The following is a 72,089-nucleotide window of genomic DNA, read 5'->3' as shown; positions in this document are numbered from 1 at the left end:
GGACATATCCGGAAATGCGAATGCGCCAAATTTAAATTTTCCGACACTTATTAACAGTAGCTATAAAATAGTTTTCAGAATGTGTCTTAGACGAGAAAATTTTAATTAAATATTAACGATAACAATCTAAAATGTGAAACAATTGTTAAAAAACTTCAATATAAATAAGATTTCATGTGACAGTTGGGACAAATAATAACATAACCCAACTAAATTTGATTTCTTAAACAAGGAAAGACTCTCTTTCCTTGTTTAATTTGGCCTCTCAAGATGGCACTTCCTGTCTAACAATATTTTTGCCCCCACTACCTTTACATTCCCTCTTTTGTCTTTTTGCTCGATGGTTCTGGCTAAAACAGAACCTCACTTTTAAACTTTCTAACAATCAAAAATTTAGATATTGCCGACAATTCAAAGAATTACCTCCTTTTAAATGTAGTTACATTGGGTTTTTCAATTAACCTTGGGTAAACCTTTCGTTTTAAGTTCAAAGCTACCATTTATATATATATATATATATATATATATATATATATATATATACATATACATTTACATATGTATATATATACATATACATTTACATATACATACTCGTCAAGAATTGCAATGTCTCTGAGTTTTGATAAGAATATAAATTTGGAGGTGAGCATCCGTCACTAGCCCGAATATACTCAGTTCAATTTTGTTAGCAGAAGCAAACAGATCAGACGCATATCAATTACACTGGTGTAGGACTTATTAATCTGGTTCCGTTACAATGGAATTTAAATCAAAAGTTCATCGTAAAGTTTTGAGTGGTCAATCTCGTGAAATTATAGAAATGTGATATATTTTCTGAGACGACAAGCGGAGGCTAAACATCCGATAATAGAACTAACGAAAATTCAAGAACGTGTTTCGCGCGCAACTGGTGTTGGTGTTGGTTCTGTAAAGCAAATTTCAAATGAAATGAGATCAGTTAAAGATGGTGAAAGTGATTCGTTCCATACACCTTATATTAAAAGACAAAAAAGTGCGACCAAAACTAAGTTGAATAATATGGGTAAGGAAATTCTTCGGAGATTTGTAATAAATTTTCACGTCCACGAAAAAAAAGTTCCTACGTTGAGAGGCATACACAGGAAATTTGTAAATAAAATTAATTACACAGGATCGTATGGAAGTTTACGAAAAGTATTACATAAAATTGGTTTCTGTTGACAAAGAAAAAATTGCTTATGGAAAAACCTGACATCGAATAAAAAAGGATAGCTTTTTTGCGAAGTATTAAGAAACGAAAATCGTCCTATAGTATACATGGACGAAACATACATCCACTCTTATCACACATTCAATAAAAGTTGGAATGATGATTCTCACGATGGTTGGCGTAAGCCTATTTCTAAGGGACAGAGGTTAATAATAGTTCATGCAGGGGGAGAAATGGGGTTCATAAAAAATTCCTACTTAAAATTTAAATCAAATTTAAAAACTGGTGATTACCATAGTCAGATCAACTTTCAAAATTATAAAAAGTAACTAGTGGAAATGTTGATACCGAACTTACCAGCACAAAGTGTATTAGTGATTGATAATGCCCCATACCACAATGTTCAAAGTGAAAAAAATATAACGACTGCATCAAAAAAAGATGAAATAAAAGAGTGGCTAAGAAAGAGAAATATACCATTTACAGATGATACGTTAAGAGCCTAGCTATACACTTTAGCAAAATTTTATCAACGTCATCATAAATCATATGAAATAGATAAACTTCTAGAGGAAAATGGACATTCGGTATTAAGACTACCACCTTACCATCCTGAGTTAAACCCCATTGAGTTAGTTTGGGCATCCATAAAAAACTATGTTGCACAACGGAATGTAAGTTTTAACTTTAAAGATGTGGAGATTTTATGTAATCAATTTTTTGAGACATTTTCAGAGGATGAATGGAAATCACGGTGTGAAAATGTCAAACAGGCAGAACAGTTTTTTATAAAAAGCGCACCAGCAGTGGACTTAGTTACGGAGAAAGTGATAATTAACTTGGATGATGATGATGATGACAACGATGACGCTGATAGTGATAGATGATCTAGAAGATACAGATTCGAGTTCCGGGCCAGATATTTAAGGCATTGAACTATTGTAATGTTATTTTGTAAGTATACTGTTAGAATACGGACGTTTTAAAGGAAAAAAGAACCATTAAACAATTTATTTTATGTTTATATTTCAATATGATGTATACAATGCTAAAATGAACATATAAAAAAAGATGATGGTCGACGGAGATGGATTTTTAATTTAAAAATGAACTAGTTATATTATTAATAAAATTATGGTTTTGGAAGATTAACTTGATTATAAAATTAAATGACCATTTATATATTATAAATTTTCTAACAGTCAGCTTACTTTCTCTTGTTTTGTTAAGGACATACCTAGAATTACTTAGGTATGTATTTCTTTGCAATTTTGTGCAATATCTGTATGTGAACTTTTTTATTGCTTTTAGTTTTCAAACATGTTAAATTATGTTGAAATGATTTTATTAATAATTTGATATCTAAATATCAATTTTTTACAATATATTTCATCTATAAAAACAATAAAAATCGATAATTTTCATCACATAATATTACGTGGAATAATTACTCCTATTTATTTAAATTTCAATACCTATTGAGTTCAATTGACCCTCCCCCAGTCGTAGTTCCATAATAAAATAATTTTAAAATCCGAACGCATTTGCTATCTTCTTTACTCCGAATGCGTTCTCTGTTTATTTTTCGCATCGCTAGAGTTTAAACTGAAAGACAGAGCTAACTTTGACGAACTGTATATACATATACATATATACATATACATATATACATATACATTTCAAACCTTATAAAAAAAACTTTTTTTGCACATAGTAACAAAAAACACCACTATGTTACTAGCAAAGTTTTTTAATATTCTAACTCTACAATTCTAAGTTACGGTAAGATCATAATATTTTTAATAGATAATATATGGTAGCTAATTATAATTTATTCTCTTTCAGCCCTGAAGAAGCCAAATTAATTCTCTTTGGCGAAAACGTTCGGCGAAACAATTGATACTCATTAGAGTCTTTCTTGCAGATTTCCCCAATATTTAAGAGTTTACTATTTATATATATATATATATATATATATATATATATATATATATATATTATATATATATATATATATATATATATATATATATATATATATATATATATATATATATATATATATATATATATATATATATATATATAACCCTTGAGATATGGGATTATTTTTTAAAGTAAAAAAAAATACGAAACAACTGCGTTAAAATTACAAAATCTAAACAGCGCATATATCTCAACCAAACCATTTCCTCTGAATTTGACCTGCTCGATCCGTTCAAAATTAATTCGAATCGAATTCCTTTTTTTCCAACCTTCGTCATTAGACACCTGAAAAAATAAATCAGTCGGCTCGGTTTTACTCAAAAAAGGTTAAAAAAGAAGGAAAAGGGACAGCTTTGATTGGAAATACAAACGTGTAAAATAAAGTGGACTTTTATATTTCCAGGAAAGACGAATTTAAACTGAGATATCTTCCAAAATCTGTGTTTTTTTTTAATATTTAAAATAATATGTTTATGTATATTTCACTTACACTTCAGAAGGTAGATATTGCACACACTTCTGGTCCACCTTGACAAATAAGTTATTAAATTGTTATTTGGTTATTCGATAATTTTAACCGGGTGATGGTTCAATTGCACTCATTAAGAATTGAAATTACTACTTGATAACAGATTTTGTGCACATTACCGAAATTTTTTTTTTAATATGCTACTTAAATATTGTGTAAGTCTTAAGTTTACATCCAAACCGAAAATCTTGTGCTGCACATAGTCTTGTATAACATTTTGGTCAAATGGGTGAGTAATGTCAAGATTTTAGGGAAATCTTGTGCTGTGGGAGATTTTGAATTAAAAATTTTTTAATAAATCAATTTGGAAGCAACATATAGCAAATTTGTTTTTATTTATAACACTAGAATAAGCAGGACATTTAATTACTTTTTTATTCTTTTTTAAAAAATATATTTAAGCTAGCCATTTGTGGTTCACAATTTGTTGATAGCTCACTACAAGTTTAACCCTAATTAGAAAACTGAAATACAGAGAGGATAGGTAATACGATATAATAGTAAAAACCTGAACTTAGATTTGTGTTGGCGGGCAATTTTTGAAAGTTCTGCTTTTACCATTCCATCTTCGTAAGGCAGATACTTATTTCGCAGCCAGTCAAGAATATCTTGTTTCTTCCACGCATTCGTTAGAAGTCTTTCTACTAGTCGTGAATGATAAGGTGCATTATCTAATACTATAATTAAATTTGGTGGTATGTGTTCAATCATTTGCTCAAAATACTCTTCGAAAACATCAGCTGTCATCTCCTCGTGATAGTCTTTTGTGCTTTTGGAATAAAATTCCAACAAACCATGCTTAACAAATCCTTTTTCACTGCCAATGTGAGAAATTATTAATCTACTGCCTTTACCAGAAGGTGGGGAGATACCAGTAGACCAATCTTCCATAAAGGCTTGCCTGGAGCTTAATATATTTTTATCTGACCAATTTTTTTTTAGAGTGTGACCTGAGTTTAACCACGTTTCATCCTGGTAGAAGATGGGCCTTTCTTCAGCCCGGAATTTTCGTATGAATCTTAGATAATTTCTTCTCCAACATCATCTTCTCCTTCCGGTCAATCAAAAGTGATTTTCAGTCTGATTTCTCCCACCGGAAATTTAATTCTTTTAAAACTTGCCACAATTTAGTTTGTCCGATATGAGGCAAATCCGGGTCGTCTCTAACTGCTTGTAAAATTTTGTTTAGGTTTGGTATTTTTTTTTTGAAAAAAAATCCATGAATTTTCCTTCGAATACCATTTTTGGCAAATTCATCAATTTCAATAGGCTTTTTCCCTCTTTAAGTTTTCGTTTGTGTTTGGGTTAGCTATACCGTGTTTTTTTCTTTCTGATAGGAACCTATATAATGTTGATTCTCCTACGCCAGTCATGTTGGCACAACTTTCGAATATGTTGCGAAGAGTGTTTGTGGGATTCTGAGAAACCAGAGCATCGTGAACATTCGGGACAATAGTCTTCTCTCTTGGTGAATAGACAGACTTACTGACTGTACGCAACAATACCGGTGTAAAACTTGATGATGAAGCCATCACAAACAATCCAACAAAACGAGCACGAGCGAAAGGTACGTATATGTTCGTAGGTATATGGAATAAAAAATCACTCACGCACTGCATATAATTCGCAAAAGAAATATTCGAGACGCTAATTACTGCCGTAGACGCGGAAACACCGACGAGCCGTAAATTACATGCGATCAAAAACGTACTAAACAAAAAAATTGTTTTCGTTCGTAATAACTTCACCCTTTTAAGTTAAGTTTCGAATATAATTATATTATTAAAAATCTGGGGAATTCCATCTTAATTATCTTGCAACGAATAGTACCTTCGGATATGAATTCCAGGTTTTCTAGTAAAGTGATTAAACGCGAAGATTAGTATTGAAATATCCAAAGAGATAAGGTATTCTTATTTACAAAATTGTTAAAGGTTAAATTCTTATTTTTATTAATATAATATAATAACCAACATTAGTCGTGAAAGTTTTAATTGTTTTTTTGCTAAATATATTAGTATTAAAATATTATCAATATTATATATAACAGTATTAAAACATTATATTATTATTTAATGAATAAACACCTTAGAAATGCCTATGATTTACGACCGTTTTATAAGTTTGAGGCATATTTCGTGCTCTCAACAATTTGTGAACAGAGAATCATAATAATTTCTTATAATAAAAATATTCAAATTCATTTTTTTTTCAACACTCAGATTTATTTTCCATTATTTTTTTAATTAGTTTTCATAGCTGTTTGGTGAGATCTGATCCTCGGTACTTTATAAGTTTGTTCGGAATTATGTTCTCTTCTGGTTATTTTACATTTTTAATTTCCGTAATGCTTCCTTTGGAGTTAGTGGTTCATTCATCGTCACCTTTAGCAAATAGGTATCGAAAGTAGTCTACAGTGTTTCTTTCTGAATGTATTCCATTTTTATTAGTTCGTTCATCTCTTTTCGTTGTCCTCTGATCATTATCCATATTTCTTTTTGTGTTCCTTGGAAGTCGAGTTTCATCTGTTTTGGGAAGCTCTGCCATTGTTTCTTTTTTATTTGTCAAACTAAAGTAATGTTGTTCCTCCCCTTTCATACGTCCTGTAAGTCCCCCGTTTATTAAAATAGGAAATCAATCTTTTTCTTTCATATTCTGTAATTTTATCAAAACATTTGAATCAAGTACACTTACAGTCTGAACCTGTTTCTTGTGTTGACAGCCTTAATTTCTTCTTTACATGAATAATTCTTCGCGTTTTTTTCCTTTTTTTGTAGATGATGTTGATATCTTCCTCACTTCATCACTACTTTTACGCAAATCTGAGTCCATACTTCTAACAAAACAAAGATTACCCAAAAAAACTAACGTATACAACAAAGCTCTGGAGCTTGAACAAAAGACAGAACAACAAACAGAATGGTAGTGACTGCCACGATCTAAACAGTCTATGAAATACTAGAGTTTTGTGTGATTCACGAACTTTAAAAGGAACTCTTATGGTTCTTTGCCCTTCGCTCGTGACCTTAATCGTTTTTATCCCTTAAGTCCAATCTTCTAACGTATTTTTAAGGGGATTCTCATCGTTATTTTCTATTAGCGGTTTACAGGCTGATAGTGCTTTTTCTATATCAACAGATGACGTAAAAATCACAAAATGACCAAAAAATTGACATTTGTGGTTTGTCCCCCTAACCCTTAATATGTATTCTCGTACAGCGTTTTTCGTTCTCCCAACAATATTGATATCGTTAACATAGGTCAGGATTTGCACTGATTCATTATATATTGAACCAGTGGTTGTGATTTGTGACATATACATTACTTTTTCCAGAGCCAGATTGCACAGTATACAGTAGAGAGGGCTACCCTGGTGCAGCCTATTATTTGTTTTAAAGGTTTTAGACAGTTCCCCTCGAATTCGTACTCTACATTAAACTTTTTCAGTTAGTTTTGTTAAATTTACCGACTGATTTGGTATTCCTAGCTCTTTCGTTGCTTTGGACATTTCTCTTCTATTCACAGAGTCGTAGGCTGCTTTGTCGTTTATAAAAATCTGATGAGTATCAATGCCATATTTTAGTGTTTTTTCTAAAATTTGTTTCAGAGTTGCAGTCTGATGAATTGTAGATTTACCACATCTGAAACCAGCCTAGTATTTTCCTACTTTCCGCTCTGCATATGGTGCTATATGGTGACGTAGTACTGTGGAAAATATTTTATACGCTGCATTTAGAAGCGTAATTCCTCTGTAGTTAGAGTATTTAAAGATATCTCCTTTTTTGTGTATGGTGCAAAGTATTCCAATATTTCTATCATTGGGGAGGGATTTCTGTTTCTATATTTTTTTTTATAAGCTGCTTTAATGCCATTATGGTATAATGGCCACCTTCTTTATATAGTTCAGTTGGGCGATTATCTATTCCGGGTGATTTATTTCTGGCTAGTTTTTTAACTGCATCTTTAATTTCAAGAATCGTTGGTGGTTCCTCTTCCCTCTCGTCTGCTCCCCTTACCCTATATCTTTCGTCTTCCAGGTTTTTCTTCTTCCTCTATATTCAGTGCCTGGTTAAAGTATTCCATTCGTCTAGTCAATAAATCTTTCCTTGTTGTTAATAGGTCGCCATTCTGATTTCTGCATTGTCTTGTGGCTACCTTGAATTCTTTTCTGTTGATGGTTTCTCTCTGTTGAGGTTTTCTATATATTTAACTTCCTTTATTAGGTGATTTTGTTTTCTTTTGTGTATCCTCTTTTCTTCTCTTCTGTTTGTCTGGTAATTCTCTACAGTTGTACTAATTCGTCGGGTAAGTATCTTTCTGTAGGCTTCATTTTTTTCTTTTGTTGCATTCTTGAATTCATCGTCATCTAATTATATAGTTTTAGATTTAATTTATATAAGTGTCTTATAGTTTATTTTTATGAACGAGAGAGTAATTAGCATAATTTTAACTGGTACCTCCGACCACTCCATGGGCGTGCTCAAGATTAATTGAAAAATTACTTTGAATAATTGTAAAAAATAAATGAATTATTTCAGTGTTATAAAGTGTTATGTGTATGTAAACAAAAGTGACCTCTTTTATCACACACTATATTAGAACTGACTGGCCTACAATAAAAAGGGTTTTAAAAAATTCACATTTTTTTTAATTTTTAAAAATTACAAAAGAGAAAAAGAGTTTTTAAAACCGTCTAAGGTATGTTAAATAGATGAATAAAAATATTAATATAAAACTTACAGCTACTTGTTACAAATCCAAATCAGATTCAGAAGATGAACTTTCAGAACCAAGATTTATAATAACTGGCTCGATCATTTTATTAGTAATATTGTCCAGCTTCCACATTTTTTCCTCTTCTTTAATAGTGTGATTTACTGCCTTTTCCCAGTTTTCAGGTTTTACATTATTTACGGCCTCCTAAAATAACTGTTTAACATCATGAATTTTAAAAGTGGTATTTTTTCTTGAAACTTCACTCTTTATCTGTGCCCATACCAGTTCAATCGGGTTTAATTCACAATGATATGGTGGGGATCTAAGTACTGTCATTCCACGATTTTTGGCAATTTCATCAATTTCGTATTTTTTAAATTTTTCTTTATGAAGGGCACACAACGAATAAAGTTCCTTTCTTATCCGGGATGGTATGTAATATTTTTTGAACTCAGCCAATTCTGCAAGTCTTTTTTTAACCACTTGGTTGTGGGCAGTCCTTCTATAAGTCTGGAGTGATAACTTGCATTATCCATTACTATTACACAGTTCTTAGGAAGAAGATCTATCATTTGTTCGAACCATTCTTGAAAGACATCAGCGTTCATGTCTTCATGGTAGTCACCGGTACGAGTTGATTCAAAAGTTAATAAACCATCTTCAACAAAACCGTCTGAACTGCCAATGTGTACTATTATCAGCCTGCGTCCCTTTCCTGATGGTGGGTTTAAACCAGTAGATAAGTTATTTACAAAAGCGTGCCTTTGACTTGTAACAGTTTCATCTTGCCAAAATTTATTTGGTGTATGACCCTCGTTGATCCATGTTTCATCAAGATAAAATATTTTTCTTTTTTGGTTTCTCATTTCCTTTATGGTTCTTAGAAAATGTCTTCTCCATATGACAATATCGCTTCTTTCTAATAAAATAGACTTTCTGGGATTCTTTTTCCAGCGGAAGCCTATTTCATTTAAAAGTTTCCATAACGTACTTCGACTCATTTCTGGGTAATCCTTATCATCTCGAACTGAGACAAGAACTTTATCCAATGTTGGAAATTCTTGTCTAAAGAAGAATTCATGCACTTTCCGTCGAAGTCCTTCTTTAAAATGATATTCTTTTTGAAATTTTGGTTTCCCTGGAGCATTACGTGGCATTTGAAAACTACCACATTTCTTTTCTTTAATAACTCTGTAAATCGTAGATTTCCCAACACCAAGTGTACTGCTAACTAACTCAACGGTCTCATCAACACTTTCACATAAACGTTTGTCTGTAAATGATTTAAAACAATTAAATATTAATGTTTTTCATTAACTGTGAAAGGACCAATTTTTCGGCGTTTACACGGCACTTCCAAATTTTCCATAACACTAGTATACACAATAAACTGCACCTTGCAACTGAAGGACCTACTTTTAGTGAACTGTTAAGAATTTTGAATACGCCACTTGGACCTTCCTACAAAATGGAAAAACCCACTATCACAATTTCTGTGGAATAAGTTTAGAAGGTAATTATCTAGTCAATTACTGTCGTAGATTCCTGGAATTAAAGAATTAAATGTTTGATTGTTGAAACCCTTACTTCGTGGAATGCACTCATTTCAGATAAAATAAAACGTTTTATTTTATCTAAAGAATTAAACTTTATTTTGCAAATAGGTAGGTACTTATTAAACTTTTATTGGTTATATATAACCAATAAAATAAACATCTTACATTTCTTGCAAATTCATTAGTACCTGTTAACCTCCATCACTCCGACACTGGCAACCTTATTTAGGGATTAGTAACCCTCACAACTATTGTATTCTATTCTGCTCCAACTTTTATACCTGGTGGTCATAGTCAATTTAAAATTGTTTTCCTATATACTTCTGTAAACTTGTTGACAAATATCTGTTTTTCATTGAGTCACCCGTATCAACAGTTTAGGGATTTGCATACATAATTTATTGTTTTATTACTCTCTCATACATAAAAATACACTATAGATTAATAAATAATCAGAAATTACAAAATATAAAAGTTTTTAAAATTAAAAAAAGTTGGATACTAATATTTATTTAAAATATGTAATTAGGTACATTTTAACTTATTTCTTGAAATATTAAGAAAAAAAAAGGAACAGATAATTTTTTTTTAATATTATTTACTACGTTGATGTTCTAATACCCAAAAAAATAACCAACATTCTTTATTAAAGTACTTTAAACATTTAGTGAAAGCTCTTCGGGTTAAGCGTGAGAAAGGTGAGAAGCGAGAGAGCCGGCACACTGCAAATTTCTTCTAGTCGCAAATAAATTAAACAACTCTTTTCAGTAACTTAGTGTACGGACGAAATTACAAAATGGTTATTAAAACTTCAAAACTCTAGAAGTTATGAGAGTCTTTGTCTTAATTACATCAGCGTAAGGGTTTTAAGGGGAAAATAAGTTTTTCGGTATATATCTTTATTAAAAACTAATTTTTGCAGCTTTTTGCCCTAACTTGATGACATCATTTAAAAAATAATTTTGTTGTTTAATTTAAATATTTGTTATTATTTGAAATAAAATATATATATATATATATATATATATATATATATATATATATCTTTTTTCTTATTCTTATATATATATATATATATATATATATATATATATATATATATATATATATATATATATATATATATATATATATATATATATACAGGGTGGTCCTTAAGTAATTGTACAAAAAGAAACAGTAGATTCTACACTTTAAAATATTACGATTTAAGCTAAATTGCTTTAATAAAATGTTGATATTAAGAAAGATACAGGGTGTTAAAGTGCAAATTAAAAATTTTATTTTTGGCTATAACTTTCATGTTTGTAAACATTTATGCATAAAAATTTACAACTGGGTACTTTTAAATATGAGAAATTATAATTTGATGCACACTTTGATGTAGCGGATAGAGGGCGCCACATATGTGGCATAAATTTGCACTTAACTTTTTTGCTCTTTGAGTGAACTGTATTTGTGATACAAAATATTAAAGATACATTATTTCAACAAAAAAAAGTATACCTGTTAATAACTTTTAAACTCAATAGTTTTCGAGATAATCGCATTTTACAAATCAGCTGCATATTTCTGAGTTAAGGCAATTACCCCAGGCAACGAAGGAAAAATAGACAAAAACATTAATAAATCTAAATTTTGGTATAAAATACCAATAACTAAAGTTAATAGTTAACGAAATATTAAATAAAATAAATATATCAGCAGGATAATTAATAATAGGATATGACAAAAAACAGAATAATAGGATTTTACATCAAACATTTTATATTTTATGTTAAATTAAAGTCGTAATCAAAACATTTTGTTTACAAACCAAATTAAGAAATAGTTAAACTAAATTACTAAACTTTTTGTTAAAGTAAGTGTTCGATATGTCTACCATTTTCATTAATTCATTTGTCAATATATTCCATAAAAATCATCTCATATTAAATAGCATCATTGGTTCTAAAGAAACTGTTGCAGTATTTATTTCTTCCTATATTTGGTTGCAAATGTTTATGGCATTCTTATAGACACGTTGTTTTAATACGCCCCATACACCAAAATCAAGCGGATTAAATTCTGGGCTACGTGGTGGCTATAATGTATAATGGACGAATCTATATCCAAATCTTATAGTATATTATGTCGCAAAGGTTAAATAATGTATTAAACTGTGATGTATCTCATTCATTGGTTACTTATATACACTCATATAAGCTTACGAGTAACTATAATTACATATCGAACAAATGGACTATTATGATAATGATGATAATATTATGAACTAACGAACTAATATTATGCTGAACTAAATTGCCTGTTTGTTTACTATATTCATAACAATATCGGTTATTAGGCCAACGATGATGTTTTTGTAAAAATGCTGAGTCTTTAAGGTAAGATTTGTAGCAAAAGTATTATGAAACAAGACACGTGTGTTATTTCATACCTGTGCTTTAGTTTCCATTTGTCATAATAAAAATGGGTAAACAACAATTTACGTAATGAATAATAAGTATTATTTTGGGTTTTTTTATAAATTAAATAATTATATTAATATCTCACCACATTGCCAAGGAATATGACTGCCACGTCCAATCCAACGTTCAGAAAAGGTATATTTAACTATGTTCTCAACGCCTTCTGTCTAGAATGTGGTGGTGTAACATCTTACATAAACCATATATTTTGGTTTTTCAGCATTTTACAATAGGGAAAAAGTAATACAACGCCAGTAGGTATAGAAATTTAAGAAGCGATAGAAAAGGGGAATTGTATACATGATGACGGCCAGCGTCTGAATACGGACACGGCACCTAAAGAAGAAGATGAAGAATATTTTCTCCAATAAGACATTTAGCAGCCATAACAAAAATTTTGTAATGTTACATTATCATCTTTGAGTTGTTTTAATAAGAATAAACTATAAATTATGCTTATCTACAGGTATTGAGTGCTTTACCGCACAAATATCACAACTAAGAATTATGAGGCAGCTGACTTATAAAATGCGATTATCTCGAAAACGGTTAAAATTTGAGGTTACTAACAGGTATACCTTTTCTTTGTAAAAATAATGTATGTTTAATATTTTTTAACACAAGGAGAGGTAACTTTAAGAGCAAAAAAGTTAAGCGCAAGTCTATGCCACACCTGTGGCATATGTGGCGCCATCTATTAGTAACATTAATTTATGTATAAAATTATAATTTATCCTACTTAAAAGCGTCCAATTATAAATTTTCGTCCAAAAATATTTACAAACGTAAAAGTTATAGCGAACAATAGAATTTTAAATTTCCACTTTAACACCCTGTATCTTTCTTAATATCAACATTTTATTAAAGCAAGTTGGCTTAAATCGTAATATTTTAAAGAGCAGAATCTATGGTTTCTGTTTGTACAATTACTTTAGGACCACCCTGTATATATATATATATATATATATATATATATATATATATATATATATATATATATATATATATATATATATATATATATATATATATATATATATATATATATATATATATATATATATATATATATATATATATATATATATATATATATATATATATATATATATATATATATATATATTATATAAAGTAAACGTTAAAGAAGTAAACGTTAAAAAGTAAACGTTAAATAGTGGGTTTGCAGCAATAAAAAATGAAACGTGTACTCTTTTAAATTTTTATTCATATAAATACATATATATACATATATATGCTCGAAAAGATTTCCGCGGTTAGTACAATTAAACCTAGAGCTAAGATTAATACTATTTTAAAAATTAATATTAAACTGACCAGTTTTCCGGGTTGAACCGCGTCCATATCCATTGGGCCGAGTTTTCGACATTCTCTTTGATGTCTTCTTCAGGGCTTCCGAGGTCTCAGTCTCCCTAGCCTCCAGACACTTCTACACTCAAAGTCTTGTCCAAAGTTGTGACCAATCAACCAGTACATATGTTTAAATTTAATGCCCAGTTGTTTTCTTTTGGTAAAGATGTGCTTCTGCCAGGTTAGTCATTTGTTAAGATGGATACCTAAGTATTTTGTCCTTTGCTTTACTTAATTGATTACAATCGAGTGTAACTGTAGAGCATTCACCTTGTATCATTGTAAAGTTTATATGTGTTGACTTGGTCTCATTTACTCTAATTCGCCATCTTTTATTCAAGTTTCTGTTTTATTTAGGATTTTTTGTAAATATTCTGATACTTTCTGTGTGCCTAGAGTCTATGGCCATAATGCGATGTCGTCTGCAAAAGTTGTAAAAAATACTTCTGTATTACTGCCGGATAAGAGGTCAGAAGTGAATATTAGGAATACAATAGATCAAATTTAATACAATGGACAGCAAACTTAAAAGTCTATAGAATTTTAGATGTTTTGTTTTTTTTTTTTAGATTTTGGTGTCAGAATAATTAGAGAAATTTTCGCTTGACTCGGAAAGTAGCTTATTTTGATGATGTAGTTGAAAATGCGCTGCACATATTTGTACCCTTTTATTGTAAATTCTTACAATAACTTGCCTTCATTAGATCAAACTCTGGGGCTTTTCTTTCATATTTTTCATTATTGTATTTCTCATTGTGGTAAGCGTGAAGTCTGTAATCGATAAATCTAGTTGAAGCAAGGCTTCTATAAAGATATAAATCTATTCATAATTGTGGTTGGGATCAGGTTTGTTGTAGTAGTCTGTATCTTCAGAGGCTACAAGATAAGTTGGGTAATTCTCGATATCTTTGTTTTGATATTATTTTTTAACTTTGTTAGAGCTGTGGTAGGCATGTTTAGTTTTTTTTATTGCTTGCGAATCTCAATATCTAGTATTTTTTCATAGCTGCCTTTTCTCCAGGGTTTAGTGTAGTTAATAGTCAAGGTTGCTGCAAACGCTGTTTTTGTATAGCTATTTTGAATTCTTTTGTTGCATTTTCCAATTTATGTGGCGTTATTAATAGAATTTGCAGATTGATTTGTGCATCTAAGTGTTTCCTAAATTCTACCCAATTTGTTTTATGGTTATATAAAGTTCGTTGCCTTGGTTTTTTAAAAATTTTATTGGACGATGAGTTTATAATTGGCGAGTGATCCGAGGATACATCTAGAGAAGACTCAATCTGAAAATAATTGTTAGTGATATTTTGTATGATTTGAAAGTCTAGTAGATTGGGCAGTTTTCTTGGATCGCTGGGCCAATAGATTGGTTGGCCAGTACTAAGATATGTTAAATTGTTATCTATGTATGGCTACAAGTCATTCCTTGCCCTTAGTTTTGTAACCCTAGAATTTAATTATTATGTATTTTTGTGTTAAACGCACGGATTTATTGCGCGTGCTTGCATAGGGTGTTGGCGTTCCATTCAGCAATTTTAATTAGGTGAATCATTTGCATATTTTATTGACGAGAGTAGAAATCAGATTTATTATTTTACCCATTTAATTAATAAGTTCTTTCATCATGTATTTTAATTCTGTCATATTACTAGTTTGTTATACCGGTAGATTAGATGTGGTTTAATAATTTATTTGGGGTGTACTCTCTGGGCATATGTGATTCATTGCTGAATGTTGAATGTTTTATTGTTATTTGGATGGTCATTTTTTGGTCTTCGTTTTAGGTATATTTTTCTCGCAGTTGTTTGTGGACTATGCAACTTTTGTAATTCACTGGATGATTTTCGTGACAGTTGATACATCTAAAATTGGTATTTTAAGTGTTCTTGGAGCAATATTTCGTAAAATGACTCTGTGAATTTTACATAGCAAACCTTTTTGAGACAAAAATTGTTTGTGTGCCCATATCCTTAACATCACAAGCACTGTAATATCTCTTTGTTATCTTTGTATATGTCTTTGTTATTTTCATTTTGTTTTAGATCTATAAAGAACATAGGTAGTGGTTTTTTAGTTGTTCTTTGTTTTATACTCCAGATGTTTGTGGGCTCGTGTCCTAGGTGTTATTAGCTTGTTTCTATGTCTTTATTATTGTTTGTTGGTAAGTGGATATTGTTTAGTACTACTCTAAATGTTTTCATTTCTTTAGTTTTATATGTATGATATTTCGTATTTTTCTCATTTAGGGCTTTTATTAACTTGCAATTTCTTCTTCATCTAACAGTGCCATAAAAGGATTTATATTTTCTACTCCTACACTCCCACTTCTACAGTGACAATCGTTAACTTCACAAAAAAAAGCACTACAAGGCCTAAAACCGTCGGTGCTGGGAAGAACAGAGATTTCATTTGCGAAAGAAACAAAATACCTTGGGGTATATTTTGATCATAGGCTTACATGGAATACTCAAATTCTGAAAACCACACACAAAAGTCACTATGTCCCTGGGCAGATGTAGAAGAATGTACGGTAAGAATTGGGGACTTAACCCCAAAATGACTCTATGGTTATACACAAGGGTTATTAGACCCATGATAACCTATGGATCGGTGACGTGGTGGATAAAGATGCAGCAAATGGAAGCAATAAGGCTGCTATGTAATACACAAAGGCTAGCATGCCTGTGTATTACCGAGGTCATAAAAACAACTCATACTGCATCGTTAAAAGTCTTGCTGAATCTACAGTCACTTCATATCTTTATATAGGGCGAAGCCAGGTCAGTGATGCACAGATTAACTCATGGTCAGCGACATAAGCCCGCTGCATAGTTCTGACAACAGAAAGCTAATCGAGGAGCTAAAAGCCGATATTGTGATGGGGCAACCTTTCGATGTAACAGATACGAGATATAGCTTTAACAATAAGTTCACAATTCAGATGCCAGACAGGGAAGACTGGAGTAAAGGTGCACATACAAGCTGCTGCTACCTGGTACACGGATGGCTTAAGAACCTCGGAAGGTGTGGGAGTCGGCATAGTAGGGACAAATCAAAGGATATATTTCCAGGTAAGTCAGTTTTCCAGGCGAAAGTAACTGCAATCCATTACTACGTGGAAGAAATAGAAAGGCAGGAAAGAACGTTCTGTTCAGTTGCCATCTTCACAGATAGTAAGGCAGCGCTTAAGGCACTTAATTCTGTAGAGGTCAATTTTAAGCTAGTATAGGATTAAGTGCGTGCCCTAAATAAACGAGGAGACCGCAGCAAAGTTACGGCAGCCTGGGTACCGGGGCACGAGGGTCATAAGGGCAATGAAAAAGCAGATAAAATGGCCAAACAAGGCTCATCAATGCCATTCATTGGACCGGAACCCTTCTGCGGCGTTTTAAAGTCAGTAACAAGAACGGCTACAAAGAAGTGGGTATCTCACAAATCTCTGGAATAGTGGAGGAATTCACCAGGACAAAGACAGGCGAAACAGTTCATAACAGAGCATTTGTTTAAATTTACGGCAGACCTAATAAGCAAAGACAGCAAAACAGTCAAAGCCATAGTAGGTCATCTAACAGGGCACTGTAAGCTGAGTAGGTCCTTGAAGCTGATGGGATTATCAAATGATGACCTTTGCAGATTCTGTAACCTCAAAGAAGAAACAGCAGAGCACATTTTATGTTAGTGTGACAGTCTGGCAAATGTGCGGTTCTTTGCATTAGGAGAAGAAAATCCACCGGCAAATAGCTACATAAAAGATACAGTCTCGAAGCTACTAGACTTTATAAAAAGGGTCAGGCTAGATAATGTTATCTAGGACTAGAGGATCACAATAGATCTGAAAAGGTCGCAGTGGAATAGGCCGAAAGGCCACTTCTCTTAAATTAATCGAAGCAATGACAATCTACAGTGACAAAATATTGGTGGTGGTTGGGCTCTTGATGCCTTCATCTGGTATTTCCATAGATTATTTTTCTGACTCTTCACTGAGGCTACTAAATTGATTTTCTATTTTCTTTCTATTAACTTCTGGGTTGTTTACTACTGGGAACTACATGCCATTCGCTATTAGGGTTAGATGAAGGTAGTGACGGAGATAAGGTACAATATGGAATTTGATTTGGTATTTGTGGATTAGACGATTGATTAACAAAAGGGGGTAAAGCATTAGATGTGATTATTTGACATTGTTGTGAATATTTATTGTACATCAAAATTTAAAAGGGCAACGACACCGAATGGTTTCCAAGAAACCCAGACTACATCATAGGTGTAGATGGTATCTGATTTGGATACATATGAATTATAGAAAATATAGAAAATATATATACATTGAATCAATACAGATATTAATATTAACTATTTTTGCAGTTTAAAATCAGATTTTATTCATTACGTACAAAATAAATATGTTGTTTATTTGCCTTTCTGATTTCCGATGTATAACAGCATACAAACATATCATTTACTAATTTACTTAATTACCGTTTAACACGTTAACAGGGAAATGAAAAATAAAATGTACATAATATGTCGAATTTTCTATTTAAATGAGTCAGATAAAATTAAATTATTAGAAAAATGTTTCACCAAATATTTCAGTATCTAGCAAAAAACAAAATTTGTTTATGGAAATTTGGAGTTGAAATTGAAACATCAAAAATAAACTTATTTAAACTTAAATTGTTGCTTATTTCCAATAAAAATAGTAACTGCATTAAGATATTACAAGAAAATACCTTAAGAACAATATTTAATTATAATTTGTCAAAATTTTTTACAATTTCTCAATACTTTATTGATAGGATGTATTTGAATTAAACCTTTGTCGAAATCGATAACTATTCATATAAAATTTTAAAATATTAATACACTCCCTGCATATACGACTATGTTTAAATTTGTGCTTATTGTATCCACCAGGGAAAATCACAAATGTGTCCCTTTGACCCTCTGAACCTGAATCCCTATACTCGTACAATACTAGGTCAATGTGACAAAAGTGTCCGAATCTGTGGCCTCCCTTAATGCCATTACTCACTTCGGCTCGATAAGCTCATCTGCGTACTGGAAAAACCTACATTTTAAATCTTTTTCTTAATATCAACCTCCATTCTTAAAGCTTATTCAAAAATAAATAAACGTGGGTGGAAGATGTAGGTATATTAAAGAAATTTTTCTACACAGAAAGTAGTCAGCAAAATATAAAAAAACTATATAAAATTGAAATAAAATGTTGGACAATTAAAACGCATAAAGCATCTTTGTCAAATAGTCTTAAATAATTCATCCTTTCAGTGTGGCAATTAAAGATCCTTTTTTGCCGAAAAAATTCTTTCATTATACCACTCGTATGTCTAGTATTTTCTTTTTATTTCATATTTAATTAAAACAAAATGATTTAATTTCAAAAGAAGTTTATTTAGGAACGATACAAATAAAAAAACATTAAAATATTAATATTCCAAACATAAACAACATAAAATAGATACGTAGATAATTAGATAGATAGACACACAACAGAATCTTATAATAATATGTACACGATAAACCTGTGCATATAATAAACATTACAAATATAGAAACAATAACCTTCTATTGATGTACACATTCCATACACATTTTTATTTGATGCTCTCCACATAAGGCACTCCCACACTTGTAACATTTGATAGTTGTCATTCGTTTCTAACCTTGTGTGGTACGGATGTACATCAAATGAACTTTTCAGAGCAGCCGTCTCAAAAGTCCGAATAGCTATGATGATTGCCGACCTCCGCCGCGGAGATGGCACTTGAAGAAGAAGATTCGTTTCCTTGCTGTAGAGCATAAACTACAGTAAGTCCGTTTTTCCTTTCCCTTGGAGACCTCGGCGGTCTTCAGCAACATGCGTTAAATTCAAAAGCTTGGAAAGACTCTCTTTAAGACTTATTAATAAAGTTGGTACTGTTTGGAGTCTTATTTGTTGCCAGGGCTTCGTTAATTGTTCAAGAAGTTTCAGCATAAAATGTAATCTTGATAATGGCTCCTGTTTGTTTTTAGTTGCATTGTGATGGTAGATTACAAAAGCGGTAACTCCTGCAATATCCATCATATTGTAAGATATGCATAGCGGCTACCTTCTAGTCTTCCTATTACAGCAAATATTCTGAGACATTTGGTCAGATGTATCTACAGCCCCTTTAGTTGAATTACATGTATGGATTATTTCGAGTTTTGTTGTTTCATGATTAATGTTGCCAGAAAAATGCATAGTTAAAACTAGAAGAACTGTCTTATTTTGCTTAGGTTTATAAGATAATAAAGTCATGTTTTCATCGTACACAAACATACTTGAACTGCACTTCCCAGTTTTGTTATAAAGCAATTTAGGAAGTATTTCTCCGGAGTGTTCCGACCATTGTCAAATTGTAAGAGGAAGAAAGATAATAATTTATTCGCAAGAGGGATGCTGGAAAACCAATTGTCCATTGTCACATTACGTCTGCTTCCATGTAAAGGTCTCGTCAGGCTTGTCACAAAATATTCTGTTAAAGAATGCCGTTAGTTACAGTACATTTACCCAGATACGGTGTTGCATTTATTACATATTTCGTAACCACATCGCAAACCATAAGTATTTTTATTGCGTATTTACTAGGTTTGTTTGGCATATACATGCGAAATGGACACCTGCCACGAAATCCTAGGAGTTGTTCGTCGATTGTCACATATGAACTGGCTTTATAATTTTTGACACAGTTTTCAATAAACACGTTCCAAATTTTAGATATTGGAGTAAAACTACTTTCTTTTTTACGTTCTTCTCTTGTCGAGAAGTTATTAAATCGTAAAGAATTGAACAAAAAGTTAAACTTTTCTTTACTCATCGTTGCTTTATATCTATGGTCACAATAAGTGCTATCAAACAAAACGTTAGCTGAGACCAGCTGGAACCTGTTAAGAATTTCGGACGCTGGAATCAAAGAGAAGATAGCTATCTTTATTAAAATCTATGGAAATTGACAAATTAAAAATACAGACATAATTCTGAATGACCAACTTGAGATAAACAGTTTTTCCCTTCTCAATCTATTTGAGAAAGGCACTCTGCCGAAACAGCTGTAGTGGTAAGATATTTTAATAAATTTTGTGTAAGTTTAAAAAAAGAGTTTTTAGTGTTTAATTACATGTTATACTAGGAAATAAATTATTGCTCCATACGTAATTATACAAATTTAGCAGATAGTCTTACTAATAATGTGTTCTGGGAAAGGCCAGAGGGAAGAAGGTCTGTAGGGCGGCCTAGAAAAAGGTGGAAAGATGCAGTCAAAGAAGATCTAGAGAAAATTGGAGTGCGACAATGGGAATTACTGGCACAGGACGGACAAACATGGAAGGCAATAGTAAACGCAGCAAAGACTCACGAAGAGTTGTAGCGCCATTAATGATGATGATGATGTCTTTGCTCTTCGAAATTTTTTGTAAAATGATAGTCGGTATATTATCAGGCCCTGGAGATGTATTTTTTGTTCAAGCTAGGGCACCATTTAATTCAACTATGGTAAATTTTTAGTTAAGAGGATGGATTTCTCATTATTTAAATTCTAAAGGTACTGTTTCACTGATAAGTTTTGTTTTTAAGAATTTTTTTGTATAATTATGATAATTGGAATTTCTTTCGAACTGTGTTGCTAATATTTCAGCTATTTCTTTTCTATAAAAAATGGAATGGTGTGTGTGTATGTGTGTGTATGTGTGTATGTGTGTATGGAGTACGTTTTTTACCTGAAATGTTCGTGATGTTTTTACAGAAAAGAGAAGGCGAAGTTGAACTGTTTATACTTGATACAAATTCGTTCCAAGAGTGTCTTCTGCTGTTTTTTATAATATATCTTGCTTGTGTTCTTAGTTTTTTATATTCAATTAAATTTCGTTTTGTTCTGTTTCGTTTAAATATGTTAAAAGAATTTTTATGGGGAAAAGTAGCCGAAATTGTACCGGCGCGAATATTGTACCACTGCTGTTTTCCAGTTCCATACGTAAGGTTAAAGCATCTGTAAAGGTATGTGCAAACCATTTTGATTTATAAATACAAGAAAAACATGTATTTAGGTGTATAAAACTAAGTCGTTTCCCTTTGCCGGAACGTTTTTAGGTAAGAAATAGTAGTTTATTTAGATACAATGCAAATTTTCCATATTGTATCACGCCAATTTGCTTATATTGAACCGGTACAATTTTAGATACTATTGGGTATTTTAAATCTACTTATTTTTAAACATAAATAAATAACTAACACCGTTCCTGTGTGTTTTAGATGCCCAAAGGAAATATTGGACTTGGAATTTAGACGATATAAACCTGGCTCTTCAAACATTTCGTAATTGAGACATGGGATTAAATGAATGCTGCAGGCAATATGGAGTCCCTAAGCCCAGAATTGCTCCGTTACCGGGGACCAGTGTCAAGGCAAATAAAAAACGAATGCTTTTGGCCGAGACAGTGTGGCTTGCATTTTAAATTGTTGTCGAGAGAAATCACATACCACATAGTTTTAATAAAGAATTTCAAATGCTAGGAAAGAAGTGGTTTTATGCTTTCAAGGACCTTATCTCACTGATTAATTCTGTAAACCCAACACTAGAAAAAAAGTTCTTTTAGTACTGGATACTATACAACGCACTCCAGGAATCTTGAAGCAATTTTTACGTGCTATAGAGCACGGTCTAATAATATTACAATTGCCTGAGCATTCGACCAACCGCGTACAGCCTTTGGATATATTATTCTTTAAGTCTTTTAAAGGCTACTCCACCCAATCAGTTAAAAGTGGCTTCGTTCTAACCCTGGATTATGTGTTATACATATTTATGTAGCTGGCTTGATTTATAAAGTTTATGAGAGAGCAAGCAGTAAGCATTGAAATATATACATATATTTAAGTAAGTCAATTGTGTCCGAACTAGTGATTAGGACTTTTGTGTGGCTGAAATTTTAAATGACCATGAAGGCAGTGAAACTCGAGAAAATGGTAAAAATGAAGAGTCTTATGAGGCAGACAAGGAACCACTTAGGTCTACAACAGAAGATAATGTAGATCAGTGGCGCACCCAGAATTTGTCTGAGGGGGGGGGGGTTTGAAATTTTTTTATGCGATCTCCATTTTGAGTCCCTAAAATTTAGGTTTTAGTTTAATTTAAAGTACTAAAGATAGCAGTGCCAAAGATTCAGGTAACTAGAGTGCAACAAATTTAAGTTTGGGATTGTGACGTAGGGTTTAGCGCCGGTGGGCGGACTGTTTCTACCAGTGGCAGGCAGAAACAGGTAGATTTAAAATAATTTTTCATAAGTATATTCAATTAAAGTAAAAAATGAATTTGATAATTTTTATTTTCATAGTTTTTAATCAATATGAAGTTTATAGTCAGTTGCACTCGATAAAATAATGAGTAAAATATAAGAAGTACTTCAATAAATAACAAATTCCCCAATACTTACAATTTATTAAATTATCACGAAGGAGACGTTTCTACATTACAAAAAAAATTATTAAGTAGTTTGTTTTAACTAATTAAATAATATATGTATTTTTTTAAACAAGAATGCCTTATTTATGATTCCTCGCATGATTCTAAGATCTCCATTTCTGAATTTGAATCACTATCTTTATCCTCAGCGCTTTCTTCGGATGAATCAGTTGTCACTCTACCTTTTACCAAAGCCCATATTTTTTCTATAGGGTTTAACTCCGGATAATAGGAAGGCCAGCGAAGTACTTTATGTCCATGTTGATCAAGTTCATAATATAATACATAAACAGGTAGAAAACGTGGTTTATGGGCTTGTATAATTTTATATAACTCCGGTTTGGTTAGTATTTGTTGAAAAGGAATACTATTTTCCTGTAACCACTTTACCATAATATCCCTTCGCCTAGCAGACGTCACATTTTTTTCTATTAGCACATTAGGATAGAATGCATTATTAACTACCAGAGCCGAATTAAAATAATCATTGTATATTATTATTTTTACTAAATGTTTATCAAAAACTTTTTTCCGAACGACTTTTGCGTCTTTTTTAGTTCCATAGACAGTCGTTAATAAGCTTTTTACGAATTTTTTCTCAACAATAGAATTTGATTTATTATGAAACTTTAAAAGTAATTATGGCTTATATTACTGTTATTATTATTAAAATTTACTTTTTAATTATAAACACGCACCTGATTTAAAAATTAACACAGCGTTAGGTACAAATCCAGTCTCTCCTCCAGTATGAACAATAATCTGTCTTTTGCCCTTAGAAATCAGTTTCTTTAAAGTTTTTCCACTTTGATCTGCCCATTGGTGTGGTGGAGTATGCCTGCTATGTATATATGTTTCGTCGGTATAAATTATGGATGTACCATGAGATTGAAATTGAATTAGCTCTTTTAAATATTCTATTCGTTTTAAACGAATATCATAACTTTCCATTAGGACACACCTATTGTCTCCGGTTATTCGCCACCTACAATTTGTTCCAGATGATTTGAAGAGTATCTTTTCAAAAGTATGATAGTTTAGTTTTGTTCTTATCTTTTTAGGAACCACATTGTTAAATAATTATTATTATTTATTGATCTAAACACACTAAATTACTTTATAATACACTAATTACTACTATCAAGCACTACTACTATACTAAGCACTAATCTAGAAAAAAATAATAAAATATCTAACACAATCAAATTAACAAGACAAGTCAAAAAAGACTCTCTGCGATTCGTACTGAATGAGTGATACGTCCGTACTTCTCAGACTACGACACTGCCAAGCAGCACACTGGTCGTTTCCATGGTAACACTAGTAAACACGATTCATTGCGCATCGTCGAGGTATGAGTCATATTCCCAAACTTAAGTTTGTTGCAGTTTATTATCCTGCCTACGAACTAAAACCACCCTCTCTTACTTGTGCGCAGTTGACTGTTGCACGTACCCTACTCCGAAAGTGGGGTTGGTCATTGTTAGAATGACGACATTTTTGGAACACTCCCTTCTTTTATCTAGATCTTATCTATTGTTCTGAAGCTATTTTCTTGTTGCACTTTTAAAGTTTTTACCATTTTAATGGGAATAAGCCACAATTGAAGATTACAATAAGTTTATTGACGTTTGACATTAATACAACTTGTAAATACAATACATTCTGGAGACGGCTATCGCCGTATTCCCGTTCTCCTCCGCCAATCCTCCCGGTCCAAGGCATGCTCCTCCTTTAAAACTCTCGATTCCATCGCTCTTCTAATTCCTTTATTCCATGAGCGTCGAGGTCTACCTCTTTTTCTTCTTCCAGGGGGCTTCCATTCTTGAAGTTTTTGGGCCAACGTTCGTCAGGCATTTCTATTCTGTCAATGACCGCTTCTGTAGCATTCATGTTATTTCTTATAGATTCGTTAGTCTTCTTTTCGTGCCTTGATGTTCTGTAACACTTCTTCTTAAATAATCTATTTCAGCTGCCAACAATCTTCTCTTTAGGTGTGCATTAATTGTTCGTACTTCAGAGCCATAACAAAGACCTGATTTAACCATGGTTTGCCCTATTTTTTTTTGTTCCTTTTGGAAATGTTGCGATCCCACCATAAGGAGTTCAGACATCCTACAATTTTACGTCCCTGATTAATTCGGTGTTAAATTTCGGTTTCTTAGCTGTTCCAAGCCGTTCTTAGCAATGAGTGCACCTAAATATTTAAATTTTTCCACTTGTTTGATTTCCGCGTCCTCGTCTATCAACACTTCAAACCTCGCATCTGAATTGATAACTAAATATTCTGTTTTCTTCATGCTGACTTGTAACCCTCATATTACATATTCTCTATATAGACGCTTTATTATAAATTCTAGATCATAAGAATCTTGAGCTAGGACGACTTGGTCATCCGCAAAGTTCAGGGAGAACAGTACGTCATTTCCTATGGGGATTCCCACAGTGGTTTTTCCAATTTTGGAGGGCTGTCTCAATATATAAATAAAACAGCAAGTTTGACGTACTGCATCCTTGTTTTATTCCTTTTGTTACTTTTATTGGCTTTGATAGTCTATTTTCGATTTTTAGTTAAGTAGTGTTAGAATACCCCTGTATACTTCTGTGATTATTCCTAAAAGGTATGGACTAATGTCGAGTTGTTGTAAAGCTTGCCACAATTTAAGCCTTAGAACTATATCATACGACTTTCCTAGGTTGCTGAAGGCTAGATGTACTTCGGTACCAACCGCTATTCTTTTTTCTATTAATTGTTGGAGTATAAACAAGTTATCAGTGAAAGATCAAAGATCAAAGATTCAAACGTCAATAAACTTATTTTAACCTTAAATTGCGGCTTAGTCCCATTAAAATAGTAATTAGATCTTATCTTTGTCATTGGCCCGGTTGGTGTTTCTCTTCTTCTTCTTTCTTTTTATTGACTGCTTGGATGTAATTGTCAACACTATTTGATCCCTTTGTACTTCTCGTCATCTTCACGATCATCTCTCTTACAGTCATACCTATTTCTTTATACATTCTGTTTCTCTCCACTGTACATCTATTACACTCCAGCATTGTGTGAGTAACAATGTTTGAATATTCGCAGTATAGGCATTTATCTATATCTGTCTTTCTGAACCTATGAACAACGCCCTAAAACAGACAATCTACCTAGTACCTTAGGCTCGGGATCAGCATCTTGGTCCAATGGGCAACATCTTCCTTGTCGTTTGACTCTTCTTGTCATCTTTCCATTGATCTTTCTCTTTCTTCTTTTTTTTTTGCTGTTGTCAAATGCTCTCTTCTCTCATAGAGATATCTCTTTTCTACTGCTAACACATGCAGAAAAACACAACCCGTGATAGTCCACAAGGTCGCTGTAGATACAGTCCTGTAGGCGCATGCTACTCGCAACAAACTTGTTTTTTCTACTTTTGTCATAAGCCTAATATTAGGGGAAATTGGGGAAGGTTAAACCGAAATCGTCCAAGAAACTTGTAAGCGCTCCAAAAATAAAACAAAAAGGTAAAACTAGTCTAAAGAAAAACAAAGAAACTGTAAAGAAAAAGTAAGCAAAAATAAAATGCAAAAATCCTACAGAGTCTGTATACTTATTTTATACCGTTTATAATTGAACACTCGATTTTGAATACACTTTTTAAATTTTTAAATTATACCCCGCTGCATGTTAAAGTAATTTTATATAAAATTGAAATTCTTTACTAACATTTTTGGAGACTCCAATTTTTGGGAATTGCATCTGAAAAGAGAAGCGATATGCACTAAATAACGATAGTATCAAAAAGACCAAGTCTCGTAATGGAATTTTTTAGTAACAGAGGGCCAGTTTTTTGAGCTTTTTATTTGACACACTACGAAGTCAAATCACAAAACGTTTTACGTAGAAAAATACGTCCCAGTTGTTAGATAGCAAAGTGGAATTAACAGCCAGGAAAAGAAGGAAAGTGAATTCCTGAAAAGTCCTCTGGCTAAGTACAGCATTTCCTGTTTCTATTTTATTCTTCTTGTTTTCCTAAGTAAGGTTTTTTGGTGTTTTAGCTCTTTTATCAAGGGATTACATAAATCTGTCGAAAAAAGGTAATTTAGGTTGTGGAGGTTTCGGTTCTAACGGATGCTTTATACAAATGCAAACGAAAGATACTCGTATTTACTTTCGCCGCTGCGTTGGGAAAATAAAAACGAAATAAGCACATTCGCTTTCATATCGCTTATATTATTTATTATAAGCTTTACATGATTTAAATGTTTTTTAAATATTTTTAAAATCTAACAAATGTTTCTTAAGAAAACTGTTTTATAATTAATATAAGACTGGGGAAAACTGGGATTCTTTTTAACATAAAATAAATTAGTCTCTATAATATTTAATTAATAAACTAAAAAATAAGAATATTGCTTAATAGTAAACAATAAGACCACAACTAATAATCGTATTTAAATGGAACAGCCAAATATAATAAATTCGGTAATAAATAAATGGAGGCGTGTTCAAAAAATGCTCTGACACTTTAATTGTTATTTTTAATTGGGCATTTTTTGCAATAAAACAAAATAACAGTAGATGATACCCCCATTGAATGATCAAACGAGGCAAAAATCTTGGAATAATACTTGACAAAAGACTAACATTTACCGAACATTTCAAGCAAACGGTATACAAAACCAAAACATTAAAACTACAGCTCTCTACACTAATAGGCAGAAGAAGCAAATTACGTTTCAAGACAAAAATAAGAATAGTAAACAGCGTAATAATACCAACGCTAAAATATGCCTCCGCTGCTTGGGGACACACCTGCAAAAACAACAGGAAAAGAATCCAAACCACACAAAACCAAATGATTAGGGAAGCAATAGACCTACCAAGGTATGGGCCCCTAAGAAATCCATACAGTGATTCCGGGCAGGAAAGAATATTAAGGAAAATGAATGAAAGAGCCTACGAAATATTTACCGGGCTAAGAAACCACCCAAGCAGACTGCTAAGACAGGTAATAGACTACGACAAAATTGTTAGAACGGTACACAGACGACCCAAACAACAAATAACCGGATTTAAAGCAAACCAAGAATAGTAATATAGCGAGAAAACACACAAACGAAGATAAGTAGAAAGCCCCCCAAAAAAAAAACCCTGGCGAGAAGGTAAGCGTAGTTTATAACAGCTCTTTCGAGAGGGTACGCATATATTAAGTAAAGAAATCACATAAAACCTCACTACTCTTTATTATTATAAATGTAGTGAGAAAAAAATAGGCTTTCTAATCTAAATTACATAGTCTTAGCAGGCAACACCGAAATTAATCCAGTCACTTAAACAGATATACTACAGATAAAAGGCGCACCAGACCTTTTAACTGCCGCACTGGCGGCCTAAGCCCTTCAGGCAGATTAAGTCAGATTCCGCGGAAACTGAGCATCGAGGCCGTGTGCGGCATACATGGGCTCGATGGCCAGTACGTCTCGACAGAACAAAATTGATTTTGCCAATTCGGCGGCTGATTGACCAAGTTTCACACACTTACCGGGTATAGTGTCGCCAACCTAGGTTGGCGGCACTCTGCTCGGAACACACTTTTTTCTTTAAGTGACTCAAGTTCCGAAATGTTATAGTAAAATCTATAGAGTCAGTAAAGTAAACAAGGAGGAAAGCCGACATTTTGTACTACCCCTACAGTAAGGTGAAGTAACCACAATCAATAAAAACAGAGGGTGTCCTCATTACCCAGGGAACCCTAAGTAACTTTTAGATCATAAGCCTCCTCACGTAAGTCAGACGATGAGGAGGGTAGGAGGAGAAGCCTGAGGGTCAGATAGGTACCACTTCTTTGGCAAAGTACGACCGGACATTGGTATTGATCTTCGGACATGTAGATCCAACTCCTACAATGGTATTCACATGTTCAATAAAACTTTTCATACAGGGTGTATCATGTAACAGTCTCCAATAACACCTTTGTTATTTTAAATACAATACACTATATATTATTTCATTTTAGGATTTCTCAAAACATTCTAGACCTATTTCATGTACAACGTCTTATAACTGTATTTAACTTCTCCGGAACTATTATAGATTTATTGTGAAATTTACTACAAAACTATCAATGTTTATTTTCCATATAGGCAAGGAAACGAACCACTAAACCTACCAATTTGCCGTAGTAAGATGAATCGCTGTAAAACTTCTTGCATTCGATTCGGGAAAGTGTCAGGTGAACAAAATTCATGATGGTAAAATGAAAATTGCATTTTGTGCATAAGAAAAATGCATTTTTAAAGGATATAGAAAATAAAAAATTTACAACTAAGAAAATACCGACAGGGATGAGTAAGACAGGTTTGGAAATAGATAACTTCTCATTAACAACAATATAAGGTCCATTGTCAATTCAACAAGGACCAGTTTGAGAATATTTTTCTTCATTTCGCCATCTCATCGATAGTGTGTCAAGCAATTTAAGATTCCGTTAATCACAGGGAAAGCCTAATGGGTATATCGTATAATGATGCGCATACCCTGGACAGCACATCGCACAAATGTCTCAATATTGACAGAACTCGACATCAATACTAGGATTACCACAATCATCAACCAAAATATATTGAGGCACTTTGGACACATTACCAGACGAATGGAAGACATGGAGAGGTTGGTGGTTGATGGTAAGGTAGATGGTAAAAGAACCCGAGAAAGATCGCCACTCCGATGGTCAGACCAAATAAAGTGCGCTACCAGTTGCTCTCTGTCTGAGGCAGCACACCGCGCCCAGGAGAGAGAAGAATGGATAGCAACCATTCGTCAAATACTATAACGTCACCACATCCTTTCAAAGGATAAAGGAGAGAGGAGGAGGAATTCATAGCATTACCTTCGAAGACAAATAATATACAGCCTATCAAACCATTGTCTATCAAACATTAATTTGAAATTTTTATCTGATACAAAACCATGTATAATTATTTGATTTTAAACAATATTTAATACTTTCTAAATAACCCCGAAATGTTTTTCCTATACAAATTATTCTTAGAAACTATTCACTATTGAAGTCCACTGTTCTCCGAAATTATAAATCATTATATTTACAAATTCTTAACCTATACAAGAGGTCAGAGGTCAGTGGATGGAGTCAGTTTGGTTTCAAAAATGGACTTGGCACGAGAGAAGCGATCTTTAGTATGCAAACATTGATACAGAATTGTTTAGATCAAAGAAAGGATGTTTTTATCTGTTTCATCGATTACGAGAAAGCATTCGATAATGTAAAACATGAATTGATGATAAAATACCTACAAGAGTTGGGATTAGATGCAAAGGATACAAGAATCATTGCCAATCTGTATTGGAATCAGACAGCAACAGTACGTCTTCAAAATTCCAACGGAACAGAAGATTTCTCCATTAAAAAAGGAGTAAGGCAAGGTTGTATACTGTCTCCAATGCTGTTCAATTTATACGTAGAAAAAGCCTTCGCAGAAGCAGTGGAAGACTCTAATAAGGGTATTAAAGTTAACGGCATATTTATTAATAACATCAGGTATGCCGATGATACAGCCATAGTGGCAGATAACATCGAAGATCTTCAATGCCTTTTGAATGATCTAACTCTTGCAAGTGAAGCTCGGGATTTGAAAATAAATATCAAGAAGACAAAATCAATGATTATAAGTAGAAATGATTACCCCAACGCAAAGATATATGTCTCTGGAGAAGAAATCGAACAAGTTAGGCAATTCAAATACTTGGGATGTTTGCTGAATGAGGGTTGGGACCCCGAGAATGAAATAAAGAGCAGAGTTGAACAAGCCAGAAATGCTTTTTTGAGGCTTCGTAAGTTTCTGACTGATCGCAAATTGGACTTCAACCTCCGATACAAGATGCTTAAGTGTTACGTGTGGCCTGTTCTCCTGTACGGAATGGAAGCATGGACGTTAAAGGCCAGTTCCATTAACAAACTTGAAGTGTTCGAAATGTGGTGCCTGCGTCGAATGCTCAGAATATCATGGACGGACAGGGTCAGAAATGAGGAAGTACTCAGAAGAGCGGGCTTACAGGATAGGGAACTTTTTAATTATGTAAAAAGTAAGAAGACTGCATACTTGGGGCACATTATACGAGGAGAACGATACACTTTTCAGCAACTGATACTCGAAGGGAAAATAGAGGGTAGGAGAGGTCTCGGACGTAAAAAAAATGTCATGGCTGCGCAATATTCGACAATGGACAGGAATCCACAGCTATGAAATGCTTCGCAATGCTGCTAAAAACAGAATTATTTAATCCAGAATATTTAACATCTCACCTGACAAGACGATGTACGGTGGACGCCTACGCAGAAATGCATGGCACCTTAAGAAGAAGAAGAACCTATACAAGGTCTTGAATATTTATTATTATTGTATATATATATATATATATATATATATATATTATATATATACATATATATATATATATATATATATATATATATATATATATATATATATATATATATATATATATATATATATACATTGTTATGGTTTAAATTTATTAAAATCTCAAAAAAATTCAATCCACCGACACCGTCGTTTCACCCTATAAATAGAAATATTATATTTGTAAGATTTAAATATTTGAATGAGCAATGGTTTTTCTAATTAAGTAGAAAGTAGACAGATAGTTGAATAGATATTTGTACGTTAATATATGATAACAATAGAGGAATTCTCAAAAACGATTAATGTTAATATCCCAAAGATAGCAATTTTAGAGAAGAAGAAGGTTCAAGGCTTTTGTTTACAAAGAAATTTGACAAATAATTAAAAAGTTTTGTGGTCAGTGATAAGTATACAATGACCAAAGTGGTATAAGCTGTATTGTCTGTAGAAACTTGGAAACAAAGAAAAGTTCTCATGTATGTAAAATTTGGAAATATCAAGGTTATGTGATATCATAATAGCATTGAGCTTGTGTTTGACAAGTCACAGAATTTGTTTGGTCGAAAGGGATGACGTGTATGTACGATGTGTGTGTCTGATTGGTGAAAAGCATGAGGAGGGATTGAAGTGAAGGAAGTCAGGTTTTGTCCGGGAAAAGAAAGATTACTATGATTTGAATGTAATAAACAAACAGGTGTATAGTATATTTTTGGTACTGGTTGACTAAGTCAAAATTCTTTTGACGCGAAAGAAATTGGATTTCTGTGAAATAAGATTTTGGTCCAGGAGCACTAAGAGAGACTGTTGAGGCAATAGTGTGTGCGGGAGACGTTGATAAGCAGAGGATATAGCAGGCGTATATAGAGCAACTGAGAGTACAAGCAAATGAGGGACAGATCACAGTCGTAAGAAGAAAAGGAGCCAGTAGAGAATTCTTGGAAATGAAAGGTTAGTTTGCCATGTTATCAACAAGGACTTTAACCAAGATCACAACTAGACCATAATTAATTTGTTTTTTTTTTAATATTTTATTTAGTAATTTCATTTTACAATAAACATAATCTTTTAATTCAGATATAAAAAAAGAGAAGTAATATTTATCGAAAGAAAATTTTTTACCTTGATTTAATTTAAAAAAGAAAGCACAGAGAAAAGATCGTTTATTTGAGTATAAGTCCAAACAATTATTGATAATTTGTATATTAATTTTAATAAATTTGTAATTTTAATGATGCGGATTAACGCATATATTATATAATTTTGATTAATTGTAAAATTGATTTTAATATTTTTTTTTTATTCTGTTTTTATAAATTATTTAATAGTTTAGTATCACAAAATTAATTGGTTTAATTTATTTTCCCATTATCCATCCTTTCCTCAAAGGCAACTACTGAAAGAATATTTTGAAGCCACTTATTATAATTTACGATAAAAGGAGCCCTGACATTAAATTTTAAATAAAATAAATTTATTTATTTTTGCCAAAATTAAGCCTAAGACATATTAAATCAACTAAACATAAAAGGTCCAAATTTGCAAATTATAATAATATATAAGTAGATATGTTTTAATATATTATTAGGTGAAACAACGCTCTAGTTGCAGAACGTATTGCCTGTGTGAGTCAATTTCAAATAGGTAAAAAGAAATAAAATAAGAATTACCCACAATTAATTCAATTATACCACCAACGACCGGTTTCAAATACTATTTGCTATGCATCTTTAGGTCTAACGGTACCTGGTAAATTAAATGTTGAAATTACAAAAACCTAAATTAGGGTATTGTCTTATAAAGAAAACAATTACAGCAATTATGCTAATATTATATGTCTGTTATTGATAATATGAATCAAAATTGAAAATTGATTAAAGCAGACAAAGAAAGTCTTATTTTATTTCTTTTTACCTATTAGTAATTATATAATTTGAATTTACCACTTTGTCAGCAAAATTCTCATCAAACTTCTCGCAAACTTTTCATCTATATTTTTTTATAATATCGTGTTAAAATGCTGATTCGGCATTCGTACCTTCACTAGAACTCTAAAATAAGTGTGTTTGTAGGCGAGAACCATAGTATTACAGGCAGAAATTATTAATTTATTTATAATTAATATTTGATATTTAGTGATTTTTTTGTAGTTATGTGAGATTAATAAAATTAGCTATACTACTATTTAAATGGGAATAAGCCACAATTAAAGGTTACAGTACGTTTATTGACGTTTCAATTTCCACTTCGGAAATCGTTCTCAAAATACAAACATTAGTATATTACTCACTATAATATAGTATAGAATAAAACTCACTAATAATTTATTTTTATCTGACTCGTTTATATTGACAATTCAGACATACAATATACATTTTAATTTAGACGACTTTAAAAATGATATTGCCAATATTGTTGAATTGCGCTCCTGGGACGACTTTACTTATAAGATAGTTCATTCGATTACATGAAATCAACTTTAACTTGAGAATATCCATCAGAAAAAACTCATAGCATGTAATTCGTATTTAAAAAGACAAACACATGTTTGTATTTTGCGAACGATTTCCGAAGTGGAAATTGAAACATCAATAAACGTACTTTAACCTTTAATTGTGGCTTATTGCCATTTAAATATTAGTTACTTTAAAATATTACAACAAAACAGCTTCAGAACATTAGTTATAGTACGCCTATCTATCTATCTATCTAATAAGCCTTCTTCGGTCCATCTTTGGACATAGGTCTCCCCGATCCTTTTCCATTCTTCTCTGTCTGTCGTTACAGTCATCCACCTAGAGCCCACGTGCTTCTTGATATCATCTGCCCATCTCATTTGGGGCCTGCTCCTGCTTCGTTTATATTCCCACGGTCTCCAAATTATAAGAATTTTGTTCCATCGGTCTTCTTTTTGTCTTATATTATATCCGGAAAATCTCCATTTCAATGTTGCAACTTACATACCAGTCTAACATACCTCACTTTTGTTTTCTCTCCTATCCACTTGTTTCTCTTTTTATCCATTAGTCTTATGTGCAACATTTGTCTTTTCATTGCTCTTTGGCTTTTTATGATTTTGTCCATGTTTGTTTTTGTAAACGTCCACGTTTGGAAACCATAAGTGAGAACAGGGACTACTCCTACTTCACTTAATCCCTTAAGCCACAGAAAAACGTAACAATATTTTTATAATAAAAATTTCAAATTTTATTTACATAAAAATCTAAGAGACAATACAAAACTTAGAAATTCTACGTAAAATAGTGATTCTTGTAATTTTGTCAAATTAATTCGTTGCTTTGAAATACTATTAGGTTACGAGTCTAATTTCATTGAGTGACATTCAAAGCATTTCACATGATATTGTTAATTAATCAAAATTCTCCAATTCCCCTTAGTAAAATATCTCTTTATCATATGGAACGACATCCTCTAACACGTATAAAATTCTAAACGGTCACGAAATTCCCTTTGGAACATTTCAGATACCTCCATTCCAAATCCCGACATGTTTGATGAATTCTTAAGGCTCTCCGAAACGTTTGAAAATCCAATACGTAAAGAAAAATCAATATCAATTTTATCCGTGTCACTCAGAATGCTAAGATAAAACAACATTAGAAGAATTCCGCTTGGCGGTAATCAGAAAATATAAAATAACTAAACTGATTTTAATGTATATTTGATATAAAAAAAATGGATAACGTTGGTAAATGTTAATACGTCGCTGTAGGACCAGAATTAACAAAAATATAAAGAAAGATAAATAAGTAAAAAATACTTAATCACTAAAAATTAAAATCTTAACTCTTAGAACTCATAAAAAATGAGTTACAATAGGCGGTACGATAGACTTTTCATATTTAAATAATATTTTTAAATTATAGAAATGAATTTTGTTATTTATTTATTATTTTTATTTTAAACAAATTAAATTATGTTAAAATAATTTTATATAATATTATTAATAATATTATTAAAATAAGCCACAATAGTGGCTTCCGTTGCTGATAGTACCCCAATAAGCGACACCAGAATTTGTTATTTATGTACTATAATTTGTTTTTTAACCAGGAGGAGTAATTCAAATTTACCGCACTGTAATGCTTGTTTGTAATTGGTCCAACTGCAGGCAAGTTTACTCCACTAAATTATGACATTTTGATACTAATAACATTTATGAAATTTTAAAATTCAAAATTCATATCGGCGATTTTTTGTATTTTCTGCGTTATTCCTTTAATTTTTAGATTTTAAATTTGCATTTATATAAAAAACAGTTCTTTTCAGCTAGTATTTAGTGACGTATTAGTGTTATTAAGATAACAATATGGATTCAATGTCAAGTACTAGTGGTAATTATCCTTCTCCACCTAAAAAACGCCGAGTAGATGTGGGTCATTTATCATTAAATGAAAAACAATATATTATAAATATGTAAAAAAAATAAAAACTGATAATCCTGGAATGAAAATAACAGCCATGGCAGCCAAAAAAAAAGCAGGCAACAGGTTAGTTTTACAGAATAGTTATTGTTAAAATCAAGACTTACTAAAATAATGTGTTAATTTTAGGTGTTGCGAATTTAACTATTTACAGAACAATAAAGGAATATAAGCAGACTGGAACAGTAAGATGTCCTAAAAATATTGGCGGTAGACCTTCTATCCTTGCAACATAGAAAGGATTAAAACATCTGTACTTCAGTTTAAGTAAAATTAACAACTGCCTAGATTTTTCAAAATATGTATCGTTCATTATTATATAAATTCTTAAATCAAATCAAGTTTAAGTAAGTAAATATAGGTTAACCACAATTATATAGTAAAATTATCTAAAACATTTTAGAGGTTTCATTTTTATAATCGGGTATATTATTGTTACTACTAAATAGTTTTTGTAATTATGAGCTACATAAGAAATAATTGTAATTGCACCTTTCTTGTTTAATTAAAATATTTTTCCTATTTGTACACATAAGTACAACAGTCTCTGTGTGGCATATTTTTGTAAATATAAGTACCAGTATACAAATATTTTCATTTTATGTATCATGTAGGGATGGGAAAAACCTACCGGTTTTAACCGAAAACCGTTTTTTTTATAAGATCAATACAAAAAAGATGGGATATACTATCAACTCACTGCAAAATAGACCTAGAGACCTTCTTGGAATTGGTAACCTTTTTGTGTGTGTGTGTGTGTGTGTGTGTGTGTGTGTGTGTGTGTGTGTGTGTGTGTGTGTGTGTGTGTGTGTGTGTGTGTGTGTGTGTGTGTGTGTGTGTGTGTGTGTGTGTGTGTGTGTGTGTGTGTGTGTGTGTGTGTGTGTGTGTGTGTGTGTGTGTGTGTGTGTGTGTGTGTGTGTGTGTGTGTGTGTGTGTGTGTGTGTGTGTGTGTGTGTGTGTGTGTGTGTGTGTGTGTGTGTGTGTGTGTGTGTGTGTGTGTGTGTGTGTGTGTGTGTGTGTGTGTGTGTGTGTGTGTGTGTGTGTGTGTGTGTGTGTGTGTGTGTGTGTGTGTGTGTGTGTGTGTGTGTGTGTGTGTGTGTGTGTGTGTGTGTGTGTGTGTGTGTGTGTGTGTGTGTGTGTGTGTGTGTGTGTGTGTGTGTGTGTGTGTGTGTGTGTGTGTGTGTGTGTGTGTGTGTGTGTGTGTGTGTGTGTGTGTGTGTGTGTGTGTGTGTGTGTGTGTGTGTGTGTGTGTGTGTGTGTGTGTGTGTGTGTGTGTGTGTGTGTGTGTGTGTGTGTGTGTGTGTGTGTGTGTGTGTGTGTGTGTGTGTGTGTGTGTGTGTGTGTGTGTGTGTGTGTGTGTGTGTGTGTGTGTGTGTGTGTGTGTGTGTGTGTGTGTGTGTGTGTGTGTGTGTGTGTGTGTGTGTGTGTGTGTGTGTGTGTGTGTGTGTGTGTGTGTGTGTGTGTGTGTGTGTGTGTGTGTGTGTGTGTGTGTGTGTGTGTGTGTGTGTGTGTGTGTGTGTGTGTGTGTGTGTGTGTGTGTGTGTGTGTGTGTGTGTGTGTGTGTGTGTGTGTGTGTGCACCGATATTTGTGGTAACGTGTGTGAACATATTCCTGTATTATGGTAACTTCGTAAATTGTGGTAACTTACACACGTTACCACAATTTCATTCCCCAACATTTTCTTTGTTTTAGTAGTATTTACTGTCTAAATAACTTTAAATACTCTTTTTTCTCATGTGCTTTTAATAGATATTGTTTTTAATACATAGGATCGAATAGAGCTTAAATAAAAATTGTATTACGCCGATTCTGCGTATGTTGCCAGAAATCAGGTTGAGGCAGATTGAATTTACACACGTAATTGTGGCATCGTGGGCGTGGTCGTAAAGTGGCGCCCTCTGAGATGGCCTTGCGGTGTTGCCCATTTCAGTTGAAATAAAATTATTTTTATTTCGATTTTGGGAATAAAACGTGTAAGTGTGTGAAAGGTGCCACAAAAGTGCAACAATTTTCTTATACGCGATGGCGATGTTGACCAGAAATTATAGAATAATAATTTATGGAAAGATTAAAGGAATACTAACTTTAAAAAAAAGCGTATTATTTCTCCAAACATTATAGTTAGATTGGGTATCAGATACTAATTAAAATAAAGTTTTCTATATTCAGTGATGTGATGTGGCCATTCGTATAACTTTTCACACCTACTTTTCATGCAAATTATGTAAGTTTGACTTATGAAAATTACACTTTAAGAGTTCTGTAGACCCGTATAAAAAAAATATAAAATTGGTCGTCTATTCATCCGTCCGTCTGACTCTGTTACACAAAATGTATTTCGAATCTACGAAACCGATTAAATTGAAATTTGGTGCACATGACCCAGTTGCGAATAGTTATGTAAAAAATAAACTTTTAAGTATAAAGAAAACTGAAATACTATGCCTTAAATTTTAGATCAAATTAAAGGGCCTGTTGTGAGTTATTCAAGTTAAAATTTTTATTAAGTCTAAGACAATTTAAAATTGGAGTTGAAATAGCAGCTGCATGAACTTTCCATTATCAATGAATAAAAGACTTATCACAAGAATTGCTTCCGACCAGCCTGGAGAGAAACTTTTGGAATTATTGTTGGTAGCGTCCTCACTATACATTTTTGGACATATGAAAACTATTTTATTTTTAACTGAAGAATTTTTTTTAAATCTTAGAAAACTATAATTTTAGATTCAAATGATATAAAATGCTTTTCAAACATCTCCCTCAGTTATTGCAAATAAGAATTTCAAAATGCTAATCTTGGATCTTTTTTTAAATATAATGGGAGATTATATGATACCCTCTTTTTAGAGGTTTGTATAATAACTTAAAACACAAATCAAAGCGTTGCCACAAAAATAACGGCTGTCAAATTTGAGCGTTTTTATACAATATGCCGTTTTTTAACTCAACAACCAATTATCAAAACACTATAGCATTTATTGATTACTTTCTGATCTGATGGAGATTAGTATCAAATGATATTTTGAAATTCAAAGACAAAAATCAGGCTGTGTGTATGCCAGACAAAAAGGTGTGGGTTCGAGTCCCATTGTAGGCCGGATTTTTCTTCCCCAATTTTCTAATATGATTTGATAACGCTATAGTAATTTTATCAATCTTCTTCTCTCAGAAGAACCTATCCAATTATGTAATAAAGTATGGAACATTCCATTTAAAAACAATGCTCAGGATCTGTCAATGTTCGTCAAGAAACAATTTTTCGACGTTCGAAATCGACGTTTAAAGAAAAAATGATAATAACATACAATAAATAAATAAAAAAAAATAAATCGTTATCGTGTTATAAAGCAATTTAAACAAAAATTATTAACTTCGACTGCTTCTAGATCGTCTTTTTAAAAGTAGCGATTTTATGTTCAGTAGACCTTATAAAATGTCATTAACTCTGGTTAAAATTTAAAGTGAAAATCACTATCTTCTACTTACAACTGAAATAAAAAAGTGTTATGTTATGTTTTTACTAAACTCTGACCACTGAGAATTTTCCACCTCTAAACCAATCTTATTCGGAAAAGTTCCCGCAAACTTAATATTCGAGCCAGCGAAATTAAAAAAATATATTTTTGAAATACCACAGTGTTCTGCTAGATTTTTATGAATTTATTGCCACCCTAGTAATTTTTCACTTCTCAACTACTCCTTATGGGAAGTCAATAATTCTGTTGGGATAATATTAAAGTGAAAAAATCTTCTTTTGCAATTTCACCGTCTTCCACTTATAACTGAAATGAAAAAGTGTTTTAAGTTTTTACTAAACCTTGACCACCCTGAAAATTTTCCACCCCTAAATCAATCTTATTTGGAAACGTTTCCGCTAGCTTAATATTCGAGGCAGTGAATTAAAAAAGAAAATTTTGAAATATCACAGTATTCTGCTAGGTTTTTACGAATTTATTAGTACTTTAGTAATTTTTTTTCCCAAGACTAACCCTAGTGAGGAGTCAATAATTCTGGTAGGTTAAATTTAAAGGGGTAGAATTTTTTTGTAATTATACTGCACTTTATTCAAAATAAGAAACTGATCTGTTTTTAGTAAATGTTAACCAACTACACGTTTTTACTAAATGTTAACCAACCACACCAATTCTATCAGCCACACATTTACTATATTTTTTATGTTTTACTATATTTTTAACAGACTAGTCATTTTTTTCTCGACTACTTAAATTAAAAAGCATTCTCAAATGTTACTCGGTGCTAAATAATATATACTTTTTAAATGTTTAAATATATTGAATATTTTAAATATAGAATAGTCTAAATATTGAAAATATGAAAATACTTTGTTACAAAAATTATAAATTTTAACTGTTTTAAAAAAGTTACTCGGATTCGCGTCGTGAGTACCCTTTTATGAATATAAAATAACTGAAATCAAGTTGAGTTTTAGTAAATACAATGGAATTGTTATATTTAACATAATACTTAGCAGGTAAGAAATATTCAAATTCCAATAATTTTATTACATCCATTACTTTAATTAGCTAATTGTAAAGGCGGATTGACACACCTTGCACACCTATTGTTAAAAGATACCGGATAGGTACCTGAAAATTTGGAAAAAAGCTTAGATATTAAATATTTTATTATTATTTAAATAATAAGGGTATTAAATATACTGTTTAGGTTAGTTGTATAACATAAAGAGTTTATATTACTTGGAAAACATTTTAGCAGATAAATATTTTAAGAATATTCAAATAAGACGGAAATTACAAGTTGGACAGAACAGCTATAATTTTATATAGTTATAGTTTTATATAGCTTTTTATAGTTTAGATTATTTGAGTAGTAAAATAGATTTATATTAGCTGCATTTCAAAAATTTAAATATATTTATATTATTTAATTTTATGTCGATATTATATTTATTGTCAGTTGGATATAGGTAAAAATTAACAGAGTATTGGGGTATTAATGGGTTAGTTAAGGGGTGAAAAATTACTAGGGTGGTAATAAATTCACAAAAACCTATCAGAACATGATGGTATTTTAAAACTATTTTTTTAAATTTCGCTGTCTCGAATATTAAGCTAGTAAGAACTTTACTAAATAAGATTGATTTAGGGGGGAAAATGATTAGGATGGTCAAAGTTTAGTAAAAACTTAACAGCAGAACACTACTGTTTTATTTCAGTTATAAGTACAGGGCGGTGAAATTTTAAAGAATATTTTTTCTCCTTAAATTTTAACGTAACAGAATTATTGACTTCCGATAGGAGTAAATTGAGGGGTGAATAATTACTAGGGTGGTAATGAATTTGTAAAATCCTAGCAGAACACTGTGGCATTTCAAAAATATATTTTTTTCCAATTCCACTGGCTCGGATATTAAGCTAGCAGTAACGTTTTCAAATAAGATTGGTTTATCATCATTCCGTCTTTACAACCTTACGTGGGTCCTAGCCTCCTCAAGAATTTCTCTCCAGTCGTCCCCAACCCTCGCCTTTCTCTCTCCGCCAAGCACGTATTCCCATATTTTTCATGTCTTTATCGATGTTATCAAGGAACCTTGTTCTAGGTCTTCCTCTTCTTCTCTGACCAATGGGTCTATCAAGGAGCGTTTTCTAGCTGGGTCATTTTGTTCCATCCGCATTACATGCCCTATTCACCTCAGACGTTCCAAGATTAGTTTAGGGGAGCAGAACAGAACACTTTTTATTTTATTTAAAAGTAATAATTTATAAATGGGTGAAAAAATATGGCATAGGCAAAAATATATTTTTTTAAATTCTGCCAGTTTGAACCGTATGCCAGGAGAATCGCTCCCCTTAAGGGTGGTTCGGTGGTAAAAAATTATGATGGTAGTAATTAATTAGTGAAAAATGTGTGAAAAAAAAATGTCATAGACAAAAAGTTTTTTGTTTGAATCCTGCTAGCTTGAACTTTAAGGCAGCAGAATTACTCCACTTAAGGGTGGTTTGGTGGTCAAACCCCGCAAGCTTAATGGTCCTATAAAAAATGCTGAAGCACGTCGAATATAAATATGCGCTTTTTAAATATACTGGACAAGGTGACTCAGGCAAGCCTACCATAGTCTAAAAGCTTTACTTTTAATGGAACTTCCTGTATATTTTACTATTCATAAAAGCTCCTTAATAACCCGATCTCAACCAACTATGTCATGTAGAGTCTATTATGAGTATTAAAGGGTAGTTAATATGTTGAAATTAAACAGTGTGGAAACCACTTATGGAATAAAATTGTTTGTGTCCTTGAATCTTCTGCCCTTATGATCATCTTGTACATTTAAATTCATGTTTAAAGAGCACATATGAATTTAAAAGTAACAGGTGAGGCGTTTTTTTTATAATTTTCTAAAAATAAGGACGCAAACAATTGTATTCCATGAGTAGTTTACACACTGTATAATTTTAAAATTCCACCCTGTATTATTCATAATACATGGTATAGTTTGTCGAGATCAGGTTATTAAGCAGCTTTTAAAAATAAAAAATATACAGGGAAGTCTATTAAAAATAAAACTTATGCAGTATGCTAGGCATGCGTGAATTACCCTGTACATTTAAATTTTTCCTTAAAAGGCACACATTTATATGTATTAAAAGTCGACGGGTGTCATCGTTTTTATATTTTTTTTTAAAGGACAGAAATAACTCTATTCTATTATATAGGGGGATCCACATATATTATATTATATTATATTATATATAATAGTAATAATAATAATAAAGTGCCTTTATTTAGTCTGTAAAAATTTACAAACACGAGATACATGAGGCGAATTCTAGCTAGAGCAACTCCACTTAACCTCAAGTTTACAAAGTCAGTTTGAAATAAGTAGAACATGAAAAAAAAAAAGATTTATAAATTGACATAAATGATAATATAATATTGAAATGATAGAAATAGTCATGTGGCTACTAGAAAAATAAGATAAAGAAAATAATTTGTGATGTTATGTGATAAATGATATGAATGATAAATAAAAACAAAAAAAAAATTCTAATGGTAACAAAAACGACAACAATATACTATATAATAATAATAACGTTACTGCGATTGTAGGTAAAAATTTCTTATAATGCCGCTTCATGAAATCAAGAGATTTACCTCTTAAATTTTTTGTTAAACTATTAAACACTAAAACAGCGTTGTAAGTAAACGATCGCTGGAAAATAACTAGTCTATATCTTGGAAGCATAAGACTATGAGGATATCTCAGATCCAGATTATGAGCCTCTCCACGAAATACTAATTTGTTCTTTAAATAAATAGGATTTGACGACGAAATAATTCGATATATCAATGAGGCGAGGTGATATTTGTATAAATTATCTATGGTTAACCATTGAAGTTCTTTTATTTTGCATGATATACGATCATATTTTCTTATGCCAAAGACAAATCTGCAACAATTATTTTGAATTTTTTGCAACTTTAATTTCGTAACCTGATCTAAGAAAGGGTAAAATACCAAGAGCCCATAATTAAGAATTGACATTACGATAGTTGCACAAAGTAACTTACGCAATTTAAAGTTTAAAATGCCTGTACTTCCATACAGTTGACGCATAACTAAATAGCATTTTTTTACTAAAAGGGTGACATGCTCTTGAAAACGTAGCGTACAGTCATATATGACTCCTAAGTTTTTACATTAACATTTTTTAGAGGTTCATTTTTTATAATTAGTTTTAAGTTATCCTGAACAGTGTTAGGTTCAAAAGAGAAATACAGTTGTGTGTCATCTAAAAAAGAGTGCAATTTCAGATTATTTAAAGATTTATACAGATCGGAAATATATATTTAAAAAAGAAGAGGACCAAGAACCGAACCTTGAGGCACCTCTGAATTGACAGATGCAAATTCTGATGAATTATTATCGATTATGACTTTTGATAACGATTTACCAAATAAAATTTGAAAAACTGTAAGGAGGTATCATTAAATCCAAAATATTTCAATTTAGCACACAGAAGAGCGTGATCAATAGTGTCGAAGGCTGTAGAAAAATCAAGCACGATGACTGAGGTTGCTTTTCCTGCATCAAATGATCGAAGTATATTATCTGTTAAGTCAAGAAGCAGGGTCCTTGTACTAAACTCTTTTCTAAATCCTGATTGTATATACGTAACTACATTATTTCTAAAAATATAATCGTATATCTGTTTATAGATAACCTTTTCTAAAATTTTTGACAGTCCCGGCAAAATGCTTATTTTGGGCGAAGATCATAAAGTGATTCAGGTTTATTTGATTTGGGCAGTGGTTTTACCAAAACGTATTTCCAAGTGTCCGGAAAATAACCTACTTCCAAAGGACAATTTATAATGTGCGTAATATAAGGAGCAGTAATAGAAAGGGAGAGTTGTAGCATCTTTGCAGAAATATTATCACATTCATATCCAACAGCTTCCGAATTTAACTTCATCAATAGTGGCCATTTTAAACGAGAAAACAATATCTGGGTTGAAAATATTTGACTGATACCATTAAGTTGTCTCAGGACAACAATTTACAGGGCTAAAGACAGATGTAAAATAATTATTTATAGATATAGGATCTTTAAGCTCCTGAGGGATCTCTATAACTGGTTTATTTACAATTTTGAATAACCTCATAGCTTTCCAAAGATCTTTTTTAATCAAAGAAGCAGACCGATAATTTAAGTAACCATTCTTCTCCAGACGGACTGCGTTAGTAACTGCATTTCCAAGATCTTTATAGTAACTATAGTCGAAGATGTTTTTAGTTTTCTTATATTTAATTCTAAAATATTATAACACTATCGTACACTAAATAAAAAAATGTAATGTAACCAACAGAGTATCCGTATCACAGAAAAGGTAAAGCAACAACTTATTCCTATAACAAATATGGCAACATGGCTTTCAAACACACTGTATATACAGCAATACTTATGGAACCCCCAAACACAGAAAATGTGTTACGGATATATTTGTGGCATCTTTTGCACACAGTTTCTGATGACAAAATAATTGTGGAATCCGGTGCCACAATTATATTCGTCGATAATATTAGAACCATGGAGTGTATCAAAGCAATTCCTATCCATAAACACTCTGCACGACGGGTGCCAGTATCATGGTATGTTTACACCGATTTGCCACAATTGAGGATATAGTATGTGATGCCACAAATATTGCGAAACGTGTATAGGTGTGTGTGTGTGTGTGTGTGTGTGTGTGTGTGTGTGTGTGTGTGTGTGTGTGTGTGTGTGTGTGTGTGTGTGTGTGTGTGTGTGTGTGTGTGTGTGTGTGTGTGTGTGTGTGTGTGTGTGTGTGTGTGTGTGTGTGTGTGTGTGTGTGTGTGTGTGTGTGTGTGTGTGTGTGTGTGTGTGTGTGTGTGTGTGTGTGTGTGTGTGTGTGTGTGTGTGTGTGTGTGTGTGTGTGTGTGTGTGTGTGTGTGTGTGTGTGTGTGTGTGTGTGTGTGTGTGTGTGTGTGTGTGTGTGTGTGTGTGTGTGTGTGTGTGTGTGTGTGTGTGTGTGTGTGTGTGTGTGTGTGTGTGTGTGTGTGTGTGTGTGTGTGTGTGTGTGTGTGTGTGTGTGTGTGTGTGTGTGTGTGTGTGTGTGTGTGTGTGTGTGTGTGTGTGTGTGTGTGTGTGTGTGTGTGTGTGTGTGTGTGTGTGTGTGTGTGTGTGTGTGTGTGTGTGTGTGTGTGTGTGTGTGTGTGTGTGTGTGTGTGTGTGTGTGTGTGTGTGTGTGTGTGTGCGTGTGTGTGTGCGTGTGTGTGTGTGCGTGTGTGTGTGTGCGTGTGTGTGTGCGTGTGTGTGTGTGCGTGTGTGCGTGTGTGTGTGTGCGTGTGTGTGTGTGTGTGTGTGCGTGTGTGTGTGTGTGTGTGTGCGTGTGTGTGTGTGTGTGTGTGTGTGTGTGTGTGTGTGTGTGTGTGTGTGTGTGTGTGTGTGTGTGTGTGTGTGTGTGTGTGTGTGTGTGTGTGTGTGTGTGTGTGTGTGTGTGTGTGTGTGTGTGTGTGTGTGTGTGTGTGTGTGTGTGTGTGTGTGTGTGTGTGTGTGTGTGTGTGTGTGTGTGTGTGTGTGTGTGTGTGTGTGTGTGTGTGTGTGTGTGTGTGTGTGTGTGTGTGTGTGTGTGTGTGTGTGTGTGTGTGTGTGTGTGTGTGTGTGTGTGTGTGTGTGTGTGTGTGTGTGTGTGTGTGTGTGTGTGTGTGTGTGTGTGTGTGTGTGTGTGTGTGTGTGTGTGTGTGTGTGTGTGTGTGTGTGTGTGTGTGTGTGTGTGTGTGTGTGTGTGTGTGTGTGTGTGTGTGTGTGTGTGTGTGTGTGTGTGTGTGTGTGTGTGTGTGTGTGTGTGTGTGTGTGTGTGTGTGTGTGTGTGTGTGTGTGTGTGTGTGTGTGTGTGTGTGTGTGTGTGTGTGTGTGTGTGTGTGTGTGTGTGTGTGTGTGTGTGTGTGTGTGTGTGTGTGTGTGTGTGTGTGTGTGTGTGTGTGTGTGTGTGTGTGTGTGTGTGTGTGTGTGTGTGTGTGTGTGTGTGTGTGTGTGTGTGTGTGTGTGTGTGTGTGTGTGTGTGTGTGTGTGTGTGTGTGTGTGTGTGTGTGTGTGTGTGTGTGTGTGTGTGTGTGTGTGTGTGTGTGTGTGTGTGTGTGTGTGTGTGTGTGTGTGTGTGTGTGTGTGTGTGTGTGTTTGGTGAGTTGGCTTGGAAACTAGTCCTTTAGCCACAGAATTGTAATGTAAGATATTAGTTTTTAAATAATGTAACCAACTTTAAATAAAAAGTTACATATTAGTTCGTATACTTCTCTACTATCTAAGGGGAGTAAATGAGTGATGTTTATGGGAGTCTGAATTTTAAGTTCTGATAGTTTTGAAGACAGCTGATCTGTTTCATACCTATGTCTATCGCACTTAAAAAGAATATGGTTGATGTCACATTGTGATATATTATCGCATGAGCATACCCCAGAAGGGATAATATTTAATAAATATTTAAATTAGCCAAGTGAGCTGAGAATGCACCGTAATTAGTTTTCAGTCGTGTAATTGTGGATGTCAACTTCTTTGGCATTGAATATTTGAAAATATAGTCAACATCTTGTGGTAAGGTAGGGTGGATAGTATAATATTGATTATTTGAATTCGTTGCTATGTTTTACCATTTTTCTTTCCAATTTATAAAAATTTTGTTATAATAATGTTGTTGTAAGTCCTGCAATGGAAATATGGGAATATAGAGTCCAACATGGGTCGCATCTTTAGCAAGCTGGTCAACCAGTTCATTTCCCTCGATACCAATGTGACTTTTATCCCAAATAACTGTAATATCTTTACTATATTATGTTTTATTTTTAATAGCACAAAGAATATTATTTCTTTTATGTTGAGTCATATCTGAGTTTAATCCTTTAATGACAGATAATGAATCTGATAATATCACTGCTTTATTTAAATTGTGTGAATCTAGCCAATCTAATGCTTTTTCGATAGCTACCGCTTCAGCAGTATATATTGAGCAATGTGATGGAAGTTTAATTTTCAAAGATTCGCTTTTATGTGGAATGTAAACTGCGCAACCTGTGGCACCATCCTCTTTTTTGGAACCATCGGTATACATTATTACGTGATCATTATAGTCGCTCAATATGGATCTAAGTAAGACAAAGTTTATTTGTGGGGATTCTGTGTACTTTGGTATAATGACTTTTGGTTTATTTAATGTTACCTGAAAATTAGCTTTATATATTGGTAATCTTTTTTCTTTGCCATAGATATTAGGATACTCATTAGTTTCTAAGAAAGCATCAGCAAGTGGAGGAGAATTTTTTATGCGCCAGTATTTATTTGAGAGGTTTTCAATAGATAACTCATACAGTTGACTAAGTAGATTATTATTATTTAATCTTAGCTTCAGGATATGTTTAATTGCCATAATTTCTCGACGATTTTGAAGAGGTATTTCATTACTTTCAGCAAGTAGTACAGGGCAAGGAGTAGACTTCATGGTGCCCAAGCATATTCTTAGACATTTAAACTGAATGCGGTCTACAGGTTAATAAGTGTGTGTTACTGGCTGCACCATACATAATGCAACCATAGTCTACAATAGATCGCACGTAGGCTCTGTAAAACATCAATGCAACTTCAGGGTCAGCACCCCATCTTCGATTAGTGACACATTTAAGAATATTAATACCTTTTTCACACCTACTTTTTATATAGTCCACATGTTTTGACCATAAGAGTTTGGGATCAAGAAGAATGCCAAGATATTTGTATTCTTTGACAATAGGTATATCATATCCAGACAACTTTATTTTGTCAGGCGTACGAATCCTATGTCTAGTGAATATCATTGTGGCTGATTTGTCAGGGGAAATGGTCAGTCCATAATTTTTCACCCAGTTATTAACGTTTTGCATGATGAATTCCAGAGCCTCCAGGCAGTCAGTATACGAGTTACGCTCTGTATAGATGCATATGTCATCAGCGTATTAGATGCAATTGATTGAGAATATGTTGAACAATAACGGACTTAAAACTGATCCTTGTGGAAGACCTGTATGAGCAGTTCTAGGACCGTGTAGTTGGTTTAAATGATCTTCAATATATATAACACGATTATTATAATGATGAACAATATTAGTTGCTATATTTTGAGGTAATCCTATATCATATAGTTTTTTGTGTAAAATGGTTAAATTAACAGAATCATATGCCCCTTTTAGGTCTAAAAACAAACAAGATAATTGTTTCTGGAAAACGTTATTTGAATGTCGGTAACTAAATGTGATATTGCATCCAGTGTACCAACACTAGCCCTAAATCCATATTGTGTACTTGGAAGGATACTATAATGTTCTATAAGCCATTCTAATCGAGTCTTAATAAGTCTTTCAAGACTTAGCATATGCAAGACATTAATGATATCGGTCTGTAAGAAGAGGAGAGTGTTTTATCTTTATTAGGTTTAAGAATTAAACAAATAACTATTTCTTTCATATGATCCACATATCTTCCATTGAAAAGCCAATCGTTGAAAATTGTTAGTAAACTTTGTTTAGCTATAAGAGGTAATTCATATATTATGTTATAAGTAATTTGACCGCGCCCCGGAGCCGAGGACTTTGAAGACTTGAGTGCAGCCTCAAATTCTTTCATATCAAAACTTTCCTGGAAAATATTGTATTTACAAGTTTTACTGTTATCCTGAATAGGAAGGTCAACATATGGCGGAGCAAATTTGTCGAGCAACTCTTCTATTAGTTCATTTGGCAGGGGATATCGTCTTGTACGGTAATTTTTATTTACTAGTTTATTAACAAAATTCCAAATTTTACTGATGGGAGTATTTTTGTTTAAAGTATTTACAAAGTTAATCCACGAACTTTTTTGTTTGTTTGTAAAGAGGAGTTTACTTTTGGCTTGAATTTGTTTGTATTTAATATAGTTTTCAAAATTTGATGCTTCAATGTATCTTTTGTATGCAACTTTTCGTGAAATGATCATATTTTTGCATTCATAATCCCACCAGACTGGAATTCGAGATTTTGGCTAAAAGGAATTTTTGATATTCATAGAAAATGAGGCAGCATCGTCAATTTTCTTTACCAGGAAGTCAAAACGTTTCGCTGAAGTGATAGTATCGGTTATATTTTCGGATGTTTTTTCTATATGACCTTTAAAGATATTCCAGTTTGCTGAAGACTCTTTCCATTTAGATGAAGGAATTATTGTACATGGGTGATAGTCCAAGTAGATGGTGATTACTATAGGTAAGTGAGTTGAACCCAGAGTATCGGGAACAGGATCCCATGTGGTGTATTCAATTAGATTTGGTGTAACAAGGGATAGATCCACCATTGATGGAAGTTCATTAGGTCTTGTTACTTTGTTCGGTCTAGAGTCGTTTAGCAGAACTAAATTACTGTTATCTAGCGCGTCTACTATACACTTGCCCTGAGCGGAATCCTTCAAGGAACCCCACCTACTTTGGTGTCCATTGAAGTCCCCACCAATGACAACCCTACCACTAAATTGAGTTAAAAGCTTTTCCCAATCTCTATTATTGACTATTACTTTGGGTGGTTTATAAATACAAACGATTACCAATTTAATTTGTTCTATAAAAACTGCACACGTTTCAATACCTTTATTAAAGTTTTTCGTTACATTAGTTTCAGTAAAACAAAGGTTATTTGATATGAGGATGGCTACACCACCGTAACTATCAGGTCTATCGCTTCTGATAACGTTGGAACCTGTTAAACCAACATTTTTATTTTTAGAAAGCCATGTTTCATTAAGCAGAATGACATCAACAACATTGTACTCGAGATAATTAAGTAAACTAGGTTTATGTTTATTTATAGATTGACAGTTCCACTGCAGTATGTTAAATGTCCTGTTGTTCCCCATCGCTTTTAATATCTGGTAGGTTGTTCAACATTTTTTCAATTTCTTCTTTTGTATATTTTTGTAAGTTAGGTAAAAATATTTTAGGGTTAATTTCCTTGATGATATTTTCTATCAAGGCTGGAATTTCATTGATTATTTTACATTCTATTTTTTCTTTATACGCCATAAACTCGTCCCTGTCGGTATTAGGGATTATAGGTTGGGATGAGGTGTTTGTAGCATTTGGAAATCTTGGGAAAGTTGGTGCGTTTTTGACCGCAGTAGGAGAGATAGCTTTACGCTTGTTTCTTGTTTTTTTAATGGTAGGTACATAGGATTGATTTTGATTTGTACCTTCAGGGACGTTGGGGGTTAAGGCGGGGAAATTTTGTATAGTATTGAGGATATCGAATCTATTATTTGTAGTTACCTTGGCGTATGAAGGATTGTTAGCTATGGTTTCTGCCTCTTTAAAGGTAGTGTTTTCTAAAGCCATTATTGATTTTATTTTGTATTGGTGTTTAAATGCAGGACACTGTTTAGAGAGTGAGTTGTGTTCAGTGGAGTTGCAATGTAAACAAAATAGGGAGTTAGTGCATGTTTCATTATTATCATGAGTTTGACTACATTTTTTACAACGATTTGATGTTGATTTGCATTGCCGAGCAGTATGCCGAAACGAAAGCAATTAAAACACTGAACAACCGGATATATATATTGTTCAACATTAAACCTAACCAAGTCTAAATTAACAGTCTTAGGAATGCTATTTCCTTCAAATGTCAAAATGACCATCTGGCGAGGTACAAGAATTGTTTCATTATCTGAATCAATTATTTTCCGTTTTAACCTTTTTACTTCGACAACATTTTTATCTGAAACAATATTTTCTAAAATATACTTTTCATCCAAAAACGTATCGACTTCCCTAATAATTCCCTTCTTTTGAGTAAAAAATGATGGAATATACGCTACAAGTTATTTATCCTTAATAAGCTCATGTTCAATTAGAGAATTTGCGCAAGTATAAGTTTTAAAAATTACTTTTACCTTATTTCTGCCAACAGGTTTAATGTCTAGTACATCGTGTTTAAAATATTGGTTTTTAAATAGATAATGACCGACACGTACTGGTGATAAACGGGACAAGTTTTTGTCTGTAGATTCTACAAAGACGTTATAATACCCTGAATCATTTATTTTATATCTGTTATTTAAATTAATATACCTTTTGTCTTCCGTATCCATTAATGATATATTATTCTGGGGTGGCTCAACACCATCCCCCGATTTACTCATAATAATAAATAATTAGATCCTACCTTTTTTGAAGATCGGTTGGTTTATTTTCAAATTAAATACCTATTAATTTGATAATAGCACTAGTTAAGGACCCGGCACAGATTTATCGAACGATGTTCACCTGTTAACTGTCCAACGAATACTGATTGGGTAACCTTTTTGTTCGACAACACTTATTTGTCCTTCAAAAATAAGATATATAAACTTACCTTTGGAACACCAATGAGTGCCAAAGTTCCACAAATCCAGCTGCATATGTAGTCGATGACATCCTTGACACAGTTATTCCAGTCTTATCCTATAACCTTACCTTTGTAAAGAAATATGTTGATAACATCATCCTGTCACTTCCAAAAGATCGAATTGAAGACATTTTATCAGTCTTCAACAGTTATGATCCATATATACAGTTCACAATAGAACTAGAGGATAATGAACAATCTGTTCCTTTCCTCGACACTAAACTAATTAGAACTAACAACAGCAATATCCTAGTGGACTGGTATAGAAAAATAACATTATCAGGTAGATATCTACACTACCTATCATATCACAAATATTGAATGAAAATCAATCTATTAAAACAAATGAGGGCCAGGGTGATGAAAATTTCAGATACAACTTTCCACGAAAAGAATCTTAAACTTATACACAACCTGTTTACAGACAACTCTTCCCCGACTGGTTTAGTTAAGAAAATCCTTTAAAACACCCCTTCATCCATTCCTCAGATTATATTAAATAAATTAAACAACATCAATACAAATGTCCAAGGGGAAGTAGGTTATGCCGAACAAATTGACACCAACATCCGAGAAATAAGAGAAAATGTTGAACAGAACATATCCAATAATTCTATTACAGAAAACACAATGATTTCTCTACCTTATATCAAGGAGCTTCCACCCAGACTAGCAAGTGTACTTAATTCTTTTTATAATTTCAAAATTGCAAATAAAACGGCATTTTCAATAAAAAGTCTTCACACAAAAGTAAAGGACAAAACACCTAAAGAGCAAATGTCACATGTAGTCTACAGCATTCCATGCAAAAACTGCAGCAAAAAATACATAGACCACACAGAAAGGCATTTAAAAAATGGCATAATTTCACACAAAAGCGACTGCCGATTGCATAATCACCGTTGCTCATTAGCGCTTCACGTAGTAAACAGTCAGTAGAGGTTCTAGAAAGGGGAACCAATTACAAGAAACGTCTTTTCCTAGAAATGGCTTGTATAGTACAAACAGAGAACAACATAAATAAAAAAACAGAGATCCACCACCACCACCACATACCCCTTTCTTTTAACAGTGAACAAACAGCATATGATATTCAATAATTCAACAGATTCCAATTAAGAATAAGATTATTACATTACCATATTATTACATACTTTAACAATAGACTTTTAATGTAAAAAATCGTACAGCACATATTCAATTATAATAATCAACTTTTCTTGTCAAAAAGTTTTAAATACGACATCCTTCTATACTACTCTTCAACCTTTACATAATAACTAGGTCTTGGAATTAAACAAGATCTAATTATCTAACTCTTATTAAAGTGATCTTTAATCACATTAACAATTTCAATTTTTTAAATAGCTTCAACTTAAGAATCTAATCAAATACTGGTACAGATACTCAATGAAGGTAAGGGCTACTAAAATCTCCATTTTACTTCGACCGTCAAAGAAAGAAGAAGATGTTAGAGGTTAGAGTTTTCAAACCTGCAAATTAACCACATTATCCGCTTTACATGACATAAAGTTCAGGTTAAGAATTAAATAAAAAAGATGTAAAACTCTCTAAAGAGAACTTTCTGTCCAATACATAAAAGTAATAATTGTGCGTTGTCTTTGAACCAGTCTTTGTAAATTTACAATACATGTATTTTGTGAAAAAAACTTTTTATAAAATTTTTATAACTTTGACCAGCTTTCTTTACGGCGATAATCTCAAATCGTAGGTAACATCAACTTAGTTAAAATAGACTGTCAAATATTCATGTATAACTATTTGTAGCTCATCCCTGATGATGTTGATGACTATCGACGAAATATTGGAATAATAAAGGAATAAGAGTACACTTAGCCTATTCTTTCCATCTTTCAGCTATGTTTTCCCAAAAAGTCTCAAAGTTTATTATCATCATAAGTGGCTCGACAACCCGTTGTGGATCTTGACCTGCTCACAAAGAAGTCGCCACTCCTGTCTATTCCTGGCAACTTCCCAAAGTTTATTATATTATTATATATATATATATATATATATATATATATATATATATATATATATATATATATATACATAAACTATATATATATATATATATATATATATATATATATATATATATATATATATAGATATAAATATACACTATCTTATAGTAAAATTGTGACCAATTCCCAATAAAAATTGTAAATTACATTAACATAAATATTATTTTTTGATAACTCTGTTTGAAAAATCGAATTCTTATTTAATGATTTTATTTTTTGTTTTTAGTTCAATTTTAAAATTTATTTTTTTTTAAGTTTAAAATATAGTAAAAAATGACATTACTTTTATAAACTATATTATTTCTGAATCCTCTTCCCTCTTTCAATTCCAACGTTTTTGTTTCTGACATCAAACATTGAGAACCGATTTTTCTTCTACCTAACCTAATATATGCAAATATGTCGCGTATTCCTTGACACTCACAAAAGCTTTTGTAACCCTCTATTTATCATTGAACTATTTTTCAACGCTTGTCAAGGTACGCTGCCCACTTGAGAAGAATAAATGTAGAAACGGCTATAATGGAAGACATTAATTCCGATTTTTTCTTTCCTGTTTCATCAGATTTCGGGTTTTTACGGCGTTAGAGTGATCAGTCTTGCACGTCAAGTATATCGCCACGTGCGAGATTTTCTGTCCTCAACATTTGGGTTAATCCAAAGATGATAGGGCTAGAGATAAAAAAGGATATCAGTGCTGCTTACTAATAGATACTTTATAACAAAATAGAAAGTTTTTATTACCAATAAATTTTATGGTTAGTTTTGCTTACGGTGATTTAATTTCACATTATTTTTTATTAGTAAACTAAAAAATATTTACAACAAAGTATTATTTATTAGGTATCACAAACTAGATAAAGAACATAAAATCAATACATTCCAGAAAAAGTCCGTTTGTCTCAAAAGTATTAGGCAAAGCAATACTAAAAGTTAGTTGAAGCAATATTTGTAGCGATTATAAATAAATTGAACGGAATTTCAGCTTGGCAGTATATTAGGCGTATCTCGAAAAATAATTGCCTTTGTATATGTATGACTGTATATGCGTGTGTGTGTGTGTATTGGCATCATATATAGTTTACACCCCGCCTCAAACTAGTACACATTCGCATCATAATTTGCAATTTGCCAATATATATATATATATATATATATATATATATATATATATATATTCTATATATATATATATATATATATATATATATATATATATATATATATATATATATAAACATCAAAACAAATTAAATAATACATTTTTATTGTATTATTTATCATAATTTTCGCCTTCTTATTACCCAGACCAAACATAACTTGTTGAAATACCAGCATCCATAATAATTTTCTACCGTTGCAATTTTCATCTGTCATGAGTATATTCAAGTCTTGGAGGTCTCTCTCTCAAGAGTCACTACTTTGAATGGAATACCAGGGAGAGATACTCATTCATGCGCGTATTCTCCAAAATATAATTCCATTTAGAGCATAATTTATTCAAATTCTCTATTCGTCTGTCTGAAAATGTAATTACACATGGTCACAGACGACTTGATCATAAATGGAGAGGAATATAATATGCAATCGAAAATGTAAAACCACTTGTACACCGTTAAAAACCTCGAAGAAAACTTTATCCCAGTGTTTTTGTTAATACAGCACTTATTCTTTCCAAATATAAAGTGTACACTTTTGAGACTACAACGTATTTATTTTATCATTTTAATTTATTTGCCGATTAAAACGATTTTTCGGACAGTTCGGCCATTTTCAAAATAAAAATGTTAATGCTTGCAGCACATTCAAATGTAACTTAAATAGTTCTTTTATACCATTTACGATTATAAATATTATTAAAAATAAATATAGAAAAAAAATATTAATTGGCACGCCATAATAACCATCATGTCAGAGAACAAAATTTTACAATCTTAAAGAGATAAAAAAAAGAAAAGACGAGAGAAAATGGAAATAAAATGCTTAGAAAAGTTTGCAATAAAGCATGGAATGAGAGCAAGATCCAAAAAAACTGGAAAGTGGGGGGATGTTTTAACCATATTCAAAAAAGAATATAGACGAGACTGCAGCAACTATAGAGTTATAACTCTCCTGAGTATCCTTTCCAAAGTATTCGAACGAGTACTGGAAAAAAAACTACTACAATAAGTACACCATAAACTGTAGCAGCCACAGAGCGGATTTAAAAAGAAAAAATGCATCCATGACCATATTTTCACACTTAAGTAGTTAATGCAAAATGCATGAAATACAAGCACGGAAATATACCAAGCCTTTATTAACTTCTACAGAAATCTACAGAAATCTACAAAGGCATAATAACAGGGGAATAGACACCAAATTCAGAAAATTATGTTATGAGCCCATGAAAAACACAAGAAACCAAGTAAGAACAGATAATGTGGAAATCGATGGGTTTAGAGTCAATGATGGCTTACGACAAGGAGGTGTACTATGCCCTATCTTGTTTAATATTATACTGGATGATGTAATGAAGTAATTTAGAGAAGAAATATCAAAAAAATATGTTTTGTATACAAACCTGGAAGTATTACAGATAGCGGAATGCGCAGTAGCAGATGATCTCGTTGTATTTGAAAAAAAAAGCTCTCAGTCAAGAGAAACCTTTAAATATAGAGCAATAAACTTAAAAAACGTAACTTGAGGGGACTAACGAAAGTAAAACCAAGGTCATAATATGTCAGGAAAACAGATTAAGGTACAAAAATTAAAATCTAGAACAAGTCGAAACCTTCAAATAGTTGGAAGTTGAACTAGAGAGTAGGGGTACACGAGAAAATAAAATAAACACTAGCAGAGCAAACGTAGTCCGAAGTTATCATGCAATTAAGAGCACATTGATATCCAAAAAAGAAGTATTTCAAAAAGCCAAGATAACCATTCATGACACAGTTTGTGTACCTATCTTAACATTTGGACGTATAAGCTCCTTCGTCCACATTTTTCCACATTTTGTGTAAGAACTTGTTCAGAGTATAAATTAAAAAAGCAAGGACAATGAGCATCCCTGCCGTACTTCGCATTTTATTATTACAAGATGTGTTACTACTCATCTATTTATATATTGCCAATTTTTGTTATCCAAACCAGCAGCGATCGGCAACCTACATCCCCTGGGGACTGCATGCGATATTTTGCAACTTTTGCGCGACTGGTTCAAACCTCCAATATTTTTAGAAAAAATGAAGAAAATTAGAACGTCAGCTTGTCGGAATGTGGCCAGTGACAAAAATTAGCGCCAACAGGAAAATAATAGAAAACATATTTACTGCACAAGTTTAATCCCCAATCTCCAGCGTGTACAACGGTTCGCCTAGAAAGGGTAGCATTCTTTCATTTCGCCCGTTTGATACTGTATATTCATATGAGCCTTTTTCACATAAACACGTTTACATTAACAACTGTATCACGTTTCACTACAATAAGTAATGGGACATTAATGGTATTTTTCATTTATTGGTAAAACAATTCAAATATAGTTGTAAGAAAAATGAATATAAATTCAAAAAAAGCATAAACTAATTTTGCAAAAAATCTATAGGTATATTAGGTATCGGAGACCTTAGGATGCATAGTAATTTCCTGGTAATGCAATCTAAAATATTTTTTTTATAATGATTTTAACTCCAAATTTAAATTCGGTTTTGACATTTGTACAAAAAATTGCAAAATACACATCGACAAGCTATAAATTGGTACTTCACAAGAACGCAGAATAATTATTTTCATTTTTTGCACAAAAATTTGTCGGTTGTGTTGGCACAGCGTGAATTTTGTCGCATATTTCCTGGGATTCCAACAAGAACTAGGCAAGCACTAAGTCACTTGCCTTAAAGAGACTTGGACGACGCAAGATGCCCCAACGCCGGTTGGCTCCAAAATGGCCGTTCTTCGGAGAATATTGCTGCTGTTGTCCAAGATGTCAAAGATCAGCACTGCACACAAATAAAAAAACTGCATCTATAAAATACCCTGTGACCGCAACAATTTTTGTGTAGTAAAAATCGCAAGACCACTAAGTATCAGTATAAATGAGCATGAAACATATGTCATAAATGGAGACTTCGACAAATCACAGATTTGCAAACATGTTTGGAACAACGAGCACAGAGTACAATGGAAACATTCATCAGTAGTCGTGGAATAAACAAACATAATAAAGAATATAATCAAAAAGTAGCTCTCATCTTACTTAATGAAAAATGTGTAATAAACCAATCAATAGAATGTACGAAGTTTTGGTTGCTAATACTAAAAAAAGAAGAACATACCAAGATACGTGAATTCAGAAACACTTCATCTATAATTATACACAATACATATACAACACACAATACATAAACATATAATACATAAATGCATAATATATAAACACATATACAAACACAAAGAAAATCAGAATTTGAAATTATCCTGAGGGTACTCCATTACCTCTAGAATTGTTCACTAAGAACATGGTTATACATAACACCCTACAAGATTCAAAAACCTATCAGATTTAACGTGTCGGTGTCTTAAAAATAGAATCTGAGTAGTAAATAAGGATTCTCCTGAACCCGTAGTGTTTTGAATGGTCTCCTTTCTACAACACAAGTAACAGGCCTAGACTTGGATTAAATAATCCTTCTTTGATCTTATTCTAAGTCCAACTGGTAAGGTAACTGTACCTTTTAATGACCACTTAAGGTTTTCCTTATAAGCAGATTCAATAATAAGAAGAATACATTTTTATTTTTCTTTGCATAATTTTTAAAGATAAGTTTTAATCTAGTCGATTTAGCTAGTAATATAGAAAAAATAATATTATCACAGTTTAGTTCTTTCTTTAAATGTTTTAATAATTATGTACAATTTCATTAAAATGCTCCCTTTACCGACCGGCTTGAAAAATACTCACTTATCACCGACCGATTTCTTTGCTATTACCGACCACAAGCACCTAATTACCGGACATTTTAGTCCTATCAGCGACCTTCTTAGGGGACTACTTATTTAAGTAATTAACAACATTATATTAACTTATTTATTTAAAAATAATCGTATCTACTGGTTCAATTGAAAAAAACAAACGCAGTTGAAGATTTTAATATTTAAAAAAATATAAATTCATAATACAACAAACGAAAAATTACATAATGTATTGGGCATGTATAATAGATTCAACTTTGGTATGAAATCATTTTATTTTTTTATTATTATATTTTTTATTGTATCCTTCCCCGGAATTGCATATATGCTCTATTTATTCACGGGTTTTGGAGGATTAATTTTTGAAAATATTTCATTTTCTGAATATGATAAAATATCCTCTTTCTCAGGCCATTTCCAATGTGAACCACTTTTTATCATAGTCTTCACTTCGAATCCCGTACCGTCAAAGTCAAGACTTATTCCAAGAAAGTACTCTCCTTCATAAATAACCACAGCATATCCTTCCTCTGCAAAATCTTCCCGTTTTAGTTTTTTGCTATTATTCTTCTTTACAGGAAGTTTAAAAGGCCTAAAAATAGCAACATCTAGTGGTTGCAATAGATGTGTGGAGTTAGGCAGAAGAGCAATTAGTATTATACCTTTGCTTTTGCAGCACTCAGTTAGATGAAGCGTTAAATGTGAAGAATGGCCATCTAGAAAAAGCATATCAGGTAAAGGAACGTTCTTTTCAACAATCCATTTTTTATAGAATACATTCGTAAAAAATTCATAAAAACATTCTCCAGTCATCGACCCGGAGTCTGAATGGCCAATACCCCAGCCCAGAGGCATTTTCAAATAAATACTGGCTGGTACTCCTTTATAGGGAAAAAGAACAATAGGTTTCACAACTTGTCATTCTGCCGAAACTGTCAAAAGTACCGTGAGGCATTCTTTCTAGTCATTCTGGTATAAACTTTTTTCAAACCTTTTCTTCCGATTACACATTTTTCTTTTGGTGAAAGAAAAAAAGCTGATTCGTCGCAAGTAAAAATTCTTTTTGGGTCTGATAGAACTTCCTCCACATTATTTGTTTTTAAATAGTCTGAAACTCGATCAAACCAACCTCTTACACTTTTTCTGTTATATTTGCCCGAAGTTTGGTCAGATTGTGACATACTCGATGAGAGAGCTGGCGAAAAAATTTTCGTACCAATGACGACCTGGAATTCCGTCTTTAAATTTATTTGCTCGTTCTAGACGGCGAATTAGTTTTCTGTAACACACTCCAACAGTTGATTTTTTGTTACAGAAAAACCAACAGTTTCTAAATATAGAATCCAATCTACTATGATTTGTTCTCCAGCTGCAGTCAGGACACAGTGGACCGCAGTAGTAGCAACTTCTTCATATTTGTTATAAATTTTATCAACTAGGGTACTTTTTGGAATTTTAAATTCGCTGGATGCTTTTCCAAACGACATTCTATCTTGAATTGAATGCAATGCTTGCTGAAGAATTTCATTGGTATAGTTTTTTCGTTTTTCAGACATAGCTCAAAGTTTTTCTTGAATCTGGAAAAATACATTCATAATATTCTCGGTCAGTAACAGGTCACAATATATATTTTTTGTACTCCGACCGTGAAAAAAATATTATTTTAGAAGACTACTTTTGAATATTTTAAAATTCATATATTTCATTCACGTTTAAAACAATAGAGTAACATAAATATGATTATCGTTTCCCTTTCAAAAACAGACTTTTGGAAATATGACACTTAATATATTATTCTATTTGAAGTAATTCTTTCAATAAAATACAATTTTGTTCAACTTTCACGTTACTTCTTTTAACTGAAAATTACAATTTAGTCGGTCGGTAAATCCTCAAGTGAATCGTTGATTTATTACCTTTAAGAAAAAAAAATATATTATAAACAATTGTATGCTAAAATATTTTTAAAATTTCTTAATTTTCAATGACTACATTACCCTCATTCCGACCGCCCGGTCGGTAAAGGGTTGATTTTAATTTTTAAAGCTCCTTTTACCGACCGTTCTTTAATTATAAATAAATTTTAATTAGAGAAAATAATTAACCAACAAATACATTAAATCTTTAAAAAAACGTGGTTTTGTGCTATATCTTTTTATAAAAGTGCAATACTAACCTTGATATATTAACAAACGCTTAATAATACCAACACACATGCACAATGATTCTTATAACCTGCCTTATGGATTCTTGCAATACCACTGCGAAATCCGTTAAAATTTGTCAAATTTCGCATTAGTCAGCGGCTGAATTATGTTTGTAATGTTGGCATATCTATGTTTTATAAAAAGAAACTGTTAAAAGTTTCAGTAGTTATATGGACTTTTCATAATGCGTCTAATACTGAAAAAATTCATTGCGGTCGGTAATAGGAAATGGTCGGTAAAGAGTACAGTTACCTTAATAATAATGCTTGTTGAATTTAAGGGCACTTTATTTTATGTTGCCTTTAAGTTACAAAAAATTAGTTCCTATTCCTATTCGAAAAGCCAACGAGTCAACACCTCGGCTTCTTCAAATAGTATTTCTTATAAAAAAACTTGTCAGTTAATGTGTTTTGTTATCAAGTAATTATTGAAAGTGAAAAGTTTTTTGTGAAACAACTTGGTATGTAAACTTTATAATTGATACAAACACAATAAATAGGCCAGGCATTGCGCCTGATTTTCATTAAATATTTTGGCATCCAGAATATTTAAAAATGCTTCTTCAACCCACCGCTCCAAGCTACGCAGCTGTTACCACATCAAAAACAACAAAACCTACACCGGCGACCACATCATATCCTAGCAGAAAGCAAGCAATAGTATTAAATGCTCTTCCGGATACAGCTCTCTTCGATTACATTAAGGCGATCGGTGAAATCGTAACACCAAAGCGTATTACCCACGCTTCCCGCATATCTAACCAACGCATTTGCATCTTTCTTGCTTCTATTTCTGACGTCGATATTCTTCTTAAAAACAATCCCACCGTTTCCGTTAAAAATGAAATTGTCCACATCCGCAGACTCATTTCCCCAACTAAAAGATTGTTAATATCTAATGTATGTCCATCGATTCCAAATCAACTTATCGAGCAGGCATTAAAAAACGAACTTGGTCTGCAACTAGCCTCACCTGTATCTCAGATTCGTACAGGCTCACCCGATGAAGATTATTCCCATATATTAAGTTTTCGACGGTCTATCTACGTAATACCAGATAAAGACAATTTCGAAATACAAACCTCCGTATTAATACATTTTGAAAACACTTCCTTCCGAATCTTCGTTACATCAGACAAACTAGAATGTTTCCTTTGCCAAAAAGCCGGACATACGGCTGAAACCTGCCAAAACCCACCGGATACCACTACCCACCCCCGTTTCGCCCAAGTACCTAATGAATCCACCAACAATAGCCCCACCGCACCTTCCGGCACCTCTCACACTTCTGACCCAAATTCTGCCTCCGACAATTTATCCAACATCACACCTCTACCTTTAGATCAACCTCAACCTACACCTCCTACTATCGCCCTCCTGAAAAGAGCCCATTCAACTGACTCAAGCCTCGATTCTCCCCCTGTAATTGCCATTTCAGATCCTACTACTCACACTCCAATAGATCCACATTCCCTCGATGACACCTCCTTCCGGGCCCCCAAATCAGCCCCTAAAAAAAAATCGAAAACCAAAGATACAAAACCATCAGCCAGTATCAGCCCGTCTGCCCGCTTAATCATAGAAAATCTTATAGCAGCAAACCCATCATCCTTTTCAATTAACTCGCTACAACTAATTGCTTTCTTGGAAAATTCTTTCGACTGCCATGACCCCTTAGCTGAAGCATACCAATTTACTACGAACATTAACGCCCTTCTTGATGACCTTAAACAAATATACCATAATATCTCTGATAGATCACTTAAAAATCGTATAACTCGCCTACAAAAAAAAATTAAGGCTACGATGAATCTAAATGATGTTATTGACACTGTTAGTCTTGCATCTGTTAGCTCTAATGACAGTGACCCATCCTTAGACAAAACCGACCTGCCTTAATTTATAACTTTTATATTCACTATAATTCAATGGAATTGCGACGGATATTATCCGCGCTTAGAACGTCTACAGCTACTGATATCTCTCCACAACCCCACCTTCATTTGCTTACAGGAAACTAACTTCACGTCAACTAATCTCCATACACTCAAAGATTTTGAAGGGTATCATTACATCAGATCTGTCTGCTCCAGAGCTAGTGGAGGTGCATCTATATTTGCTTCTAAAGACCATTACTCCACTCTTCTTCCTCTGACTACCAATCTCGAAGCCGTCGCCATCACTACTTACTGCCCTAACAAACTTACAATATGCTCTATATACATCCCTCCTGACTACATTCTAAAGGAAGAAGAACTTCTTGATTTAGTATACCAACTCCCCCAACCCTATATAATTGTAGGAGACTTCAACGCCCACAACACTATGTGGGGCTCCTCGCGTACATTCGGACGTGGTAAAGTTGTTGAAAATATTCTTGATTGCACTAGTTCATGTATCCTTAATACGGGATCACACACCCACTTTAACATTGCTTCAGGTGCTTTTTCTGCCATCGATCTAAGCATATGTGATCCCAAATCGGCCCCCAAATTATCCTGGCAAACAGCGGACGACCTTCACGACAGCAACCATTTCCCTATAATTATACGTGACAACACCTACGACCAAGTTTCAGTGAGAAGTTATTGGCGCTTCAACAAGGCTAATTGGCCAGAGTTCTCCAAAAAATCGGAATCCCTAATATGTAAATTACCTAACTCTAATAATATCGATGATTCCATAAAACTATTCTCAGATGCCATAATTAAAGCAGCATTAACTCATATTGGCAAAACTACAATTAGCTCCCGACATAAAGTTGTTCCTTGGTGGAACTCTCAATGTGAACTCGCAATTCGACAATCAAAGACTGCGCTCAATCAATACCGCAAACATAAAAGTCCTGAAAATCTAATTAAGTATAAAAAGCTGAAAGCCAAAGCCAAATACGTTGTCAAACAGAGCAAGAAAACATCCTGGCATAACTATGTATCGTCTTTGAATGATAACACAAATCCCTCCCAAATGTGGAAAAAAATCCGACAAGTTCAGGGACAAAAAACTAACACCAAAATTACCCATTTAATCTCTAACAGCACTTCTTCTAGCAACAGCCAAATTATTTGCAATACCCTGGCTAATACATTTGAGGAACAATTTCACAACAAACTCAAACCCCTAATTTCATCCTCTACACAAGAACCGCTCTCCTACAACCTCACTTCACAGCACTTACAAGATATCGACAATATTAATTCTCCTTTCTCACTTTCTGAACTTACATCTGCTTTATCCTCATGCAAAAATACTTCTGCCGGCCCTGATGATATCCCTTATATTTTTCTTAAAAACCTACCCAACCGCTGCCTCACTTTCCTGTTAGACATATATAACTCTATCTGGTCTTCTCAAATATTTCCTTCTCAATGGAACACATCCGTAATTATACCTGTCCTAAAACATGGCCAAACACCAATCTTTCCTCAGTCCTATAGACCGATTTCTCTCACTTGCACCATGTGCAAATTAATGGAAAAGATGATAAACAGACGTCTTTTATGGTTTATTGACAAACACCAAATTTTACCTAAAGAACAATCCGGTTTTCGCCGACATCGTTCCACAAGCGATAACCTCGTCCTCCTTCATACCCACATCGCCGGAGCTATTAATAACAGTCAAGAAGTGATTGCCTGCATTTTTGATATTGAAGCTGCCTTCGATAAAATACCTAGACAGGTTATTCTCGATAAACTATTATTATATGGCCTTAATGGTAATATTTTTAAATTCATCAAGCACTTTCTTAGCTCTAGATCTTTCAGAGTCTCTGTAAATGGTTGTATATCATCACCACACATCCAACAAGACGGAGTCCCTCAGGGCTCTGTATTAAGCCCCACATTGTTTATTTTATCAATTAACCATATATGCCACAGTCTTCCCTCCCCAGTCAAATTTACTTCATATGCTGATGACCTTGTAATTTATTGCCATGGTGTTGCGACCACTACTACTTGCAAACTTCTCCAAACATCTGTGGACTTATTACAAAATAGATTGACTGCCATCGGCCTGTCCCTCTCATCTACAAAATCACAACTCATTAAATTTACCAGAAAAACACTCTCCACTGCCCCTAAAATCTTAGTGAATAACCACCCTCTCCCAGTCGTTGATCACCGCAAAATTCTAGGACTAATATTCGACTCCCGACTTTCTTGGAAACTACATATTCAGGAAACTAGAGCAGAGTGCCTAAAACGTTTAAATATTATCAAAACACTTTCCCACTACCTATGGGGCGCTAACGAATGTACACTATTAAAAGTATATAGGTCTCTCATTCGCTCTAAACTCGATTACGGCAGCTTTATATATATGTCAGCATCCAAAACATCTTTACAAACCCTTAATTCTGTGCATAATACTGCTATCCGCCTCTGTTTAGGAGCTTTTCGTAGCAGTCCAGCTGAGAGCCTCTACCGCGAAGCCAACGAACCTCCTCTTTGGCTTAGGCGCCAATATCTCCTCCTTTCTTACGCTGCCTCTACTTCAGCTAACCTTTCTAATCCAGTACACACACTGCTGACATTACCCAACTATACTAGTACTCTCCCTCCTGCTCCACGCATACACACTATCGCCCTCTTACTTCCAACTTTAATACCACATATAAATTTATCCCTAACTAACCCTCTCCCGATCCCGCAGAACTCTCCTTGGACCAAAACTTTACCGAAATTTAATGTGTCACTTACAAAGTTTAGTAAGGCAGAAACCAACCAGGATTTGATTAGGAAATCCTTACTAGAAATTCTTAATTTTAAGAAATTCGATCGGGTACTCTACACTGACGCATCAAAGAGCGAAACGGGGGTTGGTTGTGCGGTTACCACTACGGAAACAGTCGTCAGTTCATGTCAAATACCTGCCACATGCAGCGTTCACACTGGTGAACTGTATGCTATTTACCAAGCCTTCAAACTCTGTACAGCACCCAATCAACATATTGCCATCTGTACAGACTCCCTTGCCTCTATCCAGTCCATCAATAATCTATTTACTAATCACCCTCTTGTAGAAAAAATCCATGATATTTACCAAAATCTTATCATCCACGACATCCATATCACTATCATATGGATTCCCTCCCACATCGGGATTATGGGTAACGACAACGCCGATCGCTTTGCCAAAGAAGCTGCTGTATCCAATTGTACACCACGTAATATACAAATTGCCAGTGACCTAAAAACTAGTATAAAGAAACTCGTACGAAATTACTGGCAGAATCATTGGAACCAATCCACTACATTTTTACACCAAATAGATCAGACGATTGAGCGGTTCGTTATCCCTGGTATAACTAGAAATGAGATGGTTGTTGCTAGAAGATTGCGTATTGGTCACACCAGATGTACACATGGTCACCTAATGAATTCTGCACCTAAGCCAATCTGTCACTATTGCCAATCTCCACTAAGCGTTCTACACATCCTTGTGGACTGCCCTCACTACAATAAACGACGCCAAGAACTGGGCATGGAAGGCGACATCAAAGATATATTATCGAACCAGAGCCAAGTCATCACAGCTATCCAGTTCCTGAAGCTAGAAAACTTATTAAATAGTATATAACTATAGTATATAATATGTAATTGTACCTTTATAATTGTATCCACGGTGCCTCGTGCTAATGGCCGAAGCTGTCACAAGCACGTTAAATTAAATAAAAAAAAAAAAAAAAAAAAAAATTAGTTTTTACAACAGTATTTAACCAACAGTAAACTATTATTTTTTTTGCAATGTGAGCGAAGTTTTACGAGAGTGAAAACTATCTTGCTTGAGGATCGAGGACGAAGTCAAGAGTGTGAACTGTTCAGCACGATGACTGGTGGTAAAGTCTCTGAATGCCGCTTTAAATCAACCTTTTATAGCAACAGAACGGTTTTAATGAACTAAACGTCCCAAACGGTTCTAAAAAGCCACTTCTTTTTTTATACATTTACGAAGGAAATAAAACAATAAAACTAAAAGATTTTTTGCCCTTTCACGAGTTCCGAGGTCAAATAAATATTGTTGACCCATTTCGAGGTAGACAAAAAAATTGTATTTTGTAACGAATTACTGAAGCGGTTGGTATTAGCAAAAAACAATTATGACCAGTTGTGGTCGTAAACATGAGATTCAGAAGAGGAGAATTGGCAGTAAAATAATATCGAAGTGTGTTTGGATACTAAAAGAAGCAACCTGTTTTAACTGAAAGCGGACAATACAAAAAACTCGTTTTATTTGAGTTGAGATATATCGAAAATAAGTAGAATATATTTTCGTATTTTCTTATTAATTGTATTATTGGTGGTATGTTTACTTTATGCTATGGGACTTTAATACGTAGCGTCACGAAATCCAAACTGTATGTATTGGTAGTGGTATTGTATACCTATATTCTTAAATTAGTGAATATCTTAAAGTTTTACAAGTACAGCTACGCCTATATGTTAGGTAAAGTACCTGCAAGACAGAACAGCTTCGTAAATATTAAGAAGGAAAGTAATAACCTTATAATTATAAAAAAAAAACAATATTATCAGTTTTAATTTTTTATAGTGTTTAATATAAATACGAAAAATAAAGACAAGCACATACCTCTCACGCGGCGGCAGTTGTAAGCTGAGGTGCAATTGTGCCTGGAAAATTTGTGGAAAGATAAATTGGATAACAATTTGGAAAAAATCTAAAAGTGAATCTGAAATGGAAGATGCCATTTTAGAAGGGGATGCCCTATCTTGCCTCCAGTTTAACATTGCCTTACAAAAGGCAGTCTAAGACACACTTCGAATTAGACACGGAGGTAATATTTACAATAGATTGATACAAATCTGAATATACGCTGATGACATTGACATAATAGGGCGTAGAAAGCAAGATGTAAAGCAATAATTCGTAGAATTGGAAACGGCGGCGAAACAGGTCGGTCTAGTCCTCAACAAAGACAAAACCAAGTACATTTTGATTACTAAGGAGTCTATAGCTAATAAGGAATAGGAAACAGCATTTGGAAGTCATATATTTGAACGTGTTGATAGCTGATACTACCAATAAAACAAGCAAACTCATTAAAAGGCGAATAAACCTTAAAAAAAGGGAATACTATGAACTCCAAAAAGAATTCCACTCAAGAAATATCCAAAGAAAAATCACAATTATTATACACAAACACTGCTAAGGCCAGTCCTTACATACGGGGCGGAAACATGGACTTTAACGCAGAAGGATGAAAGACTTCTGGGAATATTCGAGCGTAAGGTACTCCGCAAAATATTTGGAGCTATAAACGATCAAGGCAATGACGCAAAAGTTTAATTATACCAAATTTTTAAAGAACCAGATGTCGTAATGTTCATTAAAATACAGTGACTTAGATGAGCTGGAGACATAATACGAATGTATGACATAATTGTTAAAAATACTAACGACAGGACATACATGTATGTCCATGTTTGAACACAACTCCGGATTTGGTCAACATCGTGAAAAGTCGTAAGCTGCAGTACTTGGGACATATTATGAGAAATCAAGGCAGATACGAGCTACTTCAATGCATTTTGCAAGATAAAATTTAAGGAAAAAGGGTCCCAGGACGAAGAAGAATACTCTGGCTTGCTAACCTGAGAGCATGGTATAGAAAGACCTCAACACAGCTATTTCGTATAGCAACCAACAAAGTTATCATAGCCAGAATGATCCCCAATGTTCGGAATGGACAGGGACCCGAAGAAGAAGAACGACAGGAACACTTGTAGGAAGAAGAAGCAGAGGCTAACCGCGTAGTAGGTGGTTAGATGGAGTTGAGACCAACTTAGGTATACTAGAGATCAGAAGATGGCAACACGTTGCCAGAAACCGAAAATGGCGACTAATCTTAGAGCAGGCCAGGATTCACAGAGAAATGTCGATCCAAAGATGATTATATTAGACGTATTTGTTTGTTTTTTCAGTGTATTGGTATATTTAGTATCTTTTTGGTTGCGTCTCTTTTACATTACTACTAGAATTTCATGTATCAATTATACTTCCTGTTTTGTTTGTTTTCCGTATATGTGTGTAAATAGTTGTGAGTATGTCACACCACCAATATTTTAATATATTTATAATAACCAACTTTCAAAAGGGCACCAAAGAAAGAATCTTTCACTTTACAAAATTGATTTTATTATTAATATTGCAACCCGACAGCCTTATCTTTTAAAGAAACATTTATAATCACATAATTTTTTCATCTATGATAAAATATACATTCGATCATTTGGGCTTTTCTGAGAAGTTAGCGAGATGTCTATATCGTCTTTATCTGCACTGAACAGGGATACTTTATTCTTTCCCTGGCTATATTGTTATCAGATATTGCCAATTAAAAGTTTGGGTATGACAATAGAAAGGCAGCTGCGAGATTCAGATGAAGCGACGCGGACGGGAATATAGGAAGTGGATATATTGAGCATAAATGACACTCTATTAAAAGCGTGATAATGATATTTTGATTAATGAGGGCTTAGAATTTTCACGGATATATTTTTTCAGTAGCACATGGTTTTGGTATATTTTACAGTTATCTATAGATATATTTAAATATAACTGATAAATATTAACAAATCTCAATACTGTACACAAATAAAATGTACATCATTTTTAATAATCAAACACATAATTTATACTAAATACACAAAAACCACCAAGACTATCCATATCCATATATTAATATTTATTGAACAAAAACTAAAAAACAAAATAACAAATTGGGAAGTATTTAATAAAAGGATCGTAACTTGTAACATTTCGTTTTACCTCGTATATATTAAAACAACGAAAAATATTCTGAATCTTTTTGCGTCGCTGAGATTGATAATATAAACACTTTTAGTCTGTTTATAATAACACAAATTGGTATTTTGTTTGATATTAACTACGCTTTAAGATATTTTGAGCATCAAATGAACAGGAATCTTTGCGTTTATGTTTATACCGAATTAGGAGAATGATATCACTCTACGATGGAGCGTAAAAGCAGACAGTTTCATTGTTTACTCCAGATTTTATTGAAATTTGTTACTGTTTTTTGTTTATTCGTTTTTTTGTCATCAGAAATTAGTTATTGAGCAGTGAAAGGTCAAATGAATTAAGGAGAAGCAGATTAGGTTTGGAACAGAAAAGATCTCGGCATAGTTTTCAAGGCCGACAGTTTTTTTTGCATAATTTCACGAGTTAAAAGCGACTGCTAAATTTGTCAGTCTTTGTTTAGTGAGTTAGTTAATCACTGTTAGAGACAAAGATTTCAAAACATCCCATATTCAAACAGTTTTTATATTGGTGGAGATACGTAGACGACGTACTGGTATGTTTCACAGGAAATAACAGGCAACTCGACCAATTTTTATGGTATATTAATTCACTTCATAGTCATATTGAATTTACAATAGAAACAGAACAAAATCAATCCATAAATTTTTTAGATTTAAAAATTATCAGAAAAACAAACATGACTTCTCCATATTTCATAAAACTACCCATACTGATACGATTATTCACAATTCATCATCCCATCCCACACAACATAAACTGGCAGCCTATCATAGTATGTTACATAGATTAACAGAAATTCCGATGTCAAAATACAATTTTGAGACAGAATTAAATATCATTAAGCAAATAGCAGTAAACAATGGATACAACGAACAAACAATTAATAAAATGTTAAATTAAAAACCACACAAGAAAGGCTTGAAATTAGTATTTCCACCACCAAAGAAAAAACCCAGTACCTTCTGCTCGATTACATATACAGGCAAAATATCAACACAAATAGCCAAACACATAAAAAAGAAAGGAATAACACCAGCTTTCAAAACAAATAACAACCTAGGCAAATATATTAAAAACAACAAGAGCCAAAATAAAAAAACACTTACACAATGGTGTGTACAAACTTAAATGTGGCGATTGCCCAAAAACTAAATCGGTCAAACTGGTACAAATTTTAATAAACGAATAGCAAAACATAAAAGGGCTTTCAATAATAGAAAAACAGATTCTATATACGCACTTCACCTTCTTGATCATAATCATTCTTTTAATGACGAATTTCAAATTCTTCACATTCAAAATAAAGGCCTTAAGCTATCTTTGTTAGAATCTATGGAAATCAACAAATAAAAAAACACAGATATAATACTGAATGACCAACTTGAGACAAACAGTTCTCCCCTCCTCAACCTATTTCATTAGAGACTATAAAGTGTAAACGCATGCCAAAAATAAATCACTTGAGAAAGGCAATCAGCCGAAACAGCATTTTGCATCAGTTGATGGTAAGCAGAGAAAAATATAAGGTTTCAGGTTTCTGTAATCTTTTTGCTCAACATTTTTTTGAAAACGTAATCTGGATATCTCTATAATCGAAAAAGAAAAGTACGTGATTCTGTTGAATTGTAATAATAACTGCTTCCATTAATGGAAGCAGTTAGTTGGCTATGAAAAATCACACAATTTGACAGGACAGTTTTCAACAATATTGTTTGCAATTTCATAAATTGTTTTGCAGCTTTGTCTGTGTTACTTAGTAGACATGGGCCGTATTTCAAGAAATCTAAGCCGAGGTGAATGTGTGAAGGTCATTATTTTATCTGATGAAGGGTTATGTTATTGTAAAAGAAGGCTTAAGGATAAGAGTATCTTATATTACAATATCACAAGTCGTTTAAAATTTTTCAGAAACGAACGACCATACGAGACACCCTGGACAAGAAAGACAAT

Source organism: Diabrotica undecimpunctata, chromosome 5 (genome assembly GCF_040954645.1).
Source record: "Diabrotica undecimpunctata isolate CICGRU chromosome 5, icDiaUnde3, whole genome shotgun sequence".
In the NCBI taxonomy this organism is placed as follows: Eukaryota; Metazoa; Arthropoda; class Insecta; order Coleoptera; family Chrysomelidae; genus Diabrotica; species Diabrotica undecimpunctata.
Note: the sequence above shows the minus strand (reverse complement) of the source record.